The sequence below is a fragment of the Diceros bicornis genome, chromosome 7 (genome assembly GCF_020826845.1).
Source record: "Diceros bicornis minor isolate mBicDic1 chromosome 7, mDicBic1.mat.cur, whole genome shotgun sequence".
NCBI classification, from domain to species: domain Eukaryota; kingdom Metazoa; phylum Chordata; class Mammalia; order Perissodactyla; family Rhinocerotidae; genus Diceros; species Diceros bicornis.
This window is the reverse complement of record NC_080746.1, coordinates 22,477,282-22,537,101: the sequence shown is the minus strand read 5'-3', so window position 1 is coordinate 22,537,101 and position 59,820 is coordinate 22,477,282. Positions and strand designations below refer to the sequence as shown.

The following is a 59,820-nucleotide window of genomic DNA, read 5'->3' as shown; positions in this document are numbered from 1 at the left end:
CTAGGTTATTTTCTGAGTCAATGAATTTATATTTCTGCTTCTTGTTTACCTCAAGCCCAAAATATAGTTTGTGTTATAATAAAATGATCCCATTTCAGTGTTATTGAATACTAGTGTGGAGCTTGTGTGGGATAGGTGAGAAGGAGGGAAAGTGTTAGGAAAAGAGAAAAGAAGGAAATGTGTACTTATATTTCCTCTGGGCTTCACTCTGTAAGTAGTTTCTGCCACTAACTCTGGAGCAACTGGATTTGAAAGCTGACAGCTGAGGCTGATTGACAGGTGTGACTGTTCTTTGAGCTATAGATTCCTTTCCAGGAATCATCTAGTCAGAAATGCCCTAAGGGCAAGCTTTTTAACAGTTAGGAAAATGGCCTTTCTTACCATGGAGGAAAGAATATGGATATTTCTGTTATAACCACTAGGTTAAAGAATTAGGTGATGTACAAGGTTAAATTATAGGTGCTAAGAAAATGTTTCAGAAAAGGCTCTCCTTTTGCTAGTTGAAAAATAAATGGGTTTCCAACCTTCCTGAAATGTGTACTGTTGGCAAATGTAATTTGTAGAGAATTGAAACAACTTTCAGTAAAATTAATGAGTTCATTTTCATTTTAGAAATATTTGGTCTTGGTATTCAAAATAACAATCTCTTGTCCCCTTCTTTTTGTTTCTCTAGAAAATATAAACACTTTTTAAAAAGGCTCTTAAAATCTAAAAACCTTAAACTCTTGGATTCCGATCTTCCTTTTATAAGAAGGTGACAATAACTTTAGCCTCCAGACAAAAAGATAATGACCAGTTAGAGAACTAAAAATAAGCCCATTTTTGCAAACTTGATTTTTGGCAGACCAGCATTGTAGATCAGTGTGGATAGGATGGACTTTTAATAAATGGTGCTCAGATAGTTAGTTATCCATATAAAAAATTAGTTTTGGGCTCTAAACTTACATCATAAACAAAAATCAATTTTAGGTGGATTAAAGGCTTAAATGTAAAAAAACAAAATTAAAAACTTTTAAAACACTTTATTGAGAATCTCTATGTTTAGGGGCTAGGGAACATTCTTAAATCAGACACAGAAAGCACAATCCATAAAAGAAAAGATTGATAACTTTGGTTATGTTAAAATTAAAAATTTCTCTTCATCAAAATGTACCATGAGAAAAATGAAAATACCCACAAACTGGGAGAAAATGCTTGCAATATGTGTAACTGATAACATATTGTTATCTAGAACAAAGTTTCTTAACCTTGTCACTGTTAACATGTTGGGGCAGATACTGTTTGTTGAGGAGGCTGTCCTGTGCATTGTGGGATGTTTTAGCATCATTCCTGGCCTCTACCTACCAGATGCCAGTAGCTCTCCCCTACCCAGCTGTAGCCATCAAAAATGTCTCCAGACATTGCCAAATGTTTCCTAAGGGGCAAATTCTCCTCCAGTTGAGAGCCACTGACCTAAACTAGGTGAAAAACTCTTACAAATTAAAAGAAAAAGACAATACAATAGAAAAAAGGGCCAAAAGCTTAAGCAGGCTCTTCACAGAAAAGGAAACAAAAGTATATGAAAAGATGCTAAACTCACTGATAATCAGGAACACATGAATTAAAACCATAAAGATACCATTGCATGCATATGATTGGCAAAATTTTAAAGATATAACAATAACAAGTGTTGGGGAAAATGTGAAGCAGTGGGAGAACACTTACACAGTCATGTGCCACTTAACGACAGGGATGTTCTGAGAAATGTGTCATTAGGTGATTTCATCATTGCACGAACATTGCAGAGTGTACTTAAACACAAACCTAGATGGTATAGCCTACTACACACCTAGGCTATATGGTATAGCCTATTGCTCCAAGGCTACAAACCTGTACAGCATGTTACTGTACTGAATACTTACAATGGTAATTATGTATTTAAACATATCTAAACATAGAAAAGATACAGTAAAAATACAGTATGAAAGATAAAAAATGGTACACCTGCATAGGACACTTAGCATGAATGGAGCTTGCAGGTATGGAAGTTGCTCTGGGTGCGTTGGTGAGTGAGTGGTGAGTGAACGAGAAGACCTAGGACATTACTGTACACTATTGTAGACTTTATAAACACTGTACACCTAGGCTACACTAAATTTATTAAAAAATATTTTTCAATAATAAATTAACCTTAGCTTACTGTAACTTTTTTACTTTATAGATATTTTAATTTTTTTTAACTTTTTGACTCTTTTGTAATAACACAGCTTAAAACACAAACACATTGGGCAGTTGTACAAAAATATTTTCTTTCTTTATATTCTTATTCTATAAGATTTTTCTATTAAAATTTTTTTTTTTTACTTTTAAAATTTTTTGTTAAAAACTAAGACACAAACACACACATTAGCCTAGAGATACACAGGGTCAGGGTCATCAATATCACTGTCTTCCACCTCCACATCTTGTTCCACTGGAAGGTCTTCAGAGGCAGTAACACAGGTGTTGCTGTCATCTCCTATGATAACAGTGCCTTCTTCTGGAATACTTCTTGAAGGACCTACCTGAGACTCTTCTTGAGGAAGTGTCACTCTTTTCAGAAATATGTCCATGGTTGTTTGCTTGGTTTGTTTTTTTTTTCATCACAGATTGGATTGTAAGCAAATAATGCACCGGGAACTTTACTCTCTATTAATGAAAACCTTTCAGTGTTGGAGTCTGTGTTTTCAAACTCTTTAAGGAGCTTGTTAAGGTCTGAGAAAGCTTCTGCTAAACTCTTCACTATGAGTTTTCTTGGGAGTTCTTTTTTTTCTTCTCCTGCAGTTTCCTTTTCTCTTGCCTCTTCTTCAGCTATGTGTTCCTGTTCTGGTTCCAACAACTCCTCATTAGTTAATTCCTCAGGAACCACCTCTAGGAGTTCCTCTATATCTCCTCATCTGCACCCAGGTTAATATTGTTTGCCACCTCAACCACAGCCTTGTTGATTTTTGCAACCTCCTCATCCTTGGCAAATCCTTTGAAGTCATGAACGAACCTCTTAAGTGTCTTCTTCAGACGCCATTCATATACTCCTTGATGACATCACCCCAAGCCCAAACAAGGTTCTTGATGTAGTCATAGAAGTTGTAATCCTTCCAGAATTGCATCAGTGTCTTCTCAGTGTCTTCCTCAGTGGCAGCAATGCTTGGGCAAAGGTGGTCCTCAGTTAGTAGGCGTTAAAAGCTGCTATAACTCCTTGATCCATTGGTTGGATCAAAGAGGTGGTGTTTGAAGGGAGAAACACTGCTTCTATATTGGGATGGAGATCACTAATAAAAGGAGGATGTAGGGGAGCATTATCAACCATAAGCAAAATGTTAAAAGGTATGTTATTCTCCAAACAGTACTTCTCCACTTCAATTCATAGCAATGGAAGTCATAGCAATTCAGGAAGGCATCTTGGAAGAGGAGGTGGGTCATCCATGACTTCTTATTGCTCCTGTAGTACACTGGCAATGTGTGCTTGTTGATATGCTTGAAGGCCCTGGAGTTCTCACTGTGCCAGATCACAAAGGGCTTCAATTTGTAGCCTGCAACATTGCCCCCAAGCAAAACTGTTTTTCTATCCTTAAAAGCCTTAAAACCTGGCATTGACTTGGCCTCCTTATGGATGAAAGTCCTTTTAGGCATCTGTTTCAAGAATAGGGAGGTTTCATCCATATTGAATATTTGCTCTGGAAAGTAATTTTCCTCCACAATCAGCTTATCTAGAGTTTCCAAAACTTTTTCAGCTGCTTTCACATCAGCACTCACAGACACATCACTCATTTTAACATTATGTAATGAATAACAACTTTTGAACATTTAGACCACCCAGAGCTAGCAGTAAAGTCAACATTGTAGTTGGCTTTTATTTCAACATTGCAAACCTTTTGCTTTGGCTATGATCGTCATGGTGCTGAGAGGGATACGCTTCCGTGTCTGGTCTTCAATCCAGGTCATTAGAAGGTTCTCCACATCTGATATAGGCCCTTCTTGAATTTTCGTTAGTCTCATTGCCTTCAATGAAGCAGATCTTTTGACAGCTTCTATCACTTTGTTATTGTTCTTCAAGTACATAGCTATGGTGGAATAGGACGTGCCTGACTTACAAGCAATAACCATCACTGATTTTCCAGCTTCATGGTCCTTAATAACTTTTAATTTTGTTTCCAGGTTAGTCACTCAGTGTGGCCTCTTACTGGCAACATTAGCAGTGGATTTTGTACACTTAGGGGCCATGATGAACAAAACAGCATGAGATTAAATCAAGCACAAGAGAAAATGATGAAATCAAGAGACACAGTAAACTTGAGATATCTGAGGCTGCTGCCAGCGTAACACAGCATAATGTTTTACAGTAAACTTTTTTTATATAAGTAGAAAGAGTATACTCTAAAATAATGATAAAAAGTATAGTATAATAAATACATAAGCCAGTAACAGTCGTTTATAATGATTATCAAGTATTATGTATTGTACATAATTGTATGTGCTATACTTTTACATGGCTGACAGCGCTGTAGGTTTGTTTACATAAGCACCACCACAAACATATGAGTAATGCATTCCTCTATTATGTTGCAGTAGCTGCAACGTCACTAGGCAGTAAGTATTTTTCATGTCCATTATAATCTTATGAGACCACGTGGTACATGGGGAATGTTGTTGACTGAAACACAGTTATGCAGTGCATGATTGTACACTGATGGTGTAAATTAGCACAACCACTTTGGAAAACAATTTGACATCAACTACTAAAATTTGAAGTTGTGCATTGCATGCCTAATGGTCAACAATTCCTTTCCTAAGTAAGTATCCTAGAAAAAATTCTTGAACATTTTTACCAGGATATATGTACAAAAATTTCATAATACTTTTAACAGCAGACAAAACAGGAAACAACCTAAATATATGAACAGTAAAAGTGATCAATTTTTGTATAGTCATTCAATGGAACATCATACAGCAGTGAAAATGAATGAATTATAGCTATGTAATATCATGGATGAATCTCAGGAACATAGTGTTGTGGGTTGAAAAGCAAATCACAGAAGATGACATACAGTGTGACTCCATTTATACAAAATACAGAAACAATATTAAACAGTATATTGTCTAAGGAGATAAACATATGGTTAAACTACAAGTAAAAGCAAGAATATTATAAACACAAAATTCAGAACAGAAGCTCTGAGGGAAGGGAAGGGATGAGATGAGTAGCAGCACATAGGGGATGTCACAGGTATTGGTAATATTCTATTTTTATAAATCAGGTGGTAGATACATGAGTGTTCATTATATCATTCTACATACATTTTATAACTACTTAATAAAAAGCAAAACATCAAAAGAACACTCTTCTAAAATAACGATCAAAAGCATACAATTCTCATTTTCTAATAACATTTCTGTGCCCACAAAAGACACTGAGAAACAAAAGTCTCTTCAGTTTACGGAAGATAACTCTTATGCTGTCTGATGCATGAGGTGGAGATTTAACATTCTTTCCTAATGTAACCACAGGCCCTCTAGGACCAGTTCAAACTGATACCATCTTATCAAAAGAGTAATTAAGAGTGGTTTTTCAGGAACTGAGAAACAACCCCTTGTCCAGGTCAGGCTGGTTGAGACCACCAACCCATCAACTGGGCCTGCACAAATGCCTGATAAGTGGCCCTTTTGACACAAGGGGCTGAAAACTCCACCCTCAGATCATACTAACCTCACCATTTTGTGAACATGTGTCCTATGAAGAGTCATGAAGCTTGACTACGCTTGTGCGGATCATCAATTACCTCACTTCTCCCTACCTCCAATCAGCTATCGCCACACTTCGGACTGCCTTGCCCTTCATCCCGTAAATTTTGACCCAAGCTCTGGATCGGGGAGACACATTTGAGAGTGTTGCCTCCTGTATCCTTGCAGGTTGACCTCACAATAAAGCTTTTTATTTTCTCAAAAGCTGATGCCGTAATAATTGGCTCTTTATGCACATTGGGCAAGAGAACTCCAATTTTGTGTGGTAACAATTTTGGCAACCATGAAGTGACTAGGTCCTGTAACCACCCACCTGAGACTCTGGAACCCCTGGTGGGGTGTGGGGTCTTTTTGTCAAGCCTAAGCAGCAGCTTAGACAATTTTCTCTAGAGGCTTGGCTGATCAGATCCCCATTTCCCACTGCAGTGCTCCAGGCCCCAAGCTGCTTTTTTTTTTCTTTTGAGAGAAGAAACACCTCCTGGATCAGACGTCTTTTGGGTGAGTGACCTCGTTAAAACACACTTGTGCCTAAATTTGTCTAATAACCTCATCAGAATTGTGGGTTTGAGTCCCACTCCAAGGGAGACAATATAAAAGTGTTTCAGCCACTGGGGCACTCAATGGATCAGCTTAGAGTCCTGAACTCTGGGTTAGAGTCCCAGGGTACCCTGGGTTAGAGCCCCAGAGTATTGGATTTCTGTGTCTGTTCATGTTTGTCTATGTCTGATTGTTTCATTTGTTAAAATTGGCTGTTTGGGGACTGAGTTTCTCAGTAACCATAACAAACTCTTTAGAAATTAACCATATGAGGGTCATACACTATTAGATCCTAAACACTATCCCCTAGAAAGACCTTGTTTGTTGTGGCCACATTGGAAAAAGCCCTCTAAAATCAAAATAACTGTAAATGGCTGGCAAGATAACCCTGGATAATTTGAAATTACAGTGGCCATTTTGGGCTCTTTCTGAGCTTTTAAACCAAGAGACAAAGAAATCTTTAATCTTGAAAGAGTCAGGCGCGCCACCTTCTGGCACTGCTGCTCAAAACGTAAAGATTCCAGAAGCTGTAACTATTTACAAAGAACTGCAAAAATCTTACTAAGCTTGTTTCATGTCCTGACGGCTTGACTTGATAATTTTCAGGGTCCCAAAAAATGATTGGACAAAAGGCCGGTTGCACCACGTTTTGCAGTCAGAGATGGTCAGACAGAAATGGGGGTTGTACTCCACTTGTGGCTAAATGTCCTACAAACTGCTGTCAGCCTCAGGAAAATTACCTTGGCCATTAGAAGGAATGTTCCAAGTAGATAAGATTATTTAAGTAGTGTACTTAAAAGCAAAAACTTCAAATTTCCAAAATAACCATATTAAAAGCTTTGTTGCAAAAAGCTAATAGAAAATTAAGTTATGAAAGGTACCTAAAAGAGAAGCCTATTTGGTTATGGCTTTACAGACACCCTGTAATCTACCCTCAAGGAAGAGCCTAATATGAGCTTCTCCCAGAGTTAATAAGACGCTGAGAGATTTTCTGGGAAACTGCTACATTAAGAATTAATGGAGTTGTTCAATACTGACAGATATGGTTACTGTTCATCCCAGCTTAAACCTGATAAGATATTTGAAAGAATTTAGCAACTTACAATCAGAAATTCAGCCAAACTGGAGGCTGATATTCAGAGCCTGATAGAAAATTTTTTTAGGCTTCTTCCCTAAGACAAAACTAAGCACCCAGAGAGAAAGAAACAAATTAAGGATGATGTAGTTGCACGGGTAGATCAACCTATAATGTCATTTAAGTTACAACCCAATTTCTGAGGAATTAAGAGCAACTGTCCTAAAAAAAAAATCCTTGCAAAACTGGAAATACAGCTCTAGAGGTAGTTGAGATTCCTCCCATTTCCTTTATCTCAAAAAGCTTGTAACCTCTCCAGGAACTGTTATCTAGCCCATCACTGCTTCCTAAGACTGAAGGAAAAAAAGGAAAAAGGAAAGAAAAAAATGCCTATACAGTGCTATTGCCCAAAATCTAGCATCTTGACTGTCTTCTCCACAAATATTAGTAGAAAAAGGTGAAAACAAAATTTGGATTCATAACTAGTGAACTTTGTATTACTGTACCTGATTCATGGCAGTAATTTTAAAACAATACCTATGTGTGGACTCTCTGTGTATGTGTCTCTATCTATATGTTATATGTGTGCGTGATTTTTTTTTACCTCCAGATGGTAAAATTTCTAAAAAGAGCTCTATTTAATTGACTTAAAGTAAATGCTTATTTAAATGTAATAGAAACTAACCCAAATGTTTTTCAAGTGAACGTGATATAAAACAATCTTTGGTAAATTAAAGCTTATTTAAATTTGTTGGTTTTATTGAAATAAGATTGTGGGCTGTAAACACTGGATATGATGCAGAAATGCAGCCTTTATTCTACTTGGGTTTATTGGTCAAATAAGCTCATGTTATCTCTGTTACAAAACTTGTTAGTAAAAATAATAACTTAGAATGATAGCTAATTTTGCTCAATGTCTCATGAAGTCTTGTAGGCAATCTAAGTACTTATTGGGAACAAGTAAACTAAATAGATGTGAAAAAGATAAAAGCTTTGGGTGAACTTTTTAACAATAATTATGTGTTATGGCATACAGACTTAACTTCAAAACTTTTTGTTTTGTAACCTTTTGTAAGTAACTTAAAACCTTAGAGTTCTGTTACATTAAGTTAAATGATAAGATTTATTGAGTATATAGGTCACTTCCACATAAGATGTAATACTAAATATTAATTACTAAACATAGATTTCTCTACTTTTGGCTTCTTATTACAGAGAAACTGGAAAATACTTGGGTTTATTGATAAACATGTTTTGTAACTCACTGAGAAATTTTCTATGAGAAATCACATGTTTCTAGACAGTATTTATGGATCTGCCAATCCACAGGATGCCAATATATAAAAATTAGGGAAAGTAAGATGCATGTTTTCAGTAAAGAAGCTTTTAAGGAACGGAGATATTTTTGTTTGCTTCGTTAAGAAAGATAAATTTGTTCTAAAGTACTAGGAGGGAAGAAAGAAGGCATGGGACAAAATTCTGAATGTAGAAAGAAAGTTATAGAAAGTTTGTGGAAGAGGAACCCTGAGGAAAGAGTTCTGTGCATGGTCAAGTTGGCTAAGAATAAAACGAATTTAATTAAGTAAATAAGTTTTAATATCAAAAGTGAGCTGGTACAAAAATTAAAATTTGGTTTCTTTCTCTTAAAAAGATAATTTTCCTGAACTTTTAGTCTGCTCTTGATAAAGAGATTATAAAATGTTTTTCTTTACCTTCAAGTAAGTGTACCTAAAAGATAGAAAATCTATGTTTTGTCTAAATTATTTCCTGTGTTCTAAAAGGCTGAAATCTCCCTATTAAGAGAACAAAGTTTTTGTTTTTTTTTTAACTGTTTAACTCTGTATGTTTGCCTTTAACATCTTCTGTCATCACTTTGGTTACATAGATAACTAAGCATTGTTTCACAGTGAGCTATGATCCCATTTTTTTTTTTTTTTGTGAGGAAGATCAGCCCTGCGCTAACATCCATGCCCATCTTCCTCCACTTTATATGGGACGCCACCACAGCATGGCTTGACAAGTGGTGCCTTGGTGTGCACCTGGGATCCAAACCCAGGCTGCCAGAAGCGGAGTGTGCGCACTTAATGTACTATGCCACGGGGCCAGCCATGCTATGATCCTATTTGACCAAGTGTTTTAAAACCTTTTGATATTTTTGACAAATTTCCCCAAAATTCAAATCCTAAATAAAATATTTCTTTTGATTTGAAAGTAACCTTGAGAATTTCCAAAGGGCCCCTGAGAGGTGTCAAGGAATTTGTTTTCTCTATAAAGAGGAAGATATTAAACTAATTAGGCTTAGTTGGTATGTTAAATTACATGGGAAGCGTTGTCAAATAAATGATGATAAATCTTCTTATGTTGTATTGTGTGGGTGAATTTTATTAATATAAATGTTTTAAAAATTATATAGCATTCCTAAAATTCTGATCTGTCCTGGTTATTAGTCATAATTCTAGTTATTTTAAATTGTTACATATCACAGAAATAACCAAATTTCTTTGTCAATTGCCATTTTTAAGTCTTTTGTCATTTGCAAACAGTCATTGTTTTACTCTGATGTTTTTGCAAACATGTTTCATCTTCAGAGAGATTTATGGAAAGGACTCTGACACTTACTGTAGAATACATGTTTCTGATGGACTTTCGGATTATAACACTGAGCTGGGGAAGAAATTATAGAACTCTAGTGGAGAAACTGATGGCTTCATAAAAGTGCTAACAGAAGATCAAGATCAAGAATTGATTACATAGGGGGCCAGCCCAGTGGCATAGTGGTTAAGTTTGCGTATTCCACTTCGGTGGCTTGGGGTTTGCAGGTTAGAATCCTGGGCACGGACTGATACACCGTGCATCAAGCCATGCTGTGGCGGCATCCCACATACAAAATGGAGGAAGATGGGCATAGATATTAGTTCAGAGCCGATCTTCCTCAGCAAAAAGAGGAATATTGGCAACAGATGTTGGCTAAGGGTGAATCTTTCCCAGAAAAAAAATTAGATAGATAGATAGATAGATAGATAGATAGATAGATAGATAGATAGAAAGTCATTATTTACAATGATATCTTTTAAGAAAATTAAACACTTGGGCTCTGTGAAAGACAATGTCAAGAGAATGAAAAGAAAAGCCACAGACTTGGAGAAAATATTTGCAAAAGAGACATCTGGTAAAGGACTGTTATCAAAAATATACAAAGAACTCTTAAAACTCAACAATAAGAAAACAAAAAATCTGATTAAAAAATAGACCAAAGACCTTAACAGACACCTCACCAAAGAAGATACACAGATGTAAATAAGCACATGAAAAAATGCTCCATATCATATGTCATTAGGAAAAATGCAAATTAAAACAACAATGAGGTACAAATACATACCTATTAGAATGGTCAAAATCCAGAATACTGACAGCACCAAATGCTGGTGAGGATGTGTAGTAACAAGAACTCTCATTCATTGCTGGTGGGAATGCAAAATGGTACAGTACTTTGGAACAAAGTTTGACAGTTTCTTACAAATGTAAACATACTCTTACCACACAATCCAGAAATTGTTCTCTTTGGTATTTACCCAAAGGAATTGAAAGCTTATATCCATACTAAAATTTGTACAGGCATACATTGTAGCAGGATATATTTGTAGCAGCTTTATTCATAATTGCCAAAACTTGGAAGCAAACAAGATGTCCTTCAGTAGGTGAATGAATAAGTAAACTTTGGTACATCTAGACAATGGAATATTATTCAGCACTAAAAATAAATGAGCTATCAATCCATGAAAAGACATGGAGGAACCTTAAATGCATACTCATAAGTGAAAAAAGCCAATCTGAAATGGCCACATACTGTATGATTCCAACTATATGACATTCTGGAAAAGGCAAAACTATGAAGAGAGTAGAAAGATCAGTGTTTGCTAGAGAGTTGGAGGGGGTTGGAGGATGTATAGGCACAGTAAAGAGGATTTTTAGGGAAGTGAAAACACTCTGCATGATACCATAAGGATAGATTAATGTCATTGTACACTTGTCCAAGCCCATAGAATGTACAACAAAAAGAGTGAACCGTAATGTAAACTATGGACTTTGGGTAATTATGACATGTCAATGTAGGTTTATCCATTGTAACAAACATACCACTTTGGTGGGGGATGTTGATAATAGAGGAGGCTATGCATGTGGAAAGGGGGCAGGGTGTATATGAGAAATCTTTTTTTTTTTTTACCTGTAGTGTTTTCTCTTTTCTTTTCTTTTCCTTTTTTTTTTTTTTTCTGATGAGGAAGATTGTCCCTGAGCTAACATCTATGCCAGTCTTTCTCCATTTTGTATGTGGGACACTGCCACAGGATGGCTCGATAAGTGGTGTGTAAGTCTGTGCCCGGGATCCGAACCCACAAACCCTGGACCACTGAAGTGGAGCACGGGAACTTAACCACTACGCCACCGGGCTGGCCCCCTTCTTTTTTTTTATTGAGGTAAAATTGGTTTATAACGTTAAATAAATTTCAGGGCTGGCCCCATGCCGTAGTGGTTAAGTACGCGCGCTCCACTGCTGGCGGCCCAGGTTCGGATCCTGCGCGCACACTGAGGCATAGCTTGTCAGGCCATGCTGTGGTGGCATCTCATATAAAAGTGGAGGAAGACAGGCACAGATGTTAGCCCAGGGCCAGTCTTTGAGCAAAAAGAGGAGGATTGGCATGGATGTTAGCTCAGGGCTGATCTTCCTCACAAAAAAATAAATAAATAAAATAAATTTCAGGTGTACATCATTATAATTCGATTTCTGTGTAGACTACATTGTGTTCACCCCCAAAGTCTAATTGCCATCCATCACCATACACATGCCCCCTTTTACCCCTTTCATCCTCTCCCCTCCTCCCTTCCCGTCTGCTAACCACCAATCTATTCTATGCATCTATGTGTGTTTGTTGTTGTGTTGTTTTTATCTTCCACATATGAATGAAATCATATGGTATTTGGCTTTCTCTGTCTGACTTATTTTGCTTAGCATAATGCCCTCAAGGTCCATCCATGTTATCGCAGATGGCAAGATTTCATCTTTTTTATGGCTAAGTAGTATTCCATTGTATATATGCCACATCTTCTTTGTCCATTCATCCATTGATGGGCACTTAGGTTTCTCAAGTCTTTGGTATTTTGACTAATGCTGCAATGAGTATAGCGGTTTATATATCTTTTCAAACTATTGTTTTCATATTCTTTGGATAAATACCCAGAAATGGAATAGCTGGATCATCTGGTAGTTCTATTCTTAATTTTTTGAGGAATCTCCATGCTGTTTTCCATAGTGTCTGTACCACTTTACATTCCCACCAGAGTGTATGAGGGTTCCCTTTTCTCCACATCCTCTCCAAAATTTGTTATTTCTTGTGTTTTAATAATAGCCATTCTGACGGTCATGAGGTGATATCTTATTGTAGTTTTGACTTGCATTTCCGTAATAATTTGTGATGTTGAACATCTTTTCATGTGCTTGTTGGCCATCTGTATATCTTCTTTGGAAAAAATGTCCATTCAGATCCTCTGCCCATTTTTTAATTGGGTTGTATATTTTTTTGTTGTTGAGTTGTGTAAGTTCTTTATATATTTTGGATATTAACCCCTTACCAGATATATAATTTGCAAATATCTTTTCCTAATTGTTAGGTTGTCTTTTTCTTTTGTTTATGGTTTCCTTTCCTGTGCAGAAGCTTTTTAGTTTGATGTCGTGCCATTTGTTTATTTTTTTCTTTTGTTTCCCTTGTCTGAGGAGACACAGTACTCAAAAAGATACTGCTAAGGCCAATGCCAAAGAGCATACTGCTTATGTTTTCTTCTAGAATTATGGTTTCAGGTCTTACATTTAAATCTTTAATCCACTTTGAGTTAATTTTTGTGTATCCTGTGAGATAATGGTTTACATTCTTTTTTTTTTTTTTTCAGTTTTCCCAACACCATTTACTGAAAAGACTTTCCTTTCTCCATTGTATGTTCTTGGCTCCTTTGTTGAAAATTAGCTGTCCATAGATGTGTGTGGGTTTATTTCTGGATTCTCAATTCTATTCCGTTGATCTTAGTGTCTGTCTTTCTGCTAGTACCATGCTGTGTTGATTGCTATCGCTTTGTAGTATATTTTTCTACCAGGGAGTGTTAACTCCAGCTTTGTACTTTTTTCTCAGGATTGCTTTGGCTATACAAGGACTTTTGTTGTTCCATATAAATTTAGGATTCTTTGTTCTATTTCTGTGACAAATGTCATTGGGACTTTGATAGGGATTGCGTTGAATCTGAAGATTGCTTTAGAAAGTATGAATATTTTAATCATATTAATTCTGCCAATCTGTGAGCAAGGAATATCATTTCATTTTTTTGTGTCTTCTTTGATTTCTTTCAACAATGTTAAAAGTTTTCAGTGTACAGGTCTTTTTGTTCTTTTTGTTGCGATTGTAAGTGGGATTGTATTCTTGATTTCTCTTTCTGCTGTTTTGTTGTTAGTGTATAGACACACAACTGATTTTTTTTTTAAAGATTTTATTTATTTATTTTTTTCCCCCCAAAGCCCCAGTAGACAGTTGCATGTCACAGCTGCACATCCTTCTAGTGCTGTATGTGGGACGCGGCCTCAGCATGGCCGGAGAAGTGGTGCATGCCCGGGATCCGAACCCGGGCCGCCAGCAGCGGAGCGTGCGCACTCAACTGCTAAGCCATAGGGCCGGCCCGACACACAACTGATTTTTGTATTTTGATTTTGTACCCAGCAACTTTACTGTATTCATTTATTATTTCTAATAGTTTTTTAGTGGATTCTTTAGCATTTTCTACCTATACAATCATGTAATCTGCAAATAGTGACAGTTTTACTTCTTTCTTTCCGATTTGGATCTCTTTTATTTCTTTTTCTTGCCTGATTGCTCTGGCTAGGACTTCTGATACTATGTTAAATAAGAGTGGTGAGAGCGGGCATCTTTGTCTTGTTCCTGTTCTTAGAGGGATAGCTTTCAGTTCTTCACCATTGAGTATGTTAGCTGTGAGTTTGTCATATATGGCCTTTATTATGTTGAGGTACTTTCCTTCTATACCTATTTTATTGAGAATTTTTATCGTAAATGGATGCTGTATCTGTCAAATGCTTTATCTGCATCTATTGAGAGGATCACATGATTTTTGTTCTTTATTTCATTAATATGGTGTATCACATTGATTGATTTGCAGATGTTGAACAATCCTTGCATCCCTGGAATAAATCCCACATGATCATGGTGTATGATCCTTTTAATGTATTGTATTTTATTTGCTAATATTCTGTTGAGTATTTTTGCTTCTATATTCATCAGTGATATTGACCTGTAATTTTCTTTTTTTGTGTTGTCCTTGTCTGGTTTTGATATCAGAGTAATGTTGGCCTCATAGAATGAGTTCTGAAGTGTCCCCTCCTCTTCAATTTTTTGGAAGAGCTTGAGAAGGATGGGTATTAAATCTTTGAATGTTTGGTAGAGTTCACTGGGGAAGCCATCTAGTCCTGGACTTTTGTTTTTTGGGAGATTTTTGATTACTGTTTCAATCTCCTTACCAGTGATCTGTCTTTTCAGATTCTCTATTTATTCTTGATTTAGTTTTGGAAGGTTGTATAATTATAAGAATTTATCCATTTCTTCTAGATTATCTAATTTGTTGGTAGGTAGCTTTCTGTATTATTCTCTTACAATCCTTTGTATTTCTGTGGTGTCCATTGTAATTTCTCCTCTTTTGTTTCTGATTTTGTTTATTTGAGCCTTCTCTCTTCTCTTTTTTACTTGATGAGTCTAGCTAAATGTTTGTCAATTTTGTTTATCTTTTCAAAGAACCAGCTCTTAGTTTCATTGATCTTTTCTATTGTCTTTTTAGTCTCTATTTGATTTATTTCTGCTCTGATTTTTATTATTTCCTTCCTTCTACTGATTTTGGGCGATTTTCCTTCTTTTTTCTAATTCCTTTAGGTGTATTGTTAGATTGTTTACTTGAAATTTTTCTTGCTTTTTGAGATAGGCCTGTATTGCTATAAAATTCCCTCTTAGTACCAGTTTTGCTGTATCCCACAGATTGTGGTATATTGTATTTTCATTTTCATTTGTCTCCATGTATTTTTTTACTTCTTCTTTGATTTCTTCATTGACCCAATAGTTGTTCAATAGTATTTTGTTTTATCTCCACACATTTGTGACTTTTTCAGTTTTCTTCTTATAGATGATTTCTAGTTTCATACCGTTGTGATCAGAAAAGATGCTTGATATTATTTCAATCTCTTTAAACTTATTGAGACTTGTTTTGTGGCCTAATATGTGATCTATCCTGGAGAATGTTCCATGTGCATTTGAAAAGAATGTGTATTCAGCAGTTTTTGGATGGAATATTCTATATATATCTATTAAGTTCATCTGGCATAATGTGTCATTTAAGGCCAATGTTTCCTTATTGATCTTCTATCTGGATGATCTATCCATTGATGTAAGTGGAGTTTTAAATTCCTCTATTATTATTGTGTTACTGTCAATTTCTCCTTTTATGTCTGTTAATATTTGCTTTATATATTTAGGTGCTCCTATGTTGGGTGCATAGATACTTACAAGTGTTATGTTCTCTTGTTGAGTTGTTCCCTTTATCATTATGTAATGCCTTCTCTTGTCTCTTTCTTTGTCTCTTTTAAGTCTATTTTGTCTGATGTAAGTATTGCTACCCCAGCTTTCTTTTCATTTTCACTTGCATGGAATATCTTTTTTCATCCCTTCACTTTCAGTTTGTGAGTGTCTTTAGGTCTGAAGTGCATGTCTTGTATGGAGCATATATATGGGTCTTGAATTTTTTTCCATTCAGCCATTCTATGTCTCTTGATTGGAGCATTTAGTCCATTTACATTTAAAGTAACTGTTGATAAGTATGCACTTATTGCCACTTTGTTACTTTTTTCTGGATGTTTTTGTAATTCTTCTCTGTTCCTTTCTTCTTCTCTTGCTCTCTTCCCTTGTGGTTTGATGGCTTTCTTTAGTGTTATGTTTGGATTCCTTTCTCTTTATTTTTTGTGTATTTATTATAGGTTTTTGGTTTGTGGTTACTGTGAGGTTCATATATAATAACCTATATAAATAGCAATCTATTGTAAGTTGATGGTCTCTTAAGTTTGACCTCTTACTAAAAGCCCTACACTTTTACTCTCCCCACACACACATTTTATGTTTTTGATATCATATTTTACCACTTTTATTTTTGTGTATCCCTTAACCTCTTATCATAGATATAGATGATTTTAGTAATTTTTAGCTAGTACCTTCATACTAGCTTTATGGATGGTTAATTCACTATGCTTCTTGTGTATTTGCCTTTGCCAGTGATATTTTTTCTTTGATAATTTTCTTATTCCTATTTGTGGTCTTTCCTTTTCCACTTAAATAAGTCCCTTTAACCTTTCTTATAAGGCCACTTTAGTGGTAATGAACTCCTTTAGTTTTTGCTTATTTAAAGCTCTTTATCTCTTCTTCCACTCTGAATGATGACGTTGCTGGGTAGAGTATTCTTGGTTGTAGATTTTTTCTTTTGGGCACTTTGAGTATATTGTGCCATTCCCTTTCAGGTTTGTGCTGAAAAGCCAGGTGATAGCCTTATGGGATTTCTTTTGTATGTAACTTGTTGCCTTTCTCTAGCAGCTTTTAGGATTCTCTCTTTATTTTTAATTCTTGACAATTTAATTATAATTTATCTTAATGTGGACCTCTTTGGATTCATCTTGTTTGTTACTTCTATGCTTCCTGCATACCTGGATGTCTTATTCCTTCCCCAGGTTAGGGAAGTTTTCCAGCTATTATTTCTTCAAATAAGTTCTCTGCCCCTTTGTCTCTCTCTTCACCTATTGGGAGACCTGTAATATGGATGTTAGTATGCTTGATGTTGTACCAGAGGTCTCTTAGACTGTACTCATTCTTTTTTCTTTTTTCTGTTCAGCTTGGGTGATTTTCTCTTCTTTCATCCAGATCACTGATCCATTCTTCTACATCATCTACTCTGCTGTTGATTCCCTCTAGTGAATTTTTCATTTCTACTATTGTATTTTCAGCTCTGATTGTTTTTTATTTTTATATTTTCTAATTTTTTGTTGAAATCCTTATTATGTTCATCTGTTCTTCACCCCAGATCAGTGTGCATCCTTATGACTATTTGTATTCTTTATCAGGTAGATTGTTTATCTCTGTTTCGTTTAGTTCTTTCTTTTTTTTTTTGTTTGAGAATTTGTCCTGTTCCCTTATTTGGAACATATTCCTTTGTCTCCTCATTTTGCCTACTTCTCTGTGCTTATTTCTAGGTATTAGGTAGATCAGCTATGTCTCCTGAACTTAGAAATGTGGCCTTATGTAAGAGATGCCTTATGGGGCCCAGCAGCATGCTGCCCGCTCATCACCTGTACCAAACACTCCAGGGGTGTCCCCTGTGGGCTGCATGTGCCTTTCTGTTGTGATGGGGTTGCTATTGCTGTGGGTGCATGGGTAGGCTAGGCTGGCCTCTGGGCCAGCTGGTTGTGAGGTTTAGCCACATGTGGCTGCTACAGGCACTCTATTGGGTGTGGCAAGCCCCCAGCATGACTGGCTGTGAGGTCGGTAGCACACAACTCCTGCAGTTTTACTGCAAGCGAGTCAGGCCCCCAGTGTGGCTGGTTGCTAGGCCCAGGGACACACAATTGCTGCAGGCTGCTCCCTCCCCTGTGCAGCTCCCTGCCACACACAGCTTCTTCTATGTTGGTGGGCTGCCTGCTGCCTGGCAGTGCTCGATTGCCTCGGGTGCTCTAATGGGCAGGGTGGACTCCTGCACTAACAGACTAGAAGGAGGATTCCAAGGGCAACTGTCAGCCTCTGTGAAAGCACGACTGAACAAGGTCACAATAATGGCTGCCACAGTGACTCAGTCTCCGCGGACTGGGCCCAGCCACCTCCTGCCTCTCCAGGATTCATTCTGAACTTAGTAAGTGAGTTTCTTTTACCAATGGCTATGTACTTTTCTATCTAGTGTTTTGTGCTGGTTGCCAGGTCAAATGAGTCTGTGAGTGGGCCCTTTGGGAGCAAGTTTTTCTTTCCTTGAAGTTCTATAGTTTTCCTGGGCATAGTCCTCACTGGTTTTCAAAGCCAGAAAAGCCAAGTATTATGGAAATCTATGTACCTTACCCTCAATTTTTCTGTGAACCTAAAACTTCTCTAAAAAAAAAGTCTTGATTAAAAAATAAATAAGTATAAATGAAGCAAAATTTAAAAACTGTTAGTTTTAATAGTATAGTATTAGTATAGTATACTAGTTTTAATAATAAGACTATGCTGGGAACTTACCTATTTTTCTGAAGTTTGTAGCCTTAGATTTCCTCCAAGGGCTAATCACGTAATTTGGAGCTAATTCAATCTCTAAGATTCTTTGACAGTTACAAACTAAGAGTATGAAGGAGTTTGCATATTTAGCAATGACAGAATACCCAAGAGTCTTTAGTTTGGAGGATTACACTAATGTTGATGTAATGTTCCATTATAATCAATTAAAATGTGTTGAATAGGGGCCGTCCCGGTGGCGCAGCGGGTAAGTCTGTGCATTCTGCTTCAGTGGCCTGGGGTTCACTGGTTCAGATCCTGGGCATGGACCTACTCACTGCTCATCAAGCCATGCTGTGGCAGCGTTCCACATAGAGGAACTAGAAGGACACACAACTAGGATATACAACTATGTACTGGGGGTTTTGGGGAGGAAAAAAAAAAGAAAAGAGGAAGATTGGCAACAGATGTTAGCTCAGGGCCAATCTTCCTCAAAAAATTGTTGAATAAATAAATAAATGAACATATATTGTTATGGGCCGAACTGTGTCCCCTAAAAATTCATATGTTGAAGCCATAATCCCCAGTACCTCAGAATGTGACTGTATTTGGAGATAGGGCCTGTAAAGAAGTAATTAAGTTAAAATTGGGTCATTAGGGTGGCCTTTAATCCAATAAGACTGGCACCCTTACAAGAAGAGGAGATTAGGACACAGAAACACACAGAACCTAGGGGTGACCACATGAAGACACAAGGAGAAGGTGGCCATCTGCAAGCCAAGGGGTGAAGCCTCAGAAGAAACCAATCCTGCTGACACCGTGATCTTGGACTTCTATCCTCCAGAACTGTGAGAAAATAAATTTCTGTTGTTTAAGCCACCAAGCTGGTGGTATTTTGTTATGACAGCCCTAGCAGACTAATACATACATATTCTATTTGACAAGCCTAATAGTTGAATTCAACAATTATTTATTGAACATCCACTGTGCTACTTGACTGTGCTAGATGCTGGCTGGATGATTAAGGCATGGCCTCTTTCCCCTAAGTGGCCTCTAGTTGAGTAAGGCAGACAAATATGGTGGTAAAGAATGATTCTACACAGGCTCAGAAATGTATATGCACTATCAGCTTACATTCCTCTTCATACTTTACCTAACAGAAAGATATTTTTGTAAACAAACTTAGCACCTCACCAAACTACCATTGTTCTAACAAAAACTTTTTAGTTGTAAGTAACAGAAACCAGCACAAAGCAGCTCTAAGTAAAAAGCGGTAGGGAGGGCAATTTTTTTTTTGGAGGCCACAGGACAATCTTGTAGCAGTACAGCTGGGCCACACAAAGTGCTGAAACCAGTTCTTGGAAATCATCAGGAATCAAAATTTCCTCTCTTTGCTGCCACATGTGGTTTATCATCCTTGATCTCTCTACAGGTCTGCTTTCTTCTCATTCTCTGTAGTCTAGCATTCTTTGCTTATCTGTGGAAATGGTGGAAATTGACATCACCCCAGCCCTGGGTCCATGACACTTTCCCAGCCCCAGCACCACTAACCAACTGGCTGGTGACTTATTGTCCTGGTTCCAAGTTCTGGAAGAGAGTCTAGTGATCCAATTGGACCAGAAGTCCACCCCTTGTCCTATTGGCTTTGGTCAGAGAGGTTGAGATAACAGTACGTGTATGGCCACTGGAGCTGAGAAAAAGACAATTCTCAGAGAAGGAAAGTGTAGACGGGCAGACATCCTCTCAGTTTCCTTTTATGAGCATCAAAGAAGAATTTAATAATAACTGAATTGAATTGAATTGAATAACTGAATCCATCCATCTACAAGTGAGTCTATTTGCATTGATTTAAACTTGTGGTTTTCAGACCTGGCTGGAGATTGGAGTTACCTGTGGAGTTTCAAAAACACGCCAGTGCCTAGTTCTCACCTTATATCATAACATCAGAATCTGTGGAGGTGGGTCCCAAGTAATTTTTTTAAAGTTTTTAAATACTCCAGATGATACTAATGTGCTACCAGCATTGCAAACGACTTGTTTAGACTTCATGTCAGTATAACTTAGACTTAAGAGTTTTTTGGGGGTTTTTTGCTTTTTTCTTTTGCTGAGGAAGATTCACCCTGAGCTAACATCCATTGCTAATCTTCCTCTTTTTGTTAAGGAAAATTTTCCCTGAGCTAACATCAGTGCCAATCTTCCTGCATTTTGTATGTGGGTCACTGCCACAGCATGGTCACTGATGAGTGCTGTAGGTGCATGCCTGGGAACCAAAACCGAGCCACTGAAGTGGAGCACACCAACTTAACCACTAGGCCACAGGGCCGGCCCCAGACTTCAGATTTTGTGATTTCATATCTTATTCTTTAAAATGTTATTAATTTAAGAATCATGTGCCTCTGCTAAAATTTATGGCAAAATCATCATTGAGTATTTTGGGGAGAGAAGTGCTTTCTTCAGGAGGGTTAGTATTAATTTGAAAATAGCTATTTATATTTCTGTGTGATTAGGCTGTGAAAAAGTTGATCATCAGGTTCCTTGGAACGTTAACTTTCTTCTGGAGAAATAAGAAACTTAGTACCTCCCATAAATCTTCACTGTCTTTGCAGTGGAAACCTTCAGTGGTCTTCCTAGATCTTCTCAGTTCCCTTTTTACCGTTTCTATCCTCCTCTCTCTCAGCTTCTGTGTGCTATTGCTTCCAAAGACCCACACCTAGAACTTTTGTAGACTTCCTTTGTGTTACTAAAGCTTTGCCTGCCCAGGAAAAGAGCAAGAAATGCCTAGGATTTCACTCCCTGTCACCCCCGCCCTCCAGGGCCATAGCCAATGACTGACAGGTGTGAGTGAGGGTATCACAGCCAGGCTCCCTTACTAATGAACAAACTCTTAGTGTGGCTGTCACTGTCAAGTTTCCCTGTGGAGTCAGGCTAAAACCACCGTTGTTCCTTAGCTATTTCTATTGTGAGTACTTCTATAATAAACATTTGTACATAAATCCTTATCTCAGGTAGGCTTCAGGAAAACCCAATCTGAAACAGTCAACTTTATGGAATTTTATCCTTTTTGTCTAATATTTAAATTCTATATGGCTTTTCATAATACTGTTTATAACTTCAGAGGTGGAGAACCAAGACTTTATTTATTCCTGCTCTTAGGAAAAAGAGTGGGGAAGTTACCCCCTAAGAAGTCACTGAGTCGCGGGGAAACTTGGGAGCTCCTAGGGACGGAGTTTGGAGGAATAAAAGTAAGGAAGTAAGCCGGAAGGAATTGATTGACAGTTGTAAGCACAGTGGAAACAGATTAAACGGGTTAGTGTGAGTTGGTATTGGGGACCCTGAAGAGGGATGTTTAGAGCAAAGAAAAAAGAGTAGTGACACGTATAGAGGCGTGACATGACTTGAAAGTCATGTAAAAGTGCTCAGTATAATAAAATGTAAAACAGGTTGGAGTTTTCTGCAGGCATGACGGCTGCCACAAGGCGGTGCTCTGACTACATTCACTTTGGTTTCCACCGAGCTTTCCATTTTCCCACTTGTCTGCTCACAGTCTTTAAGGGCTCTAACTAGAGGTCTGTCACACTCCAGCCATAGTCAGCCAGCCTATCATTAGTGCCAAGCCTTCCTCCTGGAGCAATAACAGTGTAAACTTCAGCAATGGCAGAAAGGGGACAAATACAGCTGTTGTGCATTTTAGAATAATTGCTACAGGCCATTTGGAGACAGCTTTATAATAACAGTACTCATACAGACTTATACAATATTTCACTTTTCCATTTTATTTCTCTATCAACACTTTGTATCATGAACTTTGTTAATCCACTCAACTCATGTGAATCTGGAATTATCTGTCCCCACTTTTACAAAGTGAGGCTTGCAGCCCCCTGGAAGTTACCATGCTCTCTCATTTTACCATCCAGCCTTTTCACCCGCTATTCCTTCTGCTGGGAGCTCCATCCTCCCTCTTCTCACCTAGCTGACTATCTTTACCCAGCACGAAGGCCATTTGTGAAAAGCCTCTCCTCACCCAACCCCGAGTTCGGGCTTTTCTGTGCGTGTGTGTGTGTGTAAGGAAGATTAGCCCTGAGCTAACATCTGTCGCCAATCCTCCTTTTTTTGCTGAGGAAGACTGGCCCTGGGCTAACATCTGTGCCCATCTTCCTCCACTTTATATGTGACGCCGCCACCGCATGGCTCCATAAGCGGTGCATCCATGCACGCCTGGGATCCCAAGGCCAGGCCGCTGCAGCGGAGAGCGCGCACTTAACCACTACACCACTGCACCAGCCCCCGGGCTTCTTTTTTTACCTCCATCATCTTCCCCAGTTCACTTGTTTGCTGGCATTTATCTCATTGTATTCTGAGTGTTTCTCATCTACCACCTCCACCCTAAGCTCCTGAACTTTCTTATCTTTATATCCACAGTGTCTACCACAATTCCCCACGTAGTAAGCAGATAAATGAATGAATGAATAAAACAAGCTCTAAAAGATCAAAGTCCTTGCCCCATCCTGAGTCCACAGCAGAGATGGAAATACCCAGAAATTTAGACCCAAACCAGAATAACTTATTGGCTGCTGCGACTGACTGTACCAGGCCTCGCCACAGAAAACTCCTAAATGGCCTAAACAGAAAAGTCCTGGGCCCTGCAGTGAGCCAAAGATCAGGGGAAATTCCCCAGGGCTGGCATAGCAAGACTTCAAGGCTCATGATCTGGGCAGAAGGCCTGGACAACAGCTTACTGAGTAAAACTGTCTGCCTTACTCTGCAGTCTAAGAAGCTTCCTGGAGCTGCCGCAGGTATGAGCATAAACAGAAGCAGAATGCCCACGGTTCTATGTTCCTCTGGCTTTTAGGGGGACATCTCACTCTCGGTGACGGCAAGACTCCTGAATTTTAGGCACCTTCTGAGAAAATCAAAGAAAGTCATGAATATCTGCACCTGTGTCCCATGTTTATCCTTTGCACTGCTTGCTAGCCGTTTCTAGAGCAAACCAGATAAAAGCAATCTTGCTTTGAACCCAAGTTGTCATTCTCACTCATCCTTTGTAAGCTGGGTGGTGTAAGGATAGCATATTGGATATGGTTGTGAAAAATCTGGGCCCTTCTTGGTGCCATCTTTCTCGCATAAACCAAAATTCTTTTCTGCCTGTTTGTGAATTCTTTCCTCCCTCTCTTCCTTCCATCCTTCTCAAACATTTAATGAGTACTCACTAAGTACCAAGCTCTGTGCTGGAGATACAAAGATGAATAAGACACAGTGCTCTACCTTCAATGAATTCACAGAATTCTGGAAGAAATAGGAAAGTAAACAAATGGTCATAATACACTTGAATAAGTGCTATAACGGAGGTGTCTACGAGGCCATGTGAGTTCAAGGGAGTGGGTCACGGTGCACAAGTAGATGTTTAGTAGCCAGCTGCTGGACGGGGCCCTAATTTGTAGTGTTTGCTGATTTCTGTGTGGCAAATACTCCCATCATGGCTGATTCCAAGCTACTAACCTGATGTCACTGAACATAGCGTTGGGAAGGGATGTCCACAATTGGCTCTTTTGAAGTGGTGAGACCCAGCTCCAGTCTATCACCATGATTCCCGCCTAGTGAGACCCTGAGCAGAGAGCCCGTCCATGCTGTGCCTGAGCTCATGAATGAGTTCTGTTTTAAGCTGCTAAGGGTGTGGTAATTTGTTATGCAGCCATAGAAAACGAAACAGAGCCCATTATACCCTTTTTACCGATGTGAAAGCTAAGGCTTAGAAACAGTAAGCAATTTGACCAAGGCCATGAGCGTCTAGCAAGTGATGGAGCTGGGAGGCAAAACAAGGTCTGTCTGACTCCAAAGCTTGGAACCTTGGCCCCTATGTTCTGTGACTCCCCATAGAAAACCACAGAACCATGATGGGCCAGAGTCACGGGGGACGCTATTCCTTGGTTTATTTATTCTTAGGGACCAGAAAATGTGCATTATTATTAAAAATGAAATTCTGAGCCAGAATAAAATTGAATATTGAGGATGGCTCTGGACTTGAAGTGGTGCCCCAGTGGTTACCTTGATATTTATTTCAGAGGACAATGCTAGAGAGTAAAAGAAATCTCACATGGGACTCTACTTACTAAATATTTGAGTTTGGCTTGAGTGTCCATTTCTGCTTTTCTCCTCCTGCCTGACTAGATGTGCTCAGAAAATTTGGTTCCCTCTGAATATGTACATCTGTCAAAATTCCTGTCCATTTTAGCATGACTGCCAAGGCAGCGAACAAAGAGAGTTAGCGATTAACTTCAAAGAACTTTGTTGGAGAGGAATAAAGATATTTAAGGCCTATTTTGTGAACTAATTGCATTTGCTTATTTATGGGATTTTCTGATATAGCAGTAATTAAAAACTATTTAGTAGTCTTAAAGGACACATAACTCAGTTGCTGTTTGCATAATAAACAATTCCTTATTATGTCTGCATAATAAACCCTCTCCCTCTGCTTCTTCCAAAAGACATTGGTCCATCGAAGAGGTGTCATATCTTACTTGGAAATAATGGAGAAACAAAGTGCAAGGGCTCATGGGAATGTGGAGGGGGGACTTCTGAAAGAAATGTGTTTCTCGATACTCTATTAATGATAGGTCTGGCTTGAGCTAGTGTCAGAGAATGGCAGATTCAAACCTCAGATTAATAAATCTTTCTTTCTTTTTTCAGGTGATATTTAAGTAGCCTGAATGCTTAGCCCCCAGTGATTCCTATTTTTTATTTTAATACACTGATCTGCTTGAAGGGCCTGAATGCGGTTCTCCCTCGCACTCATCCTTCCTAAGGAGATGTCTAAGGGGGTGAAATCTTTGACTGATGGACTATAAGAAACAATGTGAGTAAAAAGTGCTGTATTTAAAGAGTGAGAAGAGACAGTTCTCATGAAAATTTAAAGGTTGAGTTGGGGAGACATATCAAATCTAAAGGCACTGAGTAAACAAACTAAACCCTGACAGGACAGTCAGGTTGGAAAAAGAAAGATCTGAGCCGTCTGGTGCTGCAGAGCAGGGTGACCAAGGAAAAATCAGGAAGCATCTATATATAAACCACTTTGAAGACAAGTCGCTCCCACAAAACCTTTCCCGTCTTGGCAGAATTCATCAGCCAATAAAGAGCTGTAATGGGCAGGATCACCAGACTGTTGTTAAATTAGCTAAATGAAGGTCATAATGTACCTGTATTACACATCATTAGCAATGGCCTTCCAGTAACAGATGGGTATATGAGAAAGTGAGACAGAAAGGGAGGGGAGCATGTCCCAGAAGGTTTGACTTAGAGTCATGGCGTGCTAAAACGTGTGGCAAGAATACAAGGTTACTATCATCTCGATTAAACCTTTGCATAAAGGCAAGCTTCTGTGTTTCCTTCTCATAAAAAGTGCTACCTACGTAGACGTGCTGCCTGCAGCTTGCCTTTCTCTTGTTCTAATTCATCTCGTAAGTGGAAGACAACAGTTCGGAGAACTGATGGAAAGGGCTGGGACTTTGATGGCCAGATCAGTCCTTGGTCATCTTATCTCTTGATGAAGCCCCATTTATCTGGCCACCCTGTCTAAAGGGTATTTCTCAAATAAAATATCCATAATTTTGTATCAAATTTCCTCTACCAGCTTATGTTTAATTTTTTTTCTTTTTCTTCTGAAATATTTTCAAACACACAGCAAAATTGGAAGAATGGTAGAAAGAACTACCCCCCCCAACCATCTGAAAGTAAGTTGCCAACATGATGCCCCTTCACCTCTGAGTACTTAGCGTGTTGTTCTTACAAACAAGAGCATTATTTTACATAATCTCAATACAATCAAAATCAGGAAATCAACATTGCCATATTACTGCCATCTAATCCACAGACCTCATTTGAGTTTCATCTGTTCTCCCTAAAATGTCCTTTATAACAAAAGGATCCAATCCAGAATCACACATTGCATTGAGTTGTCATGTCTCTTTAATCTTCTTTTGTCTGATACAGTTTCTCAGTCTTTTCATAACTTTTATAACCTTGACACTTTTGAAGATTACATGCCTGCTGTTTTGTAGAATGTCCCACGATATGAGGTTGTCTGGTGTTTCCTTCTGGATAGATTCAAGTCATGAATTTTTGGCAGGAGGATGACAGAAGTGCTGCTGTGTCTTCTCAATTCGTCCTATCTTGTGGCACACAACTGCCATAACCGGTGATATTAATTTTCATCATTTGATTAAGGTGTTGTCTGCAGGTTTCTCCACTGAAAGTTTTTTTTCAATCTTTGTAATTAATGAGTATTTGTGTAAATGTCCTGTTCCTCATCAAATTTCACCAACTAGTCTTTATCACTCACTGATATTTCTTGAGTGAATTAATTATTAATATGAAGATTTCATCATTCCTTCTACATTTATTAGTTGGCATTCTAGTTTAAGGAGAAGCCGTCTCTTCTTCCCATTCATTTATTTATTTAAATCAGTATGTATTTGTGGATTATTATTTTATTTAGTGGGTTATAATTCTTTACCATCATTGTTGATTTTGATGCTCAAATTTTCCCAGATTTGTCCAGTGAGAACCCCTTCAAGCTATGTCTTTTTATCACATCCCCATCATTCTTTTAGCATTTCTTTTTACTCTATGATAAAATGAGATGTTCTTGGCTCTTCTTATATTTTCCCTGCCCTAGCCCTGACATTGGTCATTTCTCCATTTCTTCCTTTTAGGTAGGTATGGTACTTAGAAACTAAGATCTGGGTGCTAGATGGACTCATTGCTATTGGGGCGTCCCTGCTCCCAGGCCCTCTAGTGGACCAAGCTAGTGATATATGTAGTATGAACATGTGCACACACACAGTTACATTTGTGTTTACTTCTGTATTTAGCTACATGTACTGAAAACCATGAGTTCACACTGATACCTCTAACACCAACTCAACACCACAGGGTTTATCCTAGTTTTCTCCCTTTCCATATTTGTAACTCTCTTCACCAACAGTAGGAAACCAATCAGGCTACATTTTATTGGTAGATGAAAATTAGGAAGAGAGCTTCATGGATTCTAACCAAAGGGACTGAATAATTAGGAGGACAGGGATCAGGTATATACTTTTACCCCTCAATTTGCTCTGTGAAAACTTATCTCAAACCTGTGCCTCTACAATCGCATTTGTAGTAGAAAGCAGGCAGATGTTGGAAATGATACAAAGTGTAGTGTTTGTTTCTAGAGCATCTAGGGGTCTACTTTATGCATCTTTTTGCTTAATAATGAAGAGTGAATGAGTCCTCAATCAAAAAGTGAAAAAAATTTTTATTGAATGATGTTAAACTTTAGTAGTTCTCATCTTCAGTAGGCCTAGAGCATCCTCTGAATTGTGGGCAGTGAAAATTTGAGAAGCACTCCTATTTATCAAAAATCAATGTTTCTTTTAATTTAAGGGACTTAGGAAAAACAAAAAGCACTTTTCCTACTGTATTGTTAGCAGTTGTTCTTCATTAGACAATACCAGGTTTCCATTAGCTCTGTGTAACTCAAGAGTCCAATAACCACTGTCAAATGCTGAAGATGTTACCGCATAAGTCTGATTTAGAACAGTTATTTGGATCTCAATTATTAATGAAATTAGTGTCCTGAATGTCAGCAAGAGCATTGCCTTAGGTAAAGGCTGTAAAGGAAATCATATTAGCGTGGAATTTCCTTTCCTTAGGGGCTCCTCTCAGATTACATTACTCACTTAGCTATCTCCTGTCAGGGAAATTGAAATGTTGGCCATAATCTGATCCTGGGGCAGGACCAAATGGAGAAGTTAAGGAGTATTGCGATGGCATCAATTCCAAAGTATTTGTGTGGTGCTGGTTTTGCCTTTGGTCCCATTTAGCGTTACAAATTAGCACCAAGCAAAGGACAGCGTAAACTGGCAAACAGAGGAGAACGAAGTGGAGAGGAGCCCTTTTAGGAAAAATTAAGCGGCATTCCATCCAGTAGGCAAGTTTGCACTTCTCCTTTTGGGATGTGCCCGAGAACACTGGCAAGTGCGATGTCTCCTCTGTGGCCCTTCATCCTAGTGGCTGCCTCAGGTGAGTCCTGTCAATGATTTCACTAGACATGGAATATTAACTCTTAGAAGCTAGAGACAATATTTTTCTACATTGTGCAGTATAGCTCCTCACAAGTGCTCATTTTATTCATCATCTGTAAAATGCCAGTCCTGTGAAGCTAGAAGGAGACCAGTGGTTTGTTCTGACTTTGCTTGTACAATTACAGACACATATACATACAGAGTCACACAGTGGGGCTTTGCACATAGCTGCAACTATGCTCTGAAATGTTGTAATTGTTTGATAAGTCTCTGCTTCTCTAGAAAGCAAGCTCTCTTTGTAGCAATTTACATTGAGAGTTTGGGGCATTCTTTTTCAGATCTGTTTTATGTTTAAATAATATATGTTTTTATTGCGCAAAATAGTCTTGGCTTCATCATAAATTTTTGGAAGGCCAGAGAAAGAGTCCCTTGGATACATCATGGCTACAGACGCCTGGATATCATTTTGTTATTAGGGGCTTTACCTCCAGCCGTGCAAAGTCTGTATAGATGATGAGCATATCTCTATAGATGAGTACTATAAACTTGCATGTTTTGAGCGTACAAGTCCTCTTAAAAACACTTTAGTAACTAATATATTTTTTCTAAATTTCTCGAACTAAATTTCCATGATGCCAATATTAACTCTACTGAATTGAACCATTTGAGTTAGAATACAATTGATTCTTAGAAAACATGCACAAATCAAGAAATTATGTTTATGCTGGTGATTCCCAATACCCCACTTTCTTGAGAGTTCTCCTAGAGCTCGTATCTGAATCTCCATGTTTTAAAATATAACTGGAAGTGGAATGAGTCAATTACAGAGATGAGGAAGGAATTTGGTAGCCAAGCAGCTGGAAACGATTTTTTTATTGGGTAGAGAAGAAAAATAGCCACTTATCAGTAAAGTATAAAAATCCTGGATGTTGAACTTAAAGGATAAAAGCATATCTTAATTATAAAAATGAAAACAGAGGAAATTTCATTAAATGTCAAATGGGTTTCCTAGCAGAAAATAATTGTGAACATTAAACTAAGTAAGATAAAATAGAAAAATGAAGGTAAGGGAACAGAAGAAATTCTTCTTAACGATGTCTCTTTTTAATGTTTTGTATTAGGCTTGATTTTTGTTCTAAATGTGGCAGAAAAAGTGTTTTAATAGTGTCTAGTAATAATGCTTGACCATAAGTCATACTGAGAACATTTGTTGCAGAAAAATCCTCCCTTTGGAATTTTTGCTGAGTTAATATCGAGATGCTTCATAAATATAAGAGCACTGAACTGACCATCAGTCCACGGCTGCTCCCTGGAGGCAGTGTGGTGCTGGGGTGGAAGGCTGGATTAGGAGAACCATTTAGTTCCTGCTCCACTACTCACCAGCCAGGTGACCCTGGGCAAGTCAATCCATCTCTTAGACATTCAGTTTCCCTGTAAGTTAGCTGTTTATCTTGTATATTCATGAAGATCAAATAAGATAGCACTGTGAAATTATAAGATGCAACACAAATGTAAGATATTATTGATCTGAAAACACACATACACAGAAGATAACAATGGGTCGTTCCTGCCCAATAATGTACACCATGCAACATGTCAGTCTTCCTTTTGAAGGTTACTCAGTGCTGTTCCTAATATTCTCAGGAAGCCAGGTCAGTGTAGGGTCATGATTATGAGTTTGGGCTTTGGATCTGGATCAGTCATGTTTAAATTCCAGCCTCTTCACTTGCAAGCTGTGTGACCCTGGGCGGTACTAACCTCACTTAAGCCTGTAGTCTCCCACCTATAATAATAGTGACTCCTCGAAGAGTACTTATCTCATAAGGCTGTTGTAAAAGTGAAATGAGATAATTTATGTAAAGGGCTCTTAGCCCAATGCCTGGCATACAGCGAGTATTCAATCAGTATTAGATATTCAATAGTACCACACACCTAAACCTCTATTTCCTTGTAACCTCTCAGATATATGTATAACTCTCTTACAAAGATAGTATACTCACTAAAGCAAGAATAGGTCTTTTCATCAAAGTGCCCAGAACACTTTAAGATAGGTGTGTGGGAGCATAACACATTACAACAAGGAAAACAAAGGAATAATTCTATTGTGTTCTTATCTTTTTAAAAAAATCTCTCTTCACCTAAAAGTGCTTCATAGCTCAGTCCCTAACACATTCTACTTTCCAGAAATCTTACAGCTTTGAAGCTGATTATTAGCATTCAAGGAGGCAGTGCGAGCAAGGAGTCTTTCCTGGGTCTGTTGATAGCTTCCATCAGTGTCTTGAAACATCACTGAACTGTGAGTCATTTAGTGCTTGTGTGAATGTCACATCAGCTTTCAAGGGGGCATAATTTACTGTTAATTAATGGTCACTTAAATTCTTAATCTCGCTCCTGTAATTGATCTTTCTCCTCAGGCAAATTTGCATTCATAAAAGAAATGTAATTTATTATTTCTTCCCATTTTAAACAAAGAACTCTTTCCCCTTATAGTTTATTTAAGCACACTTTCATTTGCTTCTTATTTTTCTCCTATCATTGCTTGTTCTCTTTTGTTCCTAGTTCCAGCTTCCAGAACTTTCTCCTTTTACCCTAAGACTTTGACACATTCTCGAAAATATGTGCTTATCCATAGGGGACCTATGGATTGTTTCCTAGAAAAGATAGCAGAGGGGAATTTGAGTCTTTATGAGCAGAGGGTATAGGGGACACACATTCATTTCTCAGAATTATGTTTTAACTCTGTCTCAGGTAGTTTTCTGTATTCAAACATGCACTTTTCAGTATTTCCCCAACTGGGACTTGAATTGGGAGCTTCCAAGCAAGGTAAAAGTGGAGTTGCCCAAAGTGGAGTTGACAAGAAAGCACCAGACCAGCTTTGCTTTGTGTTCCTGGCTTCTCTCCCCTGGGGTACACCAGCAAGAAATGGTCTCAGGTAGAGAGATTCATGGCACATTTTTTGACAATCACAGTTCACAAAAACCCTAAAAATGATGCCTTGTGCAAGCCACCCACCTTAGTCCTATATGCCCGAATAGCTGATGCTACTTGAGGCATCTTGTTGGGTGAATAGTTAGGGAGTTAAAATGCTCATTGGATTCCCAGTTCTCGTGGTAATGAAAGTGAATATTCCACTGCTCACAGTGAGCCTGGAAAATTGCACCTCCAGCATCGTTGTTAGCATTTTGGTCACACTGACATTGATAAATCATAGAAATTGCTGCCTGTGGCGGCAAGTGACATGACATCATTCATAAAGAAATGGGTCTAAACAGGACTGTCGCAGAGGGAGAGGGTATCTCGTTTACAGTTTCCTGCTGGATCCCACATACCTTCACCAGCTCATCAAAATAACCATCAAAACCACTGAGAGCCGAGGCGAATTCACACGCAGGACACTCGCACTGTGGCAGGCGGTGTGCAATTTGCTTCAGTCCAATGACTTAGCGAAGCTTTGAATCCCCCAAGGGCTGGCAAAGCTTGTGAACAAAATATCTTTTTGCAATTCAGAGGAAGCCCTCACAAATTTGTCACTTCCAATTGCTGGCGCTCATTTCTCTTGCTTCCTTTCCCTTGGCCTCTCCTCTCTCAACGCCAATCACTGTTCCTCTACAAATCAAGATTCCTGGGTCAGAGGAGATAGTTGTTGCCTGGAACCAGAGAGAATTTTCCCAAAACGAAGATCTCATTTTCTGACAAGCATTTTATTTAAAGACAGGCTGAATGAGAAAAGAGGTTTTTGTTTGTTTGTTTTTAGGAGAAACCTAAGAATTGGAATCTCAGTAATCTCATTATTTAGAAATCCGCACAGATCTTTGGGTTCACTGGTTTGTCTGTGTTGCTGCTTGTGTTTTCTATTTAGTTGTTTAGTTACAAAGCAAAAATAAAAAGACAAATCCAAGGGGTAAGTTAAGTTCTGCCTGAGTGTATAGGAAGGTTTCTTCCATGTCAGGAATGGGTGATACAGAAATAAAGGAAGGATTCTGTCTCCAAGATGCATGATTGCTGTAAAAATGGAATTGTAGGTGCAGTTTGCATCCTTGGAGATGGGTGGATTAATTTATCTTTACAATGAGATTTCTCCATTGAGCACTTAGGCCAGCAGCTTACTTTAAATAAGCGTCTGCCAAAAAGCCCACCAGCTGGCTATGAACCGAGCGGATTGGGGTGAGCTAAAACCTGTATTCTGCTAGGAGCCACCGAGTCCTGAACAGTCTGAGATCTCCTAAGGATGCTAAGTTCCTCTTATTTCATCCTCACAATGATAGTTTTCTTTTCCAGGAATCCTAGCCATAGATACACCTCATCCCAGGAATTCTGCTGTGTATCATCTCACCAAGAAGCTCTTACAGAAATATCACAAGGAAGTGAGGCCAGTTCACGACTGGACCCAGGCCACCACTGTATACCTGGACGTATTTGTCCGTGCGGTATTGGATGTGGTAAGGACCATCTTATCCTTTCCTCCTGCTGTTACCCTTTTATAAAACTTCCTGCTGTTTATGCAAGAGCCTAGGAGGAGTTTTATTCTGACACTCTAGTTGAGCTGGTAGAAGGTTGTGCTAGACTCATTTTAACAGTGAGCATGAGGTAAAATATTTATTAGGCAAATCATGCTTTCTAGCCCCCAACTTAACGTTGTGAGGAGCAGATAGTCTAAAAATATGAGTTTCATGGGATTAAGACATTTTGAGAATTGTAATCATCGATCACAGTACATATTTTATGAGTATTGCTGAAACCAAAAATGGTAATAGGTATTTTTTTCTATGGTTCACATTTCTTAGTGATAATAGTAGATTTAAGAAAACATCTACCACTTATTGCCTAGAATTTTAAAAAGAGGAAAAAGTGCCTGGTATCTTGAGTTTATGAGAGACTTTTCTATCTAAAGTGTTTGCTAAGGATGGTGGAAAGATTTGTTTATTAAACCATGCCTTTTCTACCATATCTGAAAAATGGGTTGTTGTGGGAATTGAATGAGAAAATGCCCATAAGCAGTTAGCAGAGGTCTTAGTAAGCCCACAATCAGTGATGGCCCTGGTGATTATCCCTGCTTCCTGTCTCCTTAGTTACAAAGTCTTCAGTTCAATAGGTTCCAAATTTATTTTGATTTCCCTTAAAAGCAGACTTTACTGAGCTTGTTTTGTTAAACTAGTTTAATAATTGTTTTTCAATTTACTTCTCAAAACTCTTTTTTTTCTAATTGGGGTGTAATATACATTTATTCAAATGCACAAATCTAATGAATTTTGATAATTGCACGCACCCGTATAATCCATACCCCTGTCAATATAGCAAACATCTCCACCACCCTAGAAAGATCCCTCATCTCATTTCCTTCCCAGTCAACCCCCATTCCCTCCATCCACAGAGACAACTACTGTTCTGATTTCTTTCATCATAGAATTTTTTTGCCAGTTCTAGAACTTCATATGAATGAAATTTTATTGTATATACTCTTCTTTTTTTTCCTTTTTTGTGAGGAAGATCAGCCCTGAGCTAACATCCAATGCCAATCCCCCTCTTTTTGCTGAGGAATACTGGCCCTGGGCTAACATCTGTGCCTATCTTCCTCCACTTTATATGGGACGCCGCCACAGTATGGCCTGACAAGCAGTGCATCAGTGTATGCCCGGGATCCGAACCCAGGCCGCCAGCAGTGGAGCACACGCACTTAACTGCTACGCCATGGGGCCAGCCCCCAAATTGTATATGCTCTTTTATGCTTGGGTTTTTGACTCAGTATAATGTTTTTGAGGTTCACTCATGTTATTGTCACTAGTTTTTCCTTTTTGTGGATTAGTATTTGATTATGGATAAATCATGATTTGTTTATCCATTCTCCTGTTGATAGGCATTTGGATTGTTTCCAGTTTTGGGATATTAATATTAATAAATTAATAAAGCTGCTATGAACATTCTTGTACAAGTCTTTTGATGTACATGTTTTCATTTCTCTTAGGTAAAACATAGAAGTGGAATAACTGGCTCATAGGATAGGTGTACACTTAATGAGAGACTGCCAGACTGATTTACAAAGTGGTTGTACATTTCACTCTCCCACCAGTCAGCTTTGAGAGTTCCCATTGCTCCACATCTTCTCCAGCATTTGGTGTTATCAGTCTTTTTAGTTTTAGCCATTCTAGTAAGGGCGTAGTGGTATTTCACTGTGGTTTTTCTTTACATTTCCCTGATGGCTAATGATTAGGGGAACTTTTTCATGTGCTTATTGGCTACTTACATGTCTTCTTTGTCAAGTACCTGTTTAAGTCTTTTCCTATTTTGTATTAAGTTGCTGGTCTTTTTTATTATAGATTTATAGGAGTTGCTTATGTATTCTGGACACAAGTCCTTTGTCAGATATGTATTGTGAATGTTTATTCCCAGTCTGTGGCTTATCTACTCATTTTCCTAATGCGTCTTATTAAAATTTAATGAAGTCCATTTTTTAAATCAATCCTTTATTTATGGTTAGTGCTTTCTGGGCACCATCTAAGAAATCTTTGCTACTCCAAGGTCACAAAAATATTTTCCTGTATTTTCTGCCAGAAGGTTTATAGTTTTTAGCTGCTTAGATTTAGTTCTATGATCTATTAGGAATTAATTTTTGTGGTGGGGTGAGTTATGGGTCAAGGATTTTATTGTTGTTTTTGTTTGGTTTTTTGCATTTAGATAGAAGTTGTTCCAGTACTATTTTTTGAAAAGGCTTTCCTTTCCCCATTGAGTTGCTTTGGTGCCTTGCTTGAAAGTTAAATTGACTGATAAGCATCTATTTCTCTTGAAATCAAGTTGTTTAAGTCCTTGGACTTTGTTCTTCATTTTAAAGATAGTTTGGCTTTTTAGAACCTTTGTGTTTCTACATAAATTGTTAATTTCTATTTTTTAAAAACTTTCTGAGAGTTTGTTTAGAATGGTGTGGGATCTACAGAGAAATTTAGAGGAGAATTGACATTTTAACAACATTGTGTTTTCCAATTTTGGGTTTTCAACTGTGTTTTGTAATTTTCAATGTAGAAGTTTTACACGTATTTCTATTAAATTTATCCCAAAGTGTTTTTGATACTGCTATAAATGTTACTTAAAGATTTTATTTTCTTATTATTTGTTGTTATTATAGAGAAATATGATTAATTTTATATGTTAACTTTGTATCCTGTGATCTTGCTGAATTCACTTACTAATTCTAGCAGTTTTTTTGTAGATTAATTGGATGTAGATTATTTGGACATATACAATCACATCACCTGCCAATAGTTTTGCTTCTTCCTTTCTGATGTGTATACTCTTTATTCTTCTTTTCTTGCCTTACTGCCTTGCCTAAGACCTCTACTACAATGTTAACAGAAGTCATGAGAGCAGACATCCTTGCTTGTTCCCATTTGAAGGAAAAATCTTTCACCATTAAGTATGGTGTTAGCTATAGTTTTTGTGTAGATGTTTTTTATCAGGTTGAGAAAGTTGCCTCCTATTTCTTGTATGCTGAGAGGTTTTTTAATCATTAATGCATATTGAATTATATCAAATATTTTTTCTCCATATATTTGGATGATCATCTGATTTTTCTGTTTTATGCAGTTAATAGGGTAAATTATTTTGATTGATTTTCAAATGTTAAACTACCCCTGTGTTCCTAGGATAAATCTCACTTGATCTTGATATATTATCCTTTTTATATATTTCTCATTTGAATTTGTACTTAATATAGATTGCACCTATGTTACTAAGGGGTATTGGGCTATAGTTTTCATTTCTCGTATTATATTTGTCTAGTTTGGGTACCAGGGTTATGTTGACCTTATAAAACTAGCTGAAAATTGTTTCCTCCTCAATTTTCTGAAGGAGTTATGTAATACAGATATTTTCCTTCCTTAATGTTTGATAGAATTTGCCAGTAAAACCATCTGGGACTGGAGTTTTCTTTGTGTGAAGGCATTCAAATGTGAATTCAATTTCATTAACATACCTAGGAACGTGCAAATTTTCTATTTCTCTTTGTGTCAGTTTGGTGATTTGTATTTTTTAAGAAATTCATCTATTTCATCCAAGTTGTTGAATTTATTTGTTTATAATATTGCCTTTTTACTCTTTTAATGTCTACAGGATCTCTAGTGATACTGCCTTTTTCATTCCTCAAATTGGTAATTTGTGTTTTCTCTTATTTTCCCTTGACCAATGTTGCCAATGGTTTATTGATTTTATTTACTTATTCAAAGAAACAAATATTGGTTTTGAATTTTCTCTATTGTTTGTTTTCTGCTTCACTATCTGCTCTTATCTTTATTTGTTTCCTTTTTTCTACTTACTTTGCATTTAACTTGTTCTTCTTTACCTAGTGTCTTAAAGTGGAAACTTAGATAATTGATTTTACACCTTTTTCTTTTCTAATGTTAGCATTTAAAGCTATAAATTTCCCTCTAAGCACTGCTTTAGCTGCATCCTACAAAGTTTTGATACATTTTTTAATTGAGGTATAAATTATATAGAATGAAACATCTTTTTTAAGCCAATCCCTTCCTCCTATCCCCAGTCCCTGGCAACCACTGATCTTACTTTGTTCACTATGGTTTTGCCTTTCCAGAATGCCATATAAATGGAATCATATAGTATTTCACCCTTTGTTTTTGGCTTCTTTCACTTAATATAATGCCTTTGAGATTCATCCATGTTGTGTTACTGCATATATTAGTAGTAGTAGTATTCCATTATACAGATGTACTGCAATTTGTTTTTCTGTTTACCAGTTGTTGGACACGTGAGTTGTTTCCAGTTTGGGACAATTATGAATAAAGCTGCTATAAACATTTGCATATGTTTTCACTTCTGTTAGATAAATACCTAGGTGTGGGATTGCTGAGTTCTGTATAGGAAACTCTCAAACTGTTTTCCAAAATGTCTGTATCATTTTGCATTACACCTGCAATGTATGAGAGTTTCACTTCCTCTGCATAATCACCAGCACTTGATATTGTCAACCCTTTTAAAACTTTAACCATTCTTAGTATATTTGTGGTGGTATCCCAATTTTGGTTTTTAACTTTCATTTCACTAAAGACTAACGATGTTGAATATCTTATTGAGTGCTAATTTGCCAATTGTATATTTTTTGGGAAAAATATTTGCTCAAATGTTTGACCCATTTTTAAAATAGGGTTGTTTATAATCTTATTATCCAGTTGCAAGAGTTCTTTGTATACATTGGGTCTATTTCTGGACTCTATTCTGCCCAGCTAATCGATATGTTTCTTCTTACACCAATATACTGTCTCAATTCTGTACATTATAGAAATCTCAAAATCAGATAGTGTGAGTCTTCCAACTTTGTTCTTCTGTTTCAAAACTGTTTTGACTCTTATAGGTCCTTTGCATTTCCATAAAAACTTTAGAATCAATTCATCAATTTCTATTTTAAAAAACTACCAGAATTTTTATTAGGATTGCGTTAACTCTATACATCAATTTGAACAGAATAGACATCTTAACAATAGTCTTCCAACTATGAGTACAATGTATGTCTCCATTTGTTTAATTCCTCTTTAATTTCTCCTAGTGTTTCATCCATTTACCAATACCATCTTGCTATTTGTTTTCTAGTTGTCCCACCTGGAGTTTTTTTTGTTTGTTTATTCTTCTTTTCCTCTTATCCTACCTTGTTTTAGCTAAAGTAAATTTTTTTTTTAATATTTGACTTTAATTTTTCTATTGACTTTTTAGCATCCCTCTTTGTATTATTTTTTAGATGTTGTTTTAGGGATTTCCATATCCATTACTCACTTAATACAGTATACTTAGAACTAATGTTATTACACTTCACATAAAATGTCCAAATCTTACAACAGTAAAATTCCATTTACCTGCTCCCCTGTCTTTCATACTATTTTGTCGTTAATTTTACATTTACATACATAATATACCCACAATACAATGTTGTTATTTTAGTGTACTTCGTTAAAATAACAATAATTCCTCTTTAATTTATTTTAATGGAGGTGTTTTTATATATTAATATCTTAGTGCTATGCTATGAATCATAAACTCTGATTTTTTGACTGAGAATTAGGCATTACAATTGATGAATAATGTGAAACTAAAAGTATGTTCGATATAACAGAATTTAATTTATTTTTTTTATCTGATGCAAGTTATTTTAGCATAATTTTCCCCCAGCTTAGATAAACCCCTAATCCTTATTTCTTCATAAACAGGAACATTTAAATGATACACAAAAAATCCGCCTTTTAGCAATCAATTTCACTTTTCTTAGCTTTATTTTCCCACTCACACTAGTGAAAATACCAGATCTAAGATCCTAGAAAATATTGTTTAATTAAATACCGAAAATTCCCACTCCTACTCCAAAAGGCCTAGTCTTACACAAAGCTCCAAAAAAAATACCTCCTTTAAATCTCTTTTTAAATTGCCTATGGAACTAGAATTTTGGAGACTTAATTTCCTGGGGCTGTATCTTCTCCTACTTAAGAAGTATACGTCCCTGCTGTTAGTTGTCAGTGGGTTATTATGACTGTATTGTTTATCAGACACCGTACAATGGGAAAAAACATGATTTGAATAGACATATGAAATGAACCACGTCATGTGAAACCTCAGGGCAGAGGTATAATCAGTCTCGAATAAAGGATTAAGACTGCCTTCTAGGTTTCTCCTCATCCTTTGACTTTCTAACTTCATATTGATTAAGATAAAGTAGAATTGCTCAGACTTGCCTTTAAAGGCTTATTTAAAGATAAATATAGAAAAGGAGTAAGATCTTTATATTAATATTTTCCCTTGGAACAACTGTATCAAATTGAAAATTTTTATCTAACTCTTTCTTTCTACCTCAATAAAAGAAAATAAATGATTTTATTCCTTATGGTATTTAAGGAGAATACCATTATTTTTTCAAAGATGTGTTTTTCTCCACTGTTTTGGAATATACTAAGTTTTTACCAGAATATGTTATACATATTATATAATTGGATATGACAAGGTTTCCTTCAGAAACCTTATATTCCATCCCTCTAGTTTTATCCCTATCTATTGTCTTGGCTTTATCTTTTTTTTTTTTTTTTTTGAGGAAGAGTGGCCCTGAGCTAACATCTGTTGCCAATCTTCCTCTTTTTCCTTTTCTTTTTTCTCCCCAAAGCCCCAGTACGTAGTTGTATATCCTAGCTGTAGGTCCTTCTAGTTCTTCTGTGTAGGACGCCACCTCAGCATGGCTTGATGAGCGGTGAGTAGGTCTGTGCCCAGGATCCAATCCCACGAACCCTGGGCCGCTGAAGCACAATGCGTGAACTTAACCACTGCACCACCCAGCCAGCCCTGTGGACTTATCTTTTACATGTGCTTAATACTACGATGAAACTGAACCCCTTGTTGTTTCCTGCCTGTATTCCATTCATTCTTCTATTTCCTCCACTGAATGTCTTCCTCTTCATTTCTCCATCTGTAAAAATATTATAGTCCTTCAAATCTCAGCTCCTGAAAGAAATTTCCCTCAATTCTCCGAGCTGACAACGATGTCTCCTTCCTTTAAATCCACTGAAATCTGTATATTTCTTAATGCACATAGTTATTTGTTAAAATGTCACATGCCCTAACTTATTAATAAGCTACTTGAGGGAAGGCCTTTTTTTCCCGTATTCATATTTCCCACAATATGCAGCACATGCAAAGATACTGGACAGATATTTGTCTAAGAAATTAATTAATTAATTAAAATATGTTAGTACCAATTCTAGGATTGTCTTTATGAATGACTTTGTCTAATATGCATCACATATGTCTCTATTACATTCAGGTGTGCTAAGCTTAAAGTTCGTTCCAGAGGCAGGGCCAGTTTTGAAAGGCTCAGTAAAATCACTCACAGATTCTGCTCAGACAAGGACACTCCCAGTGTGGATAGATAACTTGTCGGATGCATCTGGCCGCAGCTGAACTGCTGGCAACTTTTGTTTGGCGTGAAGAGCTTTCAGCCTGCCTTTCATCACTGCACCTCGCTTCCATGATAATGTTTTGCCTCCTGTTTTGTTTATATGAAAGACTACACTCTTGTCTTAGAATTTCTGGGTATTATGAGTACCTCAGGGAAATCTGATTATAGAGATAATCTACTCAACAGTGAAGAGTTTCAATTTGTGCCTATTGAATTTTGTCAATTTCGAATCCCAGATACCTTTGTATTCCAGTCCATTGACTAGAGCCTCCCAGCCAGACGCTGAGGCATCTGTTTCTATAGTCTTCGGAACTGGAAAAGATAAATAAGAACGTGCGGGAATTATCTGTATATTTGCTAACCACCAATTTAGATCTAAATAGACTCCCTCTGTTAGGAAGACTAATGAATTCCAATTCTCTGAAATATCCTTTGCTTTTAACAAGCAAGATGGAAGGTATCTAAAGAAAAAAGAGAGAGAGAGATGCACAGAGGGAAAAGCTGTGAATAATGCCACCAGAGAGCCAATTATGTTCACCAGCTGGCATTGAGAAACTTGTTTCCTTTGACAAAAAAAGATTTCAGTTTTAGCCTCAAACTCCTTTTTGCCTTTGTGTTCTTTAGAGCTGAATGATGAATCCTCCCAGACACCCCCATAAGATGTTAGAAAAAAACTCTCAACACTGTTGTTACTTGTAATATGACAAAGCAATGGGCAAGAAGTGTTAAGGAGTCAATACGACAGTTAATAGGAATCAACTGGATAAGTGATAGAGAAAATGAAACATTAAAACAGAGAGACCTTCTCTCCAGCCACATGACTGAGTCAACGGGATGCATTCATGATGTGGCATGACAGTGACAAGGACATTTCATAGCTGTAAAGTATATTTGTTGTAAAAGAGTAGTTAATAGCTATATTTCCCAGTAATATTAACCAGATTTTAGCTTGTTTTCATTTCCCCTATTTGTGGGGAACCCTCATTGTTGGCAACTAAGCCTAGAACTGAGCCTTTGTGCTTTAGTGGGCGAGACATGATCTATTTCAGGATCTCTTAGCTGGTAGAACTTGAAAGTGGTGTCACCTAGCCTTGAGCTCTCAACAGTGCTCTTTTTTCCAATACCGGGACCTCTGCATAGCTGATCTTGTCTGGGAGTCCCCTCTATACCTCCTCCAAGCTGTTCCTTGGGGAAATACTTGTGAATTCAGTCTTTTCACTTTGTGTACTACTTTAATAGATACTGCCTTTCCCAAGTATCTGTTTGAAGTCCATTAAAAACTGTAGAGCAAATTCACTCAGACCAGCCTTTGTCGAGCCACTGAAGTAAGGTCACTCCATATCTGCTCACAATCCCTTCTTTCTCAAGGTGTCTAGAAATGCTTATTCAATAGCAATTTGCTTTCTTGATTGCAAAAAGGGGGAACTTTAATCTAAAAAGTTTATTTTTTCTCTTTCAAATGATGTAACCCCTTGTATGCCTATATAGTCTGTGTACTGCACAATTCCACGTGCACCATCCACCCGGCCTAAATATCAGTAGCGCCTCCCTACCCCGACCCAAGCTGGATTAAAGACAGTGGTATTCTTGACCTTAGGCACAAAGATTGTATATTTTTTATATGGTGGGATAATTGGCTGGATAATTAATTGACTATACCCTGTTCTGGGGAGAAAATCAGAGCTGTTATTTGCTATCATGCCATCAACTCCCCAAACTCTATTATTCTACTAAAATTTGGTGTTGTACTAAACACTACAGAAATAAAAAGGTCATCTAAATGACTCCTTAGCTTTGAACCTAAGTCAGCAGGGGAAATGTTTTACACATTTTATTTCACATGTCTTCATCTTGAATTTTCCATTCCTCCTATTCTCTTCTCAAGATGCAGTTTTTAGTGATGGATTATACACAGAAAGGAATGAGAAATATGAGTTCGAGATTTTATTAATAGTTTGTATAAACCTTCTTATAAATTCCCTAAAAATGTCTTCAAATTGTTTTCTTTTTCTTTATTAATACATTTTTTAAATAGCAGCTTTATTGAGGTATAATTCAACCACAAAATTCATCCATTTAAAGTATGTAATTCAGTGGTTTTTAGTATATTCAGAGTTGTGCAATCATCACCACTATCTGATTTAAGAAAATTTCATCACTTCAAAAAGAAACCCCATATTATTAGCAGTCACACCCCACACTTCACCACCACGAGCCCTAGGCAAACACTAATCTACTTTCTGTCTCTATAGATTTGCCTATCTTAGACATTTCATATAAATGGAATCATACAATAAATGGCCTCTTGTGACTGACTTCTTTCACTTAGCATATGTCTTCAGGGTTCATCCATGTTGTAGTATGTATCAGTACTTCATTGCTTTTTATTGCTGAATAATATTCTATGGTATGGATATACCACATTTTGTTGATCCATTCATCAGTTGATGGACATTTGGGTTATTTTCACTTTTTGATTATCATGAATAATGCTGCATCAAACATTCCTGTACAGGTTTTTTTTTGTATGGACTTATGTTTTTATTCTCTTGGTTATATACTTAGAAGTGGAATTGCTATGTTATATGGTAACTCTATGTTCAACACTTTGAGGAACTACCAGACTATTTCCCAAAGTGGCTGCACCATTTTATAATCCTACTAACAATGTATGAGGGCTCCAATTTCTCTACAACCTTGCCATCACTTGTTATTTTCTGTCTTTTTTATTTTAGCCATCCTAGTGGGGTGAAGTGGTATCTCATTGTCATTTTGATTTGCGTTTCCCTAATGACTAATGATGTTGAGCATCTTTTCATGTGCTAATTGGTCATTCGTATATCTCCTAAGGAGAAACGTCTATTCAAGTCCTTTGCTCATTTTTTTAATTATTATTTTTACTTGTGATAAAATACACATAACAAAATTTGCCATCTTAATCATTTTTAAGTGTACAGTTCAATGGCATTAAGTACATTCTCATTGTTGTGCTGTCATCACCACCATCCATCTCCAGAACTCTTTTCATCTCGCAAAACTGAAACTCTGTACCCATTAAACACTAACTCCTCATTCCCTTTTCCCACAGCCCGTGGCAACCACTATTCTACTTTGTGTCTCTACGAATTTGACTACTCTAGAAACCTTATATAAGTGGAATCATACAGTATTTGTCCTTTTGTGACTGGCTTATTTCACTGAGCCTGTCTCAAGATTCATCCATGTTGTAGCACATGTAGAATATCCTTCCTTTTTAAGGCTGAATAATATTACACTGTATGTATATACCACATTTTGTTTATCTATTCATCCATCCATTGATGGACACTTGGGTCACTTCCACCCCTTGGCTATTGTGAATAATACTGCTGTGAACGTGGGTGTACAAATATCTGTCAGAGTTCCTGCTTTCATTATATACTTTTGGGATATACTGAGGAGCAGAATTGATGGACCATATGGTAATTCTATTTTTAACTTTTTAAGGAACTGCCACACTGCTTTCCGTAGCAGCTGCACCATTTTACATTCCCACCAATAGTGCACAAGGGTTCCAATTTCTTTACATCCTCACCAACACTTGTTATTTTCTGCTCTTTTTTTTTTTATAGTAGTCATCCTAATAATTGTGAAGTGGTATTTCATTGTAGTTTTGATTTGCATTTCCATGATTAGTGATTGTATTAGTCAGCTTGGACTGCCATAACAAATTGGTATTTGGCTTAAACAGCATAGACTGGGTGGCTTAAACAACAGAAATTTATTTCTCACAGTTCTGGAGCCTGGCAGTCTAAGATCGAAGTTCCAGCTGATTTGGTTCCTAGTAAGAGCTCTCTTCCTGGCTTGCAGATGGCTGCTTTCTCATTGTGTTCTCACATGGAAGAAAGAGAGAGATCTTTCTCTCTCCCTCTCCTTCTAAGGCCACCAATTCTAATGGATTAAGGCCTCACCCTTACGACATCATTTAAACTTAAGTAACTCCTAGAAGCCCCATCTCCAAATACAGTCACATATGAATTTTGGAAGGACACAGTTTGGTCCATAGCAGTGATGTTGAACATATTTTCATGTGCTTATTGGCCATTTATATATCTCCTTTGGAGAAATGTCTATTCAAGTCCTTTGTCCAGTTTTAATTTGGGTTGTTTTATTTTCTTGCCAAGTTGTAGGAGTTATTTATATATTCTGGATATTAACTCCTTATCAGATATGTGATCCACAGATATTTTCTCCCATTCTGTGGGTTGTCTTTTCACTCCACTGATTGTGTCCTTTGATACTCATTTTTTTAATTGTTGTTTATCTTTTTATTGTTGAGTTGTAAGAGTTTGTTGTATATTCTGGATACAAGCCTCTTACCAGACATATGATTTGCAGATATTTTCTCCCATTCTTGTCTTTTTAGTTCTGGATGGTGTCCTTTAAAGCACAAAAGCTTTTAATTTTGATAAAGTCCCATTTATTTTTCCTTTTGTTGCTTGTGCTTGTGGTGTCGTATCTAAGAAACCATTACCTAATTCAGAGTCAGAAGGATTTACTCCCGTGTTTCCTCTAAGGGTCTTATCGTTCTAGCTCTTACATTTAGGTTTATGACCCATTTTGAGTTAATGTTTGTATATGGTGTGAGATATTCCTTTTCTTTTAATCATTAAGAACATAGTAGTTTTAGAATGTTCTTTACTAGATTAGATATGGAAAAATTAGTAAAGAGGGGTTTTTTTGGTTGTTTTTGAAGATCTTTTAAAAAAATCACTGACTCATTGCAGACATGGGAAATCACATCTATTTATATCATCAAAAATATACCTCATTTACATTTTGCTCATTCAGTCTGTTTTAAAAGCAGAGAAAACCAAACATAAGGTAACTTAACAGGAATGGCTGCTAAGATAACCTTCATTGAAAGATTATGAATAATATCATGATTACAAATAAAAACTTGGTCTCATCTTTTCAGCCCAGAATTGGCTGAGACTCCATATCATTTTTTTAGCCTGATTAATGGCAGAGTAACTAATTAGAGTGGGAAAGAGATGAGCAGATCATTCAAGATGTCAAGTGCAGTCAAAGTGCCATTTTGTCATAGATCATATAGTAAAGCTCATAGAGACAGTTGTGTGTAATAAATAGGAACTGAGAATACTCAGATCTTGAAGAGTCAAGATAATGCTTTTAAATTCAGCATTGTTTAGTTAGACTTCATTTTCTTTCTCTGAATTGTCATACTGTTGAATTGAGCTTTGATTTACTGATATGTTAAGATTTGGTGTGGATTTTGTTTTTGCTTTGCAGGATGCACAGAATCAAAAGTTAAAGACAAGTGTATGGTACCGTGAGGTAAATGGTTATGTTTCCTTCCATGCATGCTGGACTCCTGATCTCGATCTGTTGCAAAGTATAATTACTGTAAGGAATAGATATTATCTTTGTGTTTATAGTTCCTCAGATCTGCAGCAGACCTAATGTATTAGAATCCATGTAAGCTGATGGCCATCGTTTCTGGTTAGGGCCACCGTCTTTACGAGTTGGATGTGAAATCCTCTCCCCTAACAGATAGTACTAACAGGCTGATCAATTGGGTTATTCATCCAAATCCCTCTTCAGTCCTTTGGTGAGGTTGACACTGCCCTCTTTTGACAAGTTTCCTTTTTGGCTACTCCTAACAGGTTTGGGATGATGAGTTTTTATCCTGGAACTCTAGCATGTTTGATGAGATTAGAGAGATCTCCCTACCTCTAAGTGCCATCTGGGCCCCTGATATCATCATTAATGAATTGTAAGTGTGGTGGGTGTATTTCTGTGTGGTTTAATCTGCTTAGAATGTTCAGGCCAGTTGCTGCTTACTTTCAGTCATTGCTATTTTTTGTTTCTCAACTTGAAGAGGAGCATCTTGTTGGGAATATTCAGGTTAGAAGTACCATGAGTTGACATCATCTAAGGTACAGATTTGATTACTACACTTGAGGTTACTCATGGATTATGTCTGTGTTATAACAGTAACAAGTGAGGTAACTTATGAGTTTGTCATTGCCGAACCCATCTCTACCAGGGTAAATTATCTCATGGGGAAAGTGATTCTGTCTTGGTACTTCTAGGCTAGTCCTGGGTGTCATCATCACTACCATCTCATAATCAGTTCTGTTTGTGTATTGAAATGACTAAGCTCTCTCTGTTACAACAAGGTCTCTTGTGTTTCATACAGTGTGGACATTGAAAGATCACCTGACCTTCCCTATGTTTATGTGAACTCATCTGGGACCATTAAGAATGCTAAGCCCATCCAGGTGGTCTCTGCATGCAGTTTAGAGACATACGCTTTTCCGTTTGATATCCAGAATTGCAGCCTAACCTTCAACAGCATTCTGCACACAGGTAAACCGGGAGAGGTACAGTCCACTAGCGGGAAACGTACCTGTGCTGGGTTGGCACACATAGGTAGAATTGTATTATGCCATTCCTCAGGTCTATTTTATTCTTGCACATCATTGACTTTTTACAAATCTAAATCTCTTCCTGCAATTATTTGGCTCCTGCTGTAATTCAGACCAAGTACAGTGTTATGCCCATTTGTATAGCCCATTGCTGCTGTTGGTATGGGAATACAATATTAGGCAGACCTCCACTGCCTTTGAGAATGTTATAGAAGTCACAGGAGCAGTTCCATCATTCTATGGATAGTGAGATCCACACCCTAAATTCATAGCTTTTTTTTCATGGCTAGAAAGATTTTCTTCCACACCTCTACCCCTAATTCAAAATGGTTGTGTTGAACCCCATCTCAGTAAGGCTGTAGATGTAAGGTCAGTATTAAAGGAAGGATTTGATCAGGAGTTAGAAAAATGAGTTGATGTTGGTGCCTCTCATTATGGGAAAGTCAATTGTTCCTGTTGTTTTCAGTGGAAGATGTGGACCTGGCCTTCCTGAGGAGCAGAGAAGACATTAAGCATGACAAAAAGGCATTTTTGAATGACAGTGAATGGGAACTACTTTCTGTGCCCTCAACATACAACATCCTGCAGAGCAGCGTTGGAGATTTTGCACAGATTCAGTTTAATGTAGGTCCTTTCCCTTCCTGTCCCTGTTGCCCACTCCTCTGCAATCTTCGGCTTTCTCTATTGGAATCTCTGCTCTGTTGCATATTCTCACTCATTATCATCCAGGAACAGCTGATTCAGATGGCTCTGGACATCCACTTGCATTCTGGCATTTCAGAGACCAGAGATTCAGTCACAGATCCCAAACTCCTGATGTAGATATTCCATACGTGAATACAAAAAGAATGATTTGGAGACCTGAACCACTCACCCCACAGGAATCCTCAATCCTTTTGGTACATACTAACATCCTCACTCCTAACTGCTACTGAGAGAAAAAAAAGAAAACCCACACACACCAACAACAACAAATTGGGAGAACAGTGTCTCTTCAAAATTATTGTTCTGTTTTTAATTGAGTAAATTATTAATTAATTCCAGATGCAGATGCATAAAATTTTCATATTATTAACTTGAATATCTTGAGGGACTAGCTAACAAATCACCTGCAGGATCCTCAGAGACCACTGGTGGTTTCTGGATTAGAGAGAACAACTGTCCTACAAGGACGTGATGAGAATCTGAACTTCTCAGATGCGCTGTTGGGAACGCTCTTGCCTACATTGTTCACAGGGAAATTTGTCCAGCAGGGGCCTGAGGTGCAGTGAGAGGGCGGGACAGTGAGGCCTGCTGCTGTGCACTCCTGAGGCAGCCCCTCTCCCTTCCCTGGCCCTCCTGGCAAACCGTCCTCACACGTGGTCTGCAGCAAGTTCATACAACCGGTAGACTCACATCATTAGCATTCACCTCTGCTTTTCTGCACAAAGTCAGCTAAGATGGTGGTGGTTGGGGTGGGTCTTTCATGCCAGGTAATGGATCCAATTGAAAAATAGAGACTACAGACAGGTCAGGATTGCACATAAGATGAATTCTCCTGGAAACAAACCTTTTGAATAAGACGGAAAATTCAGACAAGACTAAGGTGCTATAGTAACAATGGATAATTATATGCCAAGGGTGGGTGGTGGTGAAATAAGCTATTATTGAGGGCACAGATGACCCTCCGTTGGTTAAAAGGTGTCGTATGCAGCTTTGCAGCAAAGCTCTTGTTAAATCGAGGCCTCTTAGAAACAGCTGTGGTTTGAACCTGACTCGTGTATAACGCTGGGTCCTAGCTATTCACAACTCACACCTTCCTAGCGGTGGGGTTTGGGTCCTTGCATATTCTGCTTGGTTTTTAGCAAAGCTTGCATTGTGGCTTTTTTGTCCACTTTTTTTAGCGAGGGAAAGGGAGGGAAAAAAAGAAAGCTTTTTTAATTTCAATGAGTTTCTTGGCTAAGAGTAAACACCTCATTAATTTTAAAGATATCAGCCCGCAAACATTATTAATGCAGCCCGAATAATGGAGAGCATTAAAGGGAAATGCGAGGGAGTAGCACGTGCAAGGTGGCTCATAGTCACCTACCAAGCACTCCGGAGAACGCTGCACACACCATTACCTACACTGCACGGAGGAGACAAACAAAGGCAAGAGATGGGGCAGGTAAACAGTAGTGCGCGCGCACGCGCGCACACACACTCTCCTTCTCTCCATAGGGCAGCCGTTATTTGTAGTTACATGTCACCCTTCACCCTAAAGATTAATTTGTCTTCTCAACAGTGGCAAAAGCTTTTCTATGTACTAGCTCCATTTTAAATATGATGAAGAGGCATATAAGATTAAGGAAGGAGAGGCTTCCGTGGACCTCAGGAACCATGGTCCCATTCCTTTGCTCTGTTCACGACCATGCTTCTTCTCCATTTACAGTGTTGACATCCAGGTGTACTGGAGGTGGGTGTCAGGATATGATTTCATGCTCTTGGAGCTTTCCCTGGGGCCCTTTGCCCTGGGGACTAAGGGGGGTTATCTAGCAGGGCTGGCTTCCACCCTGGCCCTCGAGAACAGAGTAGGGAAAGAATCCGGAGTAGAGTCACAGATCATATTTGGTCAGGCAGGGAGCCAGAATCTGGAGTGATTCTTAAACTTTAGAAAGACTTAAAATAGATTCAGTGACTATCCCAGTTCTCTGTCTCCCTGGACCTCTCTCAACTCCATGCCTCCCCATTCCTGCTACGTGCACCGTGGCTACACTCATGTTCTCTTACTCCATACCAGGCATCCTACTCTGAATTTAGCAACCAAGGCACTCTGTGTGAATTCAACAGCCCTCGGCCAATGATGTGAACATTGGGCCGGCCAACATCCTAACAGCAAAGGGCCCTCTTCCTCTTAATCTAATGACCTGGCTGGGGCTGGGGCTGGCGATAGGTGGGGTAGGCAGGAGGAACAATGATCTATTCTAAACATGTCTTCACCCTGGGCCTGATGTACACTGCTGCCATTGATACCAAACCAAATGTTCCAGATGCCCTGTTACTTCCAGCAAATGTGCAATCATATCTGCGGGCTCTAGGGCATGCATTGTTTATCAGTAGGCACCGCTGATGCTTTGGAGTCAGGCTGAATTCCACGGGGAGCCCGGGGCACAGGCACTTCTTCCTACAAGGATGTCTGTGTGCAACCTGGCATCCAGCAGCCATGGGAGGGGAGGTTTCCTCCAATACATTATTGGAAGTGCTTGTTCCCAGAAACAGCAGGGTGAGCATTTGATTTGTGTATGGTGGTGTTTTGTTTTGTGTTTTTATAGAATGAGAGTAGAAGTGGGAGGAGGTAGGAATAAAATTTAAGAACTCATGTTGGATGGAAAAGGGTCGACGGCTGCGGAAACTAAAGTGAGTCCAACCACACATATACTCACACTGAATAAGGTGTTTACTCAGGCAGGAATTGGGGGCCCAACAGGGGACTCTTAGAAAAATGCAGAGGGGCATTTGGGAGAGAAAGTTGCCTCTTTTACTTTCTTTTTCTGACATAATTTTCCTTTCTAGATTAGGGTAAATTTGTTGAGGTATCCATTGAATGCAGCTGATAGACTTGACAGAAGATCCTTCTGAGCTCCACCAGATCACTCCAGAGGGGGACGGAGAGAGAGAGAGACAGAGAGAGGGAGAACAAGAATTTAGAGCCCCAGAAACCTTTCCAGGGTCACTCAAGTAATCCTGGAATTCTGGACTTTCTGCTAATCCAGCCCAACCCGTGGCCCAGATTCAAGAAACTCTCCGGTGCAAAGATCTTACTTACATGGCAGCAACTTTCCCCTTCTTTCTGAATTGGGAATGCTGAGAGGGGCTTGGAAGAGGAGGAAAATGGGCTTCTGTATGAAGCGTGAGTCTGGGCGTCAAAATTCCAACTATGTCATAAAGACGGTCATGCAAAATTGAGTACTGGTGGGGTCTACCATCAAGGAGGCAATTAGAGGCTAACCTTGGGGCCTATTCCATCTCCAAGGAGCTCTCCACACACACTTTCTGAATTAGATTGATCTCTTTCATTAACATCAATAGGCTCCAAATACCTTTGTGTACTTATTATTACCTGGCTTTAATGGATAATGAAATTGTGGCATAATATTGCTAACACCTGAAGGGTGTCTAATGGAGAACACGGACTGAAACTAAAATGCTTTTTCTTCCTTTGCTGTGGAATTTAAAGGCACCAGCTCCTTTAGTCCATTAGAAATGATGGGCTCTAGGTAAGGGCTGTTCTGCAGAGAGCAGTGTCTCACTGAGCTGGAGACATACCTTCCCCCAGCATAAGCAGAGGTTGCTGCCTATGGCGTCACCCACAGAGAGGTAGCCCTCAGAGGAATGACCGCAATTGGAGAAACCCCATTTGGGCTAACTCCATTCTGGAACTAAAAGTACTGGAACTAAAAGTAGCATTATTAACAGACTGTAATACAACTCAACGAACATCTTTTGAGCTCTTATGATGTGCCAGGCTCAATGGTAAGCACTGAGGACACAGACATGAATAAAACAAGGCTCCTGATATCTATATGGACCTCAAAATCTGCCCAGGGAGACGTAATAACAATAACCACAAAACTGAGCACTTACCCTGCATCAGGCACCATTTTAAGAGTTTGTACATGTAATCCTCACATTTCTATGAGATAGGTAATCTAAGTATCCACATTTTTACAAGTAGATGAATTGGGGTGCAGAGAAGTTAAGTAACTTACCCAAGGTTACAGGGTGACTAGTGAAGCCTGGACTTGAACCCAGGCAATCTGACTCCAAAAACTATGTGCCTAATCCTATATGATGGTGACACACAACTAAACATAATGCAGTATATTCCAGTCCATTCTTTGGCATCCATCCACTGTGTGTTACTGGGCAAGTCACCAATATTAGTTGCCTAGGGCTTCCCTAACAAAGTACCACAGACTGGGTGGCTTAAAACAATAGAAATTTATTCTCTCACAGTTCTGGAGACTAAAAGCCTGAAATTAATGTGTTGGCAGGGTTGGTTCCTTCTTGGCACACTGAGGGAGAATCTGCTCCATGCCTCTCTCCTAACTTTTTGTTGGTTACTGGCAATCTTTTACATTCTTTGGTTTGTAGATGTATCACTCCAATCTCTGCCTCCATCTTCACATTCTCCTTTGTGTGTCTCTTCTCTTCTTCTTAAAAGGACACCAGTCATATTGTGTTAAGGGCCCACCCTACTCCAGTAAGATTTCTTCTCAACTAGTTACATCTGCAATGATCTTGTTTCCAAATAAGGTCACATTCTGAGCTTCCAGGAAGGACATGAATTCTTGGGGGCATTATTCAACCCAGTATAGTCTGCTGCCCTCTGGCTCCCCAAAACTCATGTCCATTCCATGTGCAAAATACAGTCACTCCATCCCAACATCCTCAAAAGTCTTAATCCATTCTAACACCAACTCTAAGACCAAAATATCTCTAAATATAAACTCAAAATGTCCAAATCTCATCATCTAAGTCATGTGTAGACTTTGGTTATGGCCCATTTTGGGGCAAACTTCCTCTCTATCTGCAGACTTGTGATTTATCTAAGTACCAGAGTCTGGTTCCTGATCCCATAAGACATGGGGTGGGAGGTCAGGGGGCAAGGCCACTGTCATATTAACAGTTCTACCACCAAAATTTAGGATAGTTACTGACACTCTGTTCATGCTCAATTAATGTTTTTTGAACAAGAGAATAAAGGGCTTTGAGGATCAAATGAGATATGAAAATAAAACATTTCCAAAACTGTAGGTACTATTTGGTCTGTCTTAGGAGTGGGAACATCCGTGCTAAATGATGTGGTGTGATGAGGTGGTTTTGGAGGCCCTGTCTAGCTTTACAATTGTATAAGCCGAAAATAGACAGAGGAGATTTCTGCTTTATGTTACATCAGAAGTTAATTGTCTACCCTTATACTTACATGTTTCCCTTCTACTTTCTGCTACTGTCGATATCCAAGGAGCAATATCCTCCCACAGGACCAACTACATAATTTGTGGGGCTTAGCACAAAGTGAAAATGTAGGGCCCCCTGTTCAAAAATTATTGAGAATTTCAAAATGGCACCAGCAGAGAATTAAACCAAGTGTGGGGCCCTTCTAAGTGCCCAGCTCTGTGCAACTGCACGGGTTGCATGCCCGTGAAGCCGGTCTGCCTCCCAACCTCTTAGCTCTTGCCACACCTCTCTCTTGGCCCTTGGGGAAGATGTGGTTTGATAAAACTGCACTTTCTGGAAATCAGGGACCCTGAGGAGCCACAGTGCCCATCTTTGGTTCTGACCCGGATTTCCATTCACTCTCTGCATCAGGCTCTGGGTGGAGAGGAATCATCTCAGCACGTGCTATTTACATAGGAACTTTATTTAAAGAGTACAACAGCTAATCTCAGTTGTACCCAAGGTGTTTGGCAAAAGTAAACTGCTTTTTATAAAAGGAGAAATCAAGGCATGGAGAGGTTAAATACTTCACCCAGGATCACTTAAACTAGCACACGCAGACACCTCGAATTGAGGGCTCAGGAGCTTCTGTCCCCTTGACTCTACACCTGGGCTTTTTCGTCTTAATCAATATGCCTACTTGTACTTTTCTTTAGGGTGGTGTTCTTAGACTTACATCTCTTTCATGTAATATCCGCCATGAAATCTGTAGGGGATCTTCTGCTTCTACTCACCAGAGACAGCAGGCTTGGTCGCCCCCCGACCCCATGTGGCCAGACCACCAATAGCCCGGGCCTGGCCCACAACACAAGACCCCTGTGGACTCTGACCACTTGACTCCCTTCTTATTGCCCCCACCTGACCACAGCCATCTTAGTCTCAGCGTGACGAAGGGAGCTAGAGAGATGCAGGCTGATGGCAGCTCATGTTGTTGTTTTCCTTGTTGACTGCACTTTGGTAGAAATGTATTTTAACCAGGTTATTGCAAAGCAGTGAGTGCTGCTCCTGTTTAGATATTGCAGCCAATTGTGTTTAATGTGAAAGACAACAGCCAGACTATAATCCGCCAAACCGCTCTGGCCTGCCAAGCTCCCCTGAGTTGGGATATGCCCTCAGACCCGATGGCTGGGGAGCCCCCGCTCTCATCAGCCAGGTGATGTCTGGTCTTGCCCAGCCAAGCTCTTCCCCCACCACCTTCTGCTCCATCCCTGGCCTCTGTCTTGGCTCATTTCTATGTGATTCTCTTCCAGAGAGGGAGATTGAATTAGGGAGAAGAACCCTGAACTCAACTCACAGGTCTGATCGGATCGAGAGTACACTGTATAGGAAAGAACACTGGGTTTGGAATCAGAAGATATGGAGGCACATCCCGCTCTGCCACCTACTCGACCTACTTAGGGGCTGAGCTTTAGTTTTAAAAATCTATGAAGTGGGGACATTATACTACCTGCTAACAGGCTCGCAGCGAGGATTAAATAAATCACATCACAGGTGTAAAAGCATCAGCTAGCACCCCATCTGATGCATAGAAAGCATGTTGTTTGGTGAATCAGAGCAATGGGAGATTTCACACATTATTGTTTTCCAAGTCTAATAACAAAAGGCCCAGAACATTTATCTGTTCAGTAAGCATTTATCAAATACTCACTATAAGATAGACATTATTTTTGGCCCCAGGAGGGGTTAAAAAAAGTTGCTGCTCTCGCTCTCAAAGGGCCCACAGTCTGGTGGGGGAAGCAGCCCTGTTATTTCCTGGTTCCTCTCCAGGAAGGATAAGAATAGAGCTTGTGTTTATTAAAGACACTTCCTATCACCATCCCGGAGAAGCTAGGTGTAAAAACATGGCAACAATCATTGCAATTTTATGAGACTCAAATTCCCAGCTGCAAAACCCACTCAGCAGCTCTGCATCCAGCCATACTGCAGGCTATGAGCATATCTTCAGCTGGCCCCCCACTCAGATTCACTCTCCCCCTTGCCTCCCGCTTTCTGCTGCTGGAGAATGTGGCCTACAGAGATGGGATCTCTGGTCATGTTTGGCCAGTAGGGGGCAGGGGGAGCCGTGGCAAGAGATTGGAGGTGGGGGGTGCTTATCTCTCCATTTCCATCCCTGTGGAGTTGCTGCCTGGTTGGCTATGCCTCCAAAGGGAAGCCACGACTCCCATCCAGCAGGCCTATCTCGCCCCATCCTCCAGACACATTCCCAGCTCTTGACGCCTTCAGGCCTACGGGAAGGAATGGTTCACCCAGTCCCCCAAATTCCTGGGACACTGCCCTCCTTCTTGTGTTTCCCTATGCCTGGTCCACACTTTGTCAAGCCCTCCTCAAATTTCCCAATTTAATGGTGCTGCCCAGACTCTGACAGATACACAGGTGCTAAGGCACTAGCCTTCCAAGTAAGAAGAAAGACTAAACCAAAAACAATGCAATATGTTGCATACTATGTGATGTAAGAAGAAAGATTTTGGTGTAAACCTGGTTTTAAAACATTTTCTCACTCACCAGTTGTGTGAGTTTGAATACGCAATTTCATCTCTATGAACCTCAGTTTCCTTGTCTGTAAAATGGAGATAATAATACCCAGCCAAGATAAAGCATATGAAACACTTAGCTCAGTGCCTGGCATCCATCAAGTGATAAATAAATAGTAGCTTATTCTTATTATTATAATTATTAATAATATTAATATTAGCTCTACATAAAAACTTAAAGGATTTTTTCTTTCTACACCACAAAACAATCTATTTCTAAACTACATAGACTTTTCACGTTATGCAAACACGTTGGGACTTCGGGGAGACTTCTTGGCTATGGGTTTGGCCAAACATTATTCTGTCGGCTTAGACCTTCTTTTCAACAGATTCCTTGTCCCTGGCCAGGTGGTGATCCGCAGGCGCCCACTGGTCTATGTCGTGAGCCTGCTGATTCCCAGCATCTTCCTCATGCTTGTGGACCTAGGGAGCTTCTATCTACCACCCACCTGCCGTGCCAGGATTGTGTTCAAGACCAGTGTGTTGGTGGGCTACACCATCTTCAGGGTCAACATGTCTGATGAGATGCCTAGGAGCACAGTGAGCACCCCTCTGATTGGTAAGCAGCCTTGGGGTTGCCAGACACCCATCTTACATTACTCCCGTCAAAGATCTGATGTTGCATTTCAGACGGGGAGAGGGAGAGGACCCAGAGACTCCGACTAACTCCACCTCTTCTGGTTCCTTCCCTCAGGGGTCTTCTTCACAGTCTGCATGGCCTTCTTGGTTCTCAGCTTATCTAAGTCCATCCTGTTGGTCAAATTCCTCCACAATGAGCAGCGCACTGGGCAGGAGCGGCCCCTCTTGTGCCTTCGAGGGGACACTGATGCTGATGGCCCTAGAACGGATCCCAGGGCCCAGCTTGCTGCAATGACAGGTTTATGAGAAGCCTTGAGGCCCCTACCATGTCTTGCTGTATCACCCTCAGCACCAGTTCCCATTGATGGAGCACCAGGCTGTGTGTCAGGCTGTATAAAAAATTTGAAACTCCTGCTTCTTAGCCTCTGCACTGCGTTTTACATTACCTTTCTGGGGACTGAAGACCACTTCCTGCTGGCTTTCCAGAAAGCCTCATTTTAGCTTGGCGGTTGGACCCTCAGGCACTTTAGCTTTTTTTTTTTTTGTCCCCAATTTCAACCAATTACCTAAAGTGACTGAGTCATCAACTCCAGAATAGTAGAGTACTGGTGCACACACTCACACACACACATACAATTTGTATAAATTTGGGTTCTAGTTGCTTGATACGAAAAAGTATAAGAATCATCTCAGCCCCTAAACTCCAACTGAGCCAATGTGAGGTGGCCCCTAGCTTAGAAAATCTGCTAGATGGCTGGAGCCTAGACACCCTACTTGCACAGTGCAGCTCTGCCATGCTCTGTAGGGCTCCCTCTAGCACAGCCTCGCCTCCCCTAGACAGGGAGGGAGAGAGTCCCCAACCCCAACACAAGCCACTGCCCAATTTTGCCCACAACCCTCCTGGGCTCACCTAGGATGTTTTCCTCTATCACGCAGAGTCCCCCATCGGTCAAGAGCACCAGGCCCAGCCAGGGACCCTGAAGGAAGTCTGGACCCAGCTTAGATCCATCAGCGACTACTTCCGAACCTGGGACCAGGAGGACCAACAGGAGCTCGGGTGGCTGGCCTTCCTGGAACGCTTTGACCGACTGCTCTTTCAAGGCTACGTTGTCGTGCTGGGCCTCTACACTGTCACCCTGTGCTCCCTCTGGGCATTGTGGAGTGGCTTGTGAAGACTGAAGTTTCTGGTCTCAATCAATGTGCTCTCACAGCACTTGGGGAAGGCTGAAACATTTTTGTGGGGAGTTTGGATGAATGCTGGGCTAAAAAGCCCTCCAGTCCCCATTGCCTCTTTTCATTCAGTCCAAATACTCACACCTAATGAGCTCCTGCATGACCCAGGAGAAATGCATTCATGATGAAAATGTATAAACAGCACAAGGCATAGAGTGAAAAGTAAGACTGCCTTCTTATCTCAGTTCACTCCCCAAATGTGACCATGTTAGCAATCTCTCTTTCAGAAAATTTCTAGGCACATACAAACATATATGTATGTATTAACAGTTTTTTAAAAAGTGCAAGACTACTCCATCTCCTAGTCCTGTCTTGGACACTTATTCAGTCAGTCCTTCAACAAAACCTTTACTGAGTGTCAATTAAGTCCTAGGCATTATGTTAGGCACACCAGAGAGTACAAAATAAGTCAGTCACAGACCATTCTTCACTTGACTTTATTCCTGAGGTCAACCTTGTACCAACCAGAATGCAAAATCCCCACCATATCCGTATCCTGAAGCTCTTGTTCCCGCTACCCTGGTGGAGTCCATCTTCCTCCGTACCTCCTCAGCAATGATTTACTGTTGGAGGTAATCCAGGTGCCAAGTCTTCTAGGCCCAATCTAGTATAACATTTAGTCAATACATACCATGTGGAAGGCACTGAGCTAGGAGATAGGCTTAATGCATGGCCCGTGGGTTCAAGGAGTTTATAATCCACTATCCTTGTGTTAGTCTGCTCTGGTTGCCATAACAAAATCCATAAAATGGATAGCTTACACAGAGATTTATTTTCTCACAGTTCTGGAGGCTAGAAGTCCAAGATCAAGGTGCTGGCAGGGTTGGTGTCTTCTGAGGCCTCTCTCCTTGGCTTGTCGTTGGCTGCCTTCTCTCTGTGTCCTCATATGTTCTTTCCTGTGTGTGTGTCTGTGTCCAAATTTCCTCTTCTTTTAGGGACACGATTCACATTAGACGAAGGCCCGCCCACTGACCTCATTTAACCTTAATTACTTCTTTAAAGGCCTTTTCTCCAAATACAGTCACATTGTGAGGTACTGGGGATTAGGACTTCAACATACAAATTTTGGGGAGACACAATTCAGCCCATAACACTTATGTGATTGTAGAGGTTTGGCATATACAAAATCTGCCAGTTACGCCAGCAGGCTGGAGACCCAGGGAAGAGCTGCAGTTCAAGTCTAAAGGCAGTCTGCTGGCAGAATTTCGTCTTCTTCCGGACAGGTCAGTCTTTTTCTGTTGAGGCCTTCAAATGATTGGATGAGGCCCACCCACATTCTGGAGGATAATCTGTTTTACTTAAAGCCTACTGATTTAAATGTTAACCCCATCTAAAAAATATCTTCATAAAAACATCTAGAATAATGTGTGACCAAATATCTGGGTACTGTGGCCTAGACAAGTTGACACATAAAATTAACCATCACAGTCCTGATGGCCCCTTAGCTTCCCGTCTATGCCCGTAGCTACCTGTCCAGAACAGAAGAGCCCTGATCACCTGGCACTTGGGTAACAAATCAACTCTTCAGTAGCCAAATCTGAATTGATGAGCCTGTCTTGGGCAGGTCCTGTGGCCTCACAACCTCAGTCCTAAGATTAGAATCCCAGCCTTCCACAAAATTTCCCTCCCCTTATATTTGACTTCCTTCCTTCCTCGTTGCTTCCTATAACAGAGTCTTCAATCGAGCCAAGCTAACCTGCTTGCCAACCTCCTCTGGAAGGGCTTTATTTCCATCAAAGCCTCTACTTCTAGTTGACATGCTCTTCTTTTGCTTCACCAAGTGTGTGTCACTGTCTGAGAACCCTGCTCAAAACAGCCTTCTTCCTCCACCTTTTCACCTGATCACCCCATGACTCAGTCCATTCTTCTCTATCTTTAGTCTTACATTATCTTTTATCCTTCTCCCTTTGAATGTTTCATGGCCTCGTGTGTGTGTGTGCATTGCTTGTCAGATAGATCACACGCTCCCGGAACAGTAATCCTGTTTTCCATTTCTAGTTTATCCCCATCTCTGCCCAGGTCCATATAGAGTTTTGCTCATGGTGATTCTGCAATAACTATTGCAGACCTACTCATTCTAGCTCATGGCTGATGGTGGACACATTTCTAGTGTGTTTTCCCAAGTCTAAGGGACAAAGTCTACCCAAGGTCAGACACGCGGTCCCTCAGCATCCCTCACTCAGGGCTGCCATCAGGAGCTGGTAGGCAGAAGAACACGGTGGGCTGAGTGACAGTCTTCGCTCCTAACACTGCCGCAGAGGACGCGAAAGTCCAAAGCTGTTTGCTAGGAACTTTTTCCAGCAATAAAATTGCCTTTAAAAAAAATCTGTCCCCCTCCATCCCCCCAAAGAAAAAGAATTTAAATTCAAACAGTCTTTACCTGCTTTCTCCCTCTCTCATTACCTCCCAGTTAG

General features: G+C 39.1%; 1 protein-coding gene across 1 annotated transcript; it reads left to right on the top strand.

The window, feature by feature from the left end:
* The first annotated feature begins 28,673 nt into the window (after positions 1-28,673).
* HTR3B (5-hydroxytryptamine receptor 3B) lies at positions 28,674-57,345 on the top strand. Its single transcript, XM_058544742.1, has 9 exons — positions 28,674-28,740; positions 33,021-33,181; positions 45,967-46,011; positions 46,341-46,450; positions 46,877-47,046; positions 47,572-47,729; positions 55,943-56,153; positions 56,289-56,471; positions 57,110-57,345. Exons 1-9 carry the CDS (start codon positions 28,674-28,676, stop codon positions 57,343-57,345), a joined length of 1,341 nt encoding a protein of 446 aa, XP_058400725.1.
* Positions 57,346-59,820: the final 2,475 nt, after the last annotated feature.

Coding starts and splice junctions, on each gene's coding strand:
- HTR3B (XM_058544742.1), top strand. CDS start 28,674: ATGTGCCCGAGAACACTGGCAAGTGCGATGTCTCCTCTGTGGCCCTTC. Junction 47,047..47,571: donor CAACAGCATTCTGCACACAG/GTAAACCGGGAG, acceptor TGTTGTTTTCAG/TGGAAGATGTGGACCTGGCC. Junction 56,472..57,109: donor CCAGCTTGCTGCAATGACAG/GTTTATGAGAAG, acceptor TCTATCACGCAG/AGTCCCCCATCGGTCAAGAG.